This window comes from Triticum urartu, chromosome 2A (genome assembly GCF_056163025.1).
Source record: "Triticum urartu cultivar PI428250 chromosome 2A, HENAU_Tu73, whole genome shotgun sequence".
Taxonomy (NCBI): domain Eukaryota; kingdom Viridiplantae; phylum Streptophyta; class Magnoliopsida; order Poales; family Poaceae; genus Triticum; species Triticum urartu.
The window spans coordinates 577640971-577712863 of record NC_141874.1 but is presented as its reverse complement, the minus strand read 5'-3'; the positions used below and the strand labels follow the sequence as shown (position 1 = coordinate 577712863).

Sequence of the window (71893 nt, the reverse complement as noted above, 5' to 3'; positions counted from 1 at the left end):
ACAGCCGCGGCGCCATCCCGACGACCTCCTACCTTCCACCCCGCGTCAGCCCCTCCCTGCGATGCCACCGGCCATGTGCCCACGCCACCGTCAGCGCCCTGGTCCCGCCCAAGCCTGCCACTACTTCCTCCCCGATGTGGCCATATCCGATCCTCTTCGACCACACCTCCCCCGATCCCGCCACCAGGCACTGAAATCACCACATCCACGGCCTTGCCCCCACCTTCTTGATGGCCATCGGATCCACAGCCGCCCGCTGTTCATGGACTCCGGCGGGGGCTGCGAGATTCCCTGCCCTGCATCCCAGATCCGGAGGCTCCCGCGATGCAGCCCCCCTCCCCGCCCCGACGAGGTCGCTGCTGCTGCTCTCCGGCTTGGCGCACGCAGGGTCCAGGTGTTCCTGGAGCGTCCCTGCCCATGGGCGAGCGGGATTGGAGCCGTTAGAGCGGCCATCTACACCTCGGGCACCTCCCCTGTTCTCCCTCCCTCTCTTGGGTGCCTCCCCGATGACCCGCACGGCGGCGGCCACTGCCCTGACCCGGGAAGGAGCGACTACTAGGGCCTCCCTTGCCTACCTTCACGGCGGACGCAATCTTTGCTCTTTGATTTTCGTGCAGGCCCAGAGCTTCAAAAATGTGTTTGCCCTTTTACAGTTTGCTCAATGTGCAGAAGAAAAAGGTTACTTTTTTAAGTTCTCTTTGTTCTTGGTTGTGGCACGATAAAAAAGTAATGCAGTTCTCCCGGTTCACAAATGCATTTCGGAACTACTTTACGGACGATCTTGTGTTGAACGACGCATGCACGATAGCTGATCCAAGCACCTACGGCTGCTCTGACTTGCCAGTGGATGGTCTGTGATGTAGTGTCATGCATATTTCGGCTACCAAGCGTCATTTGTGTAGCACTGCTCAATGCATTTTTGGGGGGCTCTTTTCCTTAAGAAGTCTTGAGTACATGATGTATGTCGGGTATCGGGTTCAGGCAGACCCTTGAGGTTCGAACACTGGGGTGCGCGGAGATCTCTCCCTACCGATCTACGTCTGATCCACTCGTGCGAACTAAGATGAAAATTATGAACAACACAAGAGACACGATGTTTATACTGGTTCGGGCCACCGTTGTGGTGTAATACCCTACTCCAGTGTGTGGTGTGGTGGATTGCCTCTGGGGCTGATGATGGACAGTACAAGGGAAGAACAGCCTCGCGAGAGGTGTTCTTGAGCTGGTGCGATGAACTACTCGGGTGAGTTCAGTCGCCTCTTCCTCTCTCTCTGATATGGTTCTACCAGATTTCCAGCCGTCCCCTCCTTCTTTGGTGGCTAGCTCTATTTATAGAGGCCCTGGGCCTCTCCCAAATAATGAGCGGGAAGGGCGCCAACAATTGGCCATTTCGAAGGGGAACATCTAGTACAAGTTATCGTGACCAAAGGTGGTCTTCGGCTGCCAAAAGCACTGGCGATGACGCCGTCTTGGGCTCCACGGTGACCTCTGTCCTGCCGTCCGGCTGGTCTTGGTCTCGTTGCACCGGAATGGTAACCTTTGCCTGATGCCTTGGCCTGTGCTTGCCCCCTTTGCACCAAAGGGGAAACAAGGACACTACGCAGGCCGGCGCCTGCCTGGCGCCCGCCTGGTCTCGATCGTCATGGATTGCGTCACGGGTTCCTCGCGAGGTACCCTTGCATTGATCTCTCTGCCTCCTCGCAAGCCTGCCTGATGAGGCTGCCTCTGAGGAAGCTTCCTGTCGTCCGCCCCACGAGGCTTGGCCCCTCGCGAGGGTCTTGAGCTTGAGCTGATGAAGATGTGCCGCGCTGGGCCCCCACTTGAGCCACGCCACAGGCCACAGGCAGGCAAGTCTAGGGACCCCCGTTCCCAGAACGCCGACAGTAGCCCCTGGGCCCTAGGCGCGCGCGGGCTTGGCTTAGCAGAGAAGCGAAGGGCAAAGCGCGAAGCGCTGCGGGCCCTAACAGCCTGCGGCCTTGGGCGCCGCGTGGTGATTGATTGGGCGTGGGCGTCTGCACTTCCCACGACGCCTCGGCAACTCCACGACTGACAAAAGGGGGTGCCCTGGCCAGGCTTACTTGCCCCACTCTCGTCCGTCTTGCCCTAGATCCCCTTTCTCGTTCTCCTTCCTCTTTCTCCCGAAATCCTCCAGATCCGTCTCAATCCTTCGCATCCGGCACGCCATGGCGCCTCGCAACTCCCCGGCTGATGCTTGGTACTCGCCGGCCCTGGATTCTCCGAATTTGTCGGAGAAGAACCTCGCCCTTGCGCGCCTGATGACGATGGCACAGGGCAGCGAGGGAGCGACTGTGCTCAAGGTTGGCTCCGATCAGCCTGAGGGCAAGGGGAGCATCTTCTACCCGTTCTTCGTGAGCGCCATTGTCGCTGGTCTGGTGCCTCCTTTCTCTGAGTTCTTCCATGCCGTTCTCCGCCAATACAACCTGCAGGCTCTGCATCTCCACCCCAACTCTGTCCTTCTCCTCGCGATTTTCGCCTACTATTGCGAGGCTCATGTTGGTGTGAAGCCCTCGGTGGCCTTGCTATGCCACTTTTTCTCCCTCCGAGTTTCTGGTGCTCAGGTCTCCGCATGCGCGAGCTTCATTGCATATTCCAGCTCCAACACCATCTTGAAGCCGGGGAAGAGGATTGAAGGCTACCGGAGCAAGTGGGTCATGATGGATGTTGGGCGCCTCCACCCTCGTCTGGTGTTGCCCACGAGGCAAGCTAAGTCTGTTGACGCATGGTCCCGCGTGGAGCTCGTCGACCCTCGCGCGAAGGCGGTGTTGAGAAGGATGAACGCGGACCTGAGACCAAGCAACTCGGAGGCGGCGAAGCTGACCGGGGCCACGCTCCTGAGGGAGTTCTTGGAGCACCGGGTGGCTCCGCTCCAGGAGCACCCGCTCCCACTGTGGAGGCTTGGAGGAGCAGACGCCGCCCTGCGCCTGAGCTCCAGGCCCTGACCGACGAGGATCTGGCTGCAGCCCTCCATTCCTTGGTTGGGGGAGACGTGGCGAGCCCGGTGGGCGCCCCCGTCCCCCTGTTCCTTCGTGACGACTGGGAGCTGGTGGTGAACGCCATGCTCACCTTCAACGGTGCGGGGCTGGTGCCCGCGGCAGCTCCCGAAGATCTGGCAGTCTTGGCGACGGTGAACTTGTCCTCCGGCAGCTCCAGCGGGGAAGAGGAGGAAGAAGAGGCGGAGGAGGAAGCGTCCGACTCGGAGGAGACTGGCAAGGATTGGGGGAGTCCTTCCCTCGGCGCAGGTCCCAGGCCCTCTGCTCCATGCCGGACGACGACGACGCCGGCGCCAGGCGAGGAAAGGAGGGCTCTTCCTCGGTCACGAGGAAGGGCAGGTCGAGCCTAGTTCCCCCAGGGTCTGCTCTGGTTCCTGGGGGGTCCAAGGTCAGCTCCATCCCTCCTGATGCGCCTTCTGCTTCCGGGCCCCCAAAGGCTGACCCCCGCTGCAGGCTCTCGGGCTTCAAATTTGGCTGGAGGTTGCTTGAGTCCACGGACGACGTCCAGTAAGTGCTCAATTCGTGCTCTGCTTGGTTTCTGCCACTGAGGCTTGACGTTTGCGCTCTTTTACCAGGACGGCACATGCGGCCAAGAGGTTGAAGGAGGCTTCTGTGGCCCTGCTTGGGGCGAATCCGTCTGCCGGGGCGACGCCTTCGGCTGTTGGGGGAGAGGACGGCGAGGTCCGCGCCTCTCCGACCCAACCGCCCTCGCGAGGCCAACTGGGGCACCCCGGCGAGGAGTCAGCCCTCGTGGCCCCGCTGGACCTGGAGTCGACTGTGCCCGATGCTGCGGCCGTGGCGGCCAAGGCTCAGGAGGTCCCTTCTTGCCAAGCCGTGGCCACACTGCCATCTTCTCCGCCTGCTCCACAGGTTCTTGTCTCTTCTGCTCCCTCCGCCGCTGTCCTGGACCAGGTTGCCAACGAGTTGAGCCAATTGCAGGAGGATCTCCTGAGCGCAGACCCTCATCTGGTGGTCGGGCGCCTGGAGTTGGCCTCTGGCTGGGCTAGTTCTGCTGCCTCCGTCCGAGCGGTGTTGAGCCAGGCCGTGTCGTCCTCCGACGAGGAGAGGTGGGCCACCAACCAAGCCAAGGCCGCTCGCGATGCTGCCCTGGGCGACGTCGCAAATGCCCAAGGCCGCTGCAAGACGCTTGAGGCCGAGCTGCAGGGCCTACGCGACAAGCTCGCCAAGGAGGTGCACAGCCGCTAGGAGAAGGAGAAGGATATGAAGGCTAGGGAGGCCGCCGCCAAGGACCGGGACGCCAAGCTTGATGACCGCCACAGCCGACTGGAGACGCTGGAGCGGTCGCTAAAGGCGGAGAGGACCGAGCTGGACGCCAAGGCAAAGGTCCTGACGGAGGACCGGGCGGCCTTCGCGGAGCTGGAGAAGAAGGCTCGAGGCATACTGAAGATGTTGTATGAGAGCGACCTGGAGGAGCCGTTGGCTGGTGCGGAGGACGGCCCCGCCAAGCTACTCCCCTTCCTAGTTGATGTGCTTGAGGACGTCGCAGACGACCTTGGCCCCACGGTCGAGGCCGAGGCGCGTTCCCTGTCTTCTACGGCGCTGATGCGTGTCCTCAGCCATGTCTACCTGCGCGACCCCAACGTCGACTTCGACAGCCTGTTGGAGCCCGTGAGCGGCGACCGTGCCACTGCCGCCGCTGAGGCCGTGAGGGGCCGAGCTGAGGTTTTGCTACGGAAGTTCTGCTCCCCCAGCATCCTGCCCGGGCGCGGTGCCGCCGGCCTTGCGACCTCGAGACGCGAAGCCGTCCAGCGTGACTCCACCACCAGTGAAGGCGTTATTGGGGAGTGATTCCTTCGCGACTTCCATCCTGTTTTATTCCTGCACATGCACCGTGCCTCACGGAGGCGTTAAAACTTGTGTTTGGCGTTGTGGAACAATCTTATGGCTTGTAATATTTGCTTTGAATTTCCCGAAATTTGCATTTTTCATCTCCTACTTGTTTACGCTCTACCTCGGCAGGGCCCGGCCCCGCGCGTACCTCACCTAGCGTTAACCCCGACCGGAAACCAAGGACGGGACTAAGGAGTGAGGGGCTACATGGCAAGTTAGGCTCCTGAGTCGCGATGCTCAGGAGTCCCCCTTGACACGCGAGAAACAAGTAGGGAAGGGGGAGCGAGGAGTGGATTGATCGTTCTACGTCGGCAGGGCCCGGCCCCGTGCGTACCTCAACCAGCGTTAGCCCCGACCGGAAACCAAGGACAGGACTAAGGAGTGAGGGGCTATGTGGTAAGTTAGGCTCCTTAGTCGCGATGCTCAGGAGTCCCCCTAGACGCTCAAACAGGTTTCGTACCTTGGCTCCGCTTGGGGAGTGGCGCGCGACGACCAGGTCCAAGGGACCTGGCTGGGTGGTGTGCGCTCGGGCGAGGCCCGGGCGTAGCCCCCGTGTCCAGCCCCCTCGCACGGCACTCCCGAGGGGAGGCGTTGCGATGGTGCCGGACACTGAGCTCTGGGCTCCCTGAGGTTGGTACGGCCATGGGCCGCCCTCAGTTGTTTATCACCAGCGCGGAGCATAGCGCTTTTGCATGTGTACGGGCATAGCCGCTCCTCGGCAGTGTCGTCAGCCAGCGCGGAGCATGGTGCTTCCACTGGTGCGTGGGAGGGGGATCCCCTCTGAGAGGAGCCCCCGGGGCATGTACAGCCCCTCCCTGACACGTGGCCGGCACGGTAGGGCTAGGAGAGGTGTATCTGGGCACCCTTGAGCCAACGTGGGACTCACGAGGCCCTACCTCGAGGCGGGTTGCGCCTGGCTCTCGGCCTTTATCAATTGGTGTGTTCCTGCAGGGTTGTTAGAATGCAAATGCTCTACGTCCTCAGGTCCTGGCCCCCGAGCGAGCTCAGCCGCCGCTGGTATGACAGGTTGCGATGCCGTGTGTCAAGGCCAGGGGGTGAGGGCTGGAGAGCCAGTAAGAGCCCATGAGTCGCGATGCTCAGGCGCCCCCCTTTTAATGTGCAAGCGCTTTGCACGACGACAAGCAGTAGGTGATAATTATGGGAATCAGATTAAGCATGAAAGAACAACTTCATCCTAGGGTAAATGCTGGAAAAGCAACTGCCGCTGGGTCGGGCCCGAGCGGTGTGGGGATGATGCAGCCCGAGGGGCGCCCCCAATAGGGTAAGTAAAGAGCATAACCAAAATGGATACATGCCGCGGGGACGGACCCACGCGGCCTGGGAATGGTGCAGCCCTGTGGGCGCTCCCAGCTGAAAGTAGAACTCTGAAAGATGTCACCTAGTGTTGTTGAAGACGAAGTGATGCTGAGGAAGAGAGCGATGCGCGGTGAAGACGTCGGACCTCATGAGCCCCCAGGCCCAGGGGCCTTGGGAGGCTCTGGTGGCACATGCAGGTCTTCGGGGACCATCGCCACCTCCGCTAGGACTGCGCGATGCCTGACCTCCTGAGCCTCCAGAATGCTCCTCAACAGGCGCTGATGTGCGGCGACCGCGCTCGGCAGGCCGAAGGGCATGCGAACGTAGCTGTGGGGTGGTCCCACGCAGCGCCCTACGGCCGAAGGCCATAGGCTCTCCTGGGACGCACCTCGGTTGAGCCCTGGTACGTCGACGCAGACGCACAGTCCTCCATCCTCGCCTGGATGTGGGGCCACGGCAGGTAAGCGACGGCTGCCGCACATGACTCTGGACTCTTGTAGCTCTTGGGTGTTCCTTGCAATGAACTCCTGAGGGTTTTGTCTCCTTTGACTTGTACCTTTCTGAGGGAAGCGTGCCTGAAAGCACCCCTCCAAGTGGTGCCCGAGCGCCTCCCCCGCGACCTTGGCAAGGTCGGTGGCTCCCCAAGACAGAGCCCCCGAGCCCTGCCTGAGGAGGGCACCGGGCGCGCCTTCCTATGCGCAAGAGGGTGGCGCTCCCTAATCGGGCGCGAATCCTCACGCAATACCTCCGGAGGTGCCTGCTTCCTTGTGGCTCTGGCCAGGTGAGGTCTTCTTCTTCTTGAGGGTCGCCTCGGGAGGCCTCCCGCTCCTGCGATCTAGGTCTTCGATTGCTGCGGCTTGGAACGCACGCTCGAGCGAGCACACTGCGTCCCTTTCTTCACAGGGTACGGTGATGACTCCACCGCTTCCTGGCATCTTGAGGACATTGTAACCATGGTGAGTCACTGCCATAAACTTGGCTAGGGCTGGGTACCCAAGGATGGCGTTGTACGGCAGGCGGATGTGAGCGACGTCGAAGTCGATGAGCTCAGTGCGGTAGTTGTTGCGTTGCCCGAAGGTGACCAGAAGGCGAACCAGCCCAATTGGAACAGTGGAACCATCAGTGACTCCTAAGAAAGGCTTGGTTGGCTGAAGCTGGTCGTATGGCACTTGGAGATTGTCAAACGTCTCGACGGACAGGACGTTGAGTCCTGCCCCGCCATCGATGAGGGTCCTGGTGACCTGCACGTTGCTGATAACTGGGGAGCAAAGCATCGGGAGGACTCCGGCCGTTGCCGCACACTTGAGCTGGTCTGCAGAACTGAATGTGATCGCGCACGAAGACCACCTGAGAGGGCGTGTGGCCTCAAGCTTGGGAAGGACTACATTCACCTTGCGAGCAAACTGCTTGAAGATGCGCTGTGAGGCTGGGGTCTGGGCGCCGCCCAAGATGCAAGCAATTGCACGCGGCTATTGGAAGCCCCCAGCCCCATCGTCTTGGTGTTGGTCTTCGTTCCTCCTTGGTGGAGGCGGCAGAGGAGGGAGGCCTGTGTTGCCATGGGGACGGTCCTCACGAGGCTGGTCCCTCCAGCCTCCCTCGCGAGGCTGGTCCTGCCAGCAGTCCTCGCGAGGGCGGTCACGCCATCCCTAGCGAAGGCCACGGTCTTCCCATCGTCCACCGCCTCTTCCTCCTCCTCGTCCATAGCCCCTGTCGTTGTGCTCTAGGCGTCGGCCGATTCGCCCATCTCGCACGGCTCTGAGCTCTTGACATTCGTTGGTGTTGTGGGTGTGGAGGTCGTGGTACACGCAGTACCATCCGCCCTTGGATGACTCAGGCTGATCCCTGCCTCGCTTGGTGTCCGGTTCCGCTGCTAGCATGGCAGCCCCCTTGCGCTTCACGTCCTTGGCCTTGAGCTTCTTTTCTTCTGGGTCGGCTGCCAGGAGCTCGAGGAGGGAGAGACGCCCTTCCTCAGCCCTGGCGCACTTGGTCGCCAAGTTGAACAGCTCCAAGGATGTGCGCAGGTCTTCATGGATTTCTAGCTCTTCCTTCATCTTGACGTCGCGCACGCCGTCGGAGAAGGTTGAGATGATGGCTTCTTCAGTCACCTTGGGGATCTTGAGGCGGGCGTAGTTGAAGCGTTGGATGTACTTCTGCAGGGTTTCTCCTGGCTGTTGCTTGATGCGGCGCAGGTCGCTCACGGCCGGGGGCCGGTCGCGAGTGCCCTAGAAGTTGGCGATGAAGCGGGTGCGCATCTCTCTCCAGGAGGAGATCGTGCCGGGAGCCAGGTTCAGGAGCCAGGTGCGGGCGCTGTCCTTGAGCGCCATGGGGAACCAATTCACCATGACCTTCTCGTCTCCGTTGGCGGCTACGATGCCCAGCTCGTAGAGCTACAGGAACTCCGCGGGGTCCGCTGTGCCATCGTAGCGGGGAGGGAGGTCAGGCTTAAACTTGCCTGGCCATGTGACGCCATGCAGCTCGGGGGTGAAGGCGAGGCAGCCTGCCGTGGCCACCGGCGCCCTTTGCTGGTGCTGGACTTGTTCTTGCGGGTCATCACGCGCCGCCACTGGGAGCAGCGCGGGGTTTTGTCATGGAGACGATGGGGCGCGATCTTGGCGCGCCAGTGCTGGGAGCGCGCGAGCACCTTCCCAGGGACGTGGGATCTCTTGGTAGCTCCCTTCTTGCTGCGTAGGCGCCGGACGTGGAGGGTCTCGCCCTGGGGCTGCGCGCCTTGGAGCGAAGGCACCTTCTTGGGGAGGAGGCGGCGGAGGCGCCTCCTGATCCTCGCCCCCTGCACAGGACGGAGGGCGAGGCAGCGAAAGGGACCGCAGGGGGGAGCCCCCTGCGGCACTAACGAGCTCGGTGATGCGCGCGAGCCAGTCCTCGTAGAGGTCGTCGACGGGGCGATAGTGCAGGAGCTCCCGCGCCAAGAGTAGTGAGGCGTGCGCATCCATGGGTGCGCGACGGGCGTGGGATGACGAGCCAGCTGGAATCAGCGACGTGGTGGCGGTGCGGCCATCCTGCCGCACCGAGGGGTGCTGGGACGAGGCCTGCTGCTCGTTCCCCGTCGGGCCGGTGGCGGCGTTGGCGGCGGGTGACGGGGAACGACGAGGGGGGCCGCCGACGGGCGCCGTCTGGGCGACGCGAGCGGCGTGAGCAGCCCGCCGCTCGGCGCGAGCCCGACGAACGTCAGCCATGGACATGGCGGAAGATCACACGCGAACAACAGAAGGAAGATTCTGGCGCACCCCTACCTAGCGCGCCAAATGTCGGGTTTCGGGTTCCGGCAGACCCTTGAGGTTCGAACACTGGGGTGCCCGCGGAGATCTCTCCCCTACCGATCTACATCCGATCCTCTCGTGCGAACTAAGATGAAAATGATGAACAACACAAGAGACACGATGTTTATACTGGTTCGGGCCACCCTTGTGGTGTAATACCCTACTCCAGTGTGTGGTGTGGTGGATTGCCTCTAGGGCTGATGATGGACAGTACAAGGGAAGAACAGGCTCGCGAGAGGTGTTCTTGAGCTGGTGCGATGAACTACTAGGGTGAGTTTAGTCGCCTCTTCCTCTCTCTCTGCTATGGTTCTACTAGATTTCCAGCCGTCCCCTCCTTCTGTGGTGGCTAGCTCTATTTATAGAGGCCCTGGGCCTCTCCCCAAATAATGAGCGGGAAGGGCGCCAACAATTGGCCATTTCGAAGGGGAACATCTAGTACAAGTTATCGTGACCAAAGGTGGTCTTCGACTGCCAAAAGCACTAGCGATGACGCCGTCTTGGGCTCCACGGTGACCTCTGTCCTGCCGTCCGGCTGGTCTTGGTCTCGTTGCACCGGAATGGTAACCTTTGCCTGATGCCTTGGCCTATGCTTGCCCCCTTTGCACCAAAGGGGAAACAAGGACACTACGCAGGCCGGCGCCTGCCTGGCGCCCGCCTGGTCTCGATCGTCATGGATTGCGTCACGGGTTCCTCGCGAGGTACCCTTGCATTGATCTCTCCGCCTCCTCGCGAGCGTGCCTCATGAGGCTGCCTCTGAGGAAGCTTCCTGTCATCCGCCCCGCGAGGCTTGGCCCCTCGCGAGGGTCTTGAGCTTGAGCTGATGAAGATGGGCCGCGTTGGGCCCCCACTTGAGCCATGCCGCAGGCCGCAGGCAGGCAAGTCTGGGGACCCCCGTTCCCAGAACACCGACAATGTAGTTTACAGATAGTGTGATGAAGCTCACTTTTGCTCTGTTTTGCTATATGCTTTATACTTCACTTGTAAAACAATTTGCAAGGTAGTTCACTCCATCCGCATGGTAGCTGCAAAAAGACAAGTATAAAATTTGTTTGATGGTTGTTATGTAAACTATAGCTTGTTTGTAAAAAAATTACCCTAATGCAGTTTGTTATAAATCCTGAAGCGGTTCATTTTGTAAAATGGAAAGAGAAAAAAATCCTTTCTTGAGGATGTTCTTCTAGTGAACCTCTTTTTTTCCTAAAAATTAATGTAGTACATTCGCTTCGACTATTAAGTACATACACGTTTGTGATAAAAAAGTTAAGTAAACGACAAAAGTAGTTCACCCCATTTGTGTAGCAGCTCATTACACCTTGGTATGAAGTGCAATTTGTGTTTCAAAAACCAGTCGATTACATCAAAACACATGCAGTGTGTTTGGTCCTCCGATGTGGTTCACTTTTGAGAGTGATGCTGTTCACTTTCCCTCAACATGAAAATGCAAAAAATTTAGCGAAACGACAAGATAGCAATGAGGTTAACTTTGACATATGTCGCCGTTCATTTGTCTCGTCTCTGCGGTCCACTCTTGTTCATAAAAATTGTTGAGAAAAAGACAATAAAAAACTCACAAAAAACTCGGGTGAGAAAGTTTATGTCCGAGAAAAAGAAATCATGAAGTTTACTTGACTGCCTGCTGCAGTGCGGTTTTCCGTTTCACGTAGTGTGTTTTTCTGTCCGATGAAAGTTCCACTCGCTTGGTCAACGCGTGCAAAAAATTAATAAGTATGAAAAAAATGCAACAAAAACTCATGAGGTTCACTTTTGATAGTGTTGCGGTTCATTTTCAGGAGTGTTGCGGTCCACTCTCGTTCAAAAAAAAGTTGAAAAAAAGACAACAAAAACTTTTGCGAGAAAGTTTATGTCCGACAAAAAGAAATCATGAAGTTCACTTGACTTCCTGCTGCAGTGCGGTTTTCCGTTTGAAGCAGTGTGTTCTTCTGTCCGACGAAATATATACGATGATTTTGGTCTCGCGAAAAACAGAGTGTCCGCTTTTCGATAAATTTAAAACTGCTCTTAAACCGTAAGGAACTAGAGAGAGTGTTCTACACGAAAAAGTTGCGTCTCGTCGATATCTTTCCAACGGCATATCATTTGAATCATTTTGACAACCGGTTTGTAAAAATTTCGCGAAAAACGACCGCTGCCTCTCGTAGTCCGCCGCACGATTTTCAAAATTAACTTAAAACTGTAAGGAATCTCAAAACCATTTCTACATATGGAAGTTGCGCCTTGTCCATAGATTTCCAATGATGTATTACATGCCTCATTTCGACAAATGGTTCAAAAACTAGAGCGAAAACAGTACTGAAAATTGCAAAAATTTCAAAAAAAACATAATTCTGCAATTTAGTAAATTTGAAACTGCTCTTAAACCTTAACGAATTAGAGAAAATAATAGTTATGAAAAAGATGCGCCTCGACGATATCTATCCAACGGTGTATCATTTGCCTCATTCCGACAAGCGGTTTAGAAAAAACGCAAAAAAACGCTCATTGACACTCTTTGTGGGCCGCACCGTTTTTGAAACTGCTCTTAAACCACGGGGAATCTCGAAAAGTGTTCAACATGACGAAGTTGCACCTAATCCGTAGCTTTCCAACGGTATATTACACTCCTCGTTCCGATAAACGGTTAAAAAATTAGAGCGAAAACAGTACCGAAAAAACATTACGCGCAATTTTTTCTGACACGAAGTTCACTAGTCTCTGTAATGCAGTGCTCTTGGTAAAGAAAGTGCAGTGCCCTTGCGTTGAGCATGCACTGCGGAAGTGTTATCAGAATAACTATTCTGATAATATTATCAGAATAGACAGGCTGTATATATAATATATATATAAATAAAAACTATTCTGATCACGGGATCAGAATAATATTCTGATCACAACCTGAACTGCCTGAGTAACGCGCCTAAACTTCCCTCTGTACGAACCTGACCTTTGTGCTATCTTCGCAACTGTGCCCTCTACCGTGAGTTTTTCTGATCATTCATGTTGTTTGTTATGTAAGTGTAATTTGTAAACAGTTTTTAGCAACTAAATGCCCGTTTTAAATTGGAATTCCGGTCATTGGCGAATTTGCTCTCGGGGTGGTGATGAACTTGTGTATGTAACAAGTTTAATGCATGCTGTGGATGTTTTCGAAGCTCTGGCACGATGGGAATTAGGTTTTGGTACGAGTTTGGTGCACAAATTCTTGTTATATCAAACAAATTTGAAATCGCCCGTGTTCTTCATCCGCCCGAGCTGCAGCATGCGCTTCTATTGATTTATCTTTTTCTATAGAGTTTGCTGGCTGATTTGCGTACTTTAGTGAAATTCAAGGCTTACTAAGTCATCAATTTTAATTGGGAGGGTCCATACGGTTTGATTTCTAGCGATTTGATGTTAGCACTCCCGCGGGTTTTTGCACAGGTTATTTTTGCGGTTTTGAAATTTGCCCTGTGGTCATTTTAGTTGTGGAAAGGGAGTTGCCAGATCATTTCCAAGGGGGTGCGGATGTGTTGTAATCTTGTGCAGATGATTTTATGCTTCGGATGAATTCGTTCGTTCATTATTTCTAGATCATCTAATGGTCGTTGTACAAGCTGGACTTCTGCGTTGTCATACCTGAACTTCTGCTTTTCCTTCGTTGGATCCTGTCGGGGCTGGGGCGGATCAGGATTGGGATCGGGGGAGGATCAGGTGGATCCTGTGGGTCTGGCCGAGTTTCTGTGCTAGACTTCTGCGTTGTCATACCTGAACTTCTTCTTTTCCTTCGTTGCAAGGTAATCCTGCAAGTACTTTGTATTTCTTTCCTTTTTTCTGTCAGTTTTCATTCTCGCGTTGTTTTGATTTTTTTTACTAAGCCCAATGAGTGACCATGGAATTAATTGGCCGATGGATATGCATATATTTTTCTGTTTTTTCTAGTTTGTTTTCGTACTTCTAATAGTTTGTTGGACTTCACTTATGCCTCGCGGAGTCACAAGAGAAGCACATATTTATATAAATTTACTGATTTACGAAGCTAATTATTGAACTTACCTTATTTAGAACATTTGATTAGTTAACTTACGCCTCGTGCATTTTGTTTCTTTGACACTAAAAATTATTATTCCTAAGGTGTTTCTTTCTTGGTTTTTTATGTCAAAGTAATGAAACTTTTCATGAATGCAGGTCCATCTTTTTGACATTGATATTCCAGGACAGATTACATTCCAGGAATCAAAAACCCTTACTAGATTTCTTCTGCAAATTTGTTGTAGCTAGTGTGTAAGTGTGGAGCTGGACCACAGACACATGCATCCTCTTTTCCCTTAGTCTATGTTTTGGTATAGTTTTTTGATCATCCACTATCTTCAGTAGGATCTGGACCTTTTTTTTATTAATGGTTGAACTTCAGGTTTTCCAGATTGCATCCCACATTTGCAAGGCGAAGGTGCATGGTGCTCTATATTTTCTTTGTTTGGTTTTCTTTGTAATTTTAATTCTTCAGATGTTGTTTTTAGACTTTTGTCTCGTGAGCAATCATGGGATTATCCCAAGTATGCATGCACTTTCTCCAGATCATCTAAGGGTCATTGTAGAAGCTGGACTTCTATGTTGTTCGTACATGAACTTCTGCTTTTCCTTCTTTGCAAAGTAATGCAGCAAGTCCTCTGTATTTTTTTCTTTTTATGTTATTTTTCATTCTTTGTGTTGGTTTGGATTTTTTTGACTTAGTCCCATGAGCAGCCATGGAATTGGCCGACGGATATGCATATTTTTTTATTTTTTCTAGTATGTTTTTGTACTTATAATAGTTGTTGGTATTCACTCAATAACTATCCTAAACTTCTGTATGATAATCGTTTTTAACATGTTAATTTGAGGTTTTAGAAAATATAGAGTGCGTGCGGTGGGTGTGGAAACAGAATAACTGCATTGCGTCTTGTCAAATCCTAGCGCGCAGCAATGCGGTAGCGCGAGGCCGAGCAGGAGGGCCCCCTGGGAGGCCGAGACAAGAACGAGCCGGAGCAGGCGACGACACGGCGTGCCGCATCGTCGCATGCGGAGGCGAGTCCGTCACATCCGTGACCCCACTATCTATCTTAGGGTTTTTAGGGTTTAGAGTGCGTGCGGTGGGGGTGGAAACAGAATAACCGCATTGCGTCCTGTCAAATCCTAGCGCGTAGCAATGCGGTAGCGTGAGGCCGAGCAGGGGGGGAGGGGGTCGGGACCCCCCCACCCCTCCCCCTGCGAGGCCGAGACAGGAACGAGCCGGAGCAGGCGACGACGCGGCGTGCCGCGTCGTTGCATGCGGAGGCGAGTCCGTCACATCCGTGACCCCACTATCTATCTTAGGGTTTTTAGGGTTTAGGGTGCGTGCGGTGGGGGTGGAGACAGAATAACCGCATTGCGTCCTGTCAAATCCTAGTGTGCAGCAATGCGGTAGCGCGAGGCCGAGCAGGGGGGAGGGGGTCGGGACCCCCCCCCCTCCCCCTGCAAGGCCGAGACAGGAACGAGCCAGAGCAGGCGACGACTCGGCATGCTGCGTCGTCGCATGCGGAGGCGAGTCCGTCACATCTGTGACCCCACTATCTATCTTAGGGTTTTTAGGGTTTAGGGTGAACTTCATCTGTTTTTGTAGTTGAACTTCTTCTTTTTGTTTCTTTATGGTTTATTTATTCTTATTCCTTTTCTTCTATTATTAGTGTACTTGAACTTCTGTTCTTTATTTTTTGAACTTATTTGCTCTTGTTTTTTTAGGGGCATATTTATGTATGTATGTTTCTTCCTTTAGTACTGTATTTGCCATCTATTTTTGGTTTTGAGGATATCAGTTGTGTTGTTTTGTGATCTTATCTCATTATAATAGATGCATTCAAATGGTGCATTTATTTATCTACACATGTATTTGCTATTTTAGCTATTGGGGGGTAAAAGTGTGAATTCAGTGGCGCTGCAAGTCCCACGACAGAGAGGCATTAAGTGACCATCTCCCTCGTGACCACCTGTCAGAAAACTCCTCTCCCCTTGTCGCTCGCTCTCTCCCCCCTCTCCGTCACTCCGCTGCCTTCCTCTCCTCCAACTCCCCCCGATTTCTCCGCCACTGTCCCCTGCCCTCGTGCTGGAGTAACCGGCGCATGCCCCCGCTCCTATTTCTCCCCCACGCCCCGCTCTCTCTCTCCCAGCCCGCTCTCTTCTGCTCTGAAGCGTGGGCGTCAACTGCCTGCGCGGTTGCAAGGTGTGCGTGGCGTCGTGGGGAGTGGAAGAACCAACGCGGATTCATGCGTGCAGGAGTCGTCTGGAGAGGTACAAGTGCTGCCCCCTCCTAATGCTTGCTTCTAGTTTTGCTAGATCTGTCGAGGCCTGCCTGTTTCTTCTGTGTGCTCTCGCGTCTGCCTCCCTCCCCCTTCTTCTGATGGTTTGGTGGTAGATTAGGTAGGGTTCTTGTGTGTGTGGTGGTTGGATTTCAATTCCCCGTGGTCAGATTTGTTTGTGAGATGCTTGTGTGTGCTATTTGTCCCTTCATACTTGTGTGGATTTCATTTCCCCTTTGTTGATTTTAGCAGTCAGATGAATGTAAGAGAGGGTGTGGTGTGATGGATGGTTGATGTTGGATCTGATGTATTTAATTGCATTAGTGCTATGGATTTCGAAGTCTAGATTATGTCTGTGACATTGTATTTAGTTTATGGATACATTTTTTTGCTGTGCTTGCCTAGATGTGCTATTGTTCATCATTTGTTGGTATTTTGTAGTTGTTTCATCCTAGGGTTTGATTCAGTTTCTTTTTGTATTTTGTTGTGTGATTTTGTACTTGCTAACTATATGCATTCAATCCCCTGTTTTTAGCAGGTTGTTCTAGTGTTTGTAGTTGCATTCATCAAGGCGGTTGTGTTGTCATGGTTTCAAAACCTTCTCCAGGTATCTTAATGTAGTTGTATCTTGTATTTTAAATAGCATTATTCTCATATATGTCTGCCCATATCTTCACTTAGTATTCATGTTGGACTGCCATTCTTAATAGTGTGAACTTCTAGTAATGGTTATGTGTATGCTTTTTACCATTAGTTTGAGTTAGTAGAGTGTTTGCTTACTTTGTAGTTGATGATTTTGCAGGTGAAACTTTGTCACAAAGTGTTGTTGGACTTCCCAGATGTTTCATTTTTGTAGTTTATATCTTTGTTTTTTTTTTGTTATCATGTTGATGGCATTGATATTTAGTTTGCCTGTGAAATATTGTTTGTGGTCATGCTACATCTTTTTTATGTGCTACTTGCTTGGGTCACATATTTGAACTTCTGGTTTATTATTGTTTGATTGTAATGAAATTTGGTTAAACTTCTGTTATGCACATTTTGTTTTACTACTTTGTTATGTATCGTTGAACTTCTGGACATTCATGATATATGTAGTAGCCCCTCTGGTGTAGATTGTTTTTATATTTAGTTTGTAGATTTTTAGTTTGTTTTTTGTGTTTACTGCTTTGTTAGGTATTGTTGAACTTCTGGGTATTGGACATTGTTGTAAAAGTAGAAGTCCCTTTGGTGTAGGATTGTGGATTAGAACTCAGCTGCCTTTTTACTTGCATTTTTTGTAGTTGGTGATGAGTTGAATAGTTTTGAAAAAAATGCCTGTGATCAAGATGGAGCTTCAGAGGTTAATACTGATGCTCCAATATCTGATGCGGCTAAATCACCCATTATCCCTTTGATTGTGATTGCCGAGGTTGCTTCGAGCCTTGAGAATTTTTCAAGCCTTGAGGATCTTGCTTCTGCAGCTCTTGGTTCACCTAGTATGTGAAACCCCTTTTTTCATTTTAAAGTTTTGAGCCATTGTTTTTTAGCTTGTTCTTGTCGTTTGTTTTTGTTCCTGACTTTTTTTATTTTTTGCTTCGATTTTTTGTGTTCTTTGCAGATGTGTCCACAGAGGAGGAAGCTGTGAACACCATCAACGATGTTTTATCTGAGTTGGGTTTATCAGAAACCCCTGCTGCTACTGAGGAGGTGGCTCCGCCAGTCAAAGGTTGTGATTCCGTTCCGGATCCTTTGTGCTCTCTTCAGATGTCAGAGACGCAGTCGCAGTCTGTTGATGGCACTGAACCTGTCATGCAACATGAGGATGTGCCTGTTCAGCTTCTCCTGGAGGACCAACGTAAGAGGAAGAAGCAAGAAGATTTTGACAAGAAGAGGGCGGCCCGCCTTGAGAAAGGTTCTGATGTTCCTGGATCTGTTTTCATGCGGCTGAGCTCACTGTTGAGGAAGACGTGTCGTGTGGTAGTGATGGCAAGGTTGTCCCTGTTAAGAAGAAAATCAAGAAGACTGCTGCGAGGAAGCTAGTAGTTGGTGAAGTTACTCCTCGGAGGAGCCCACGTGTTTCAAGGCCTGCAGAAGTTGTTGAAGATGAAGGGTTAGGCCTTGGTGGTACACCACGCCGTAGTCCTCGTGTGCTTGCCACTGCCGCGCCTACACCTTCTCCGCTTGGTGCTGGTGCATCTGGTAAGGGTAAGAAATGCAGCGTGAAGCGCAAGGTTCCACCTGCAAAGGTCAACAAGGGTGTGAAGAAGCGTTCTCGTGTTAATCCAGAGGACAAGGATGATGCTGATTTCAATGCTGATGATGAGGACGACATCGATGATGATGCTGCCGCTAATCAGGTATGAATGTCTCATGTTTACTATTTTTTAGAGCATTTGTCGTTGTTGATGTAGTTTTATTGTTTTTAGCACTGCCTTGGCGTACATAGCTGACCTTCTGCTCCATCTCAATATAGACGAATAAATTAGCCGATGTGCTTTGCTTTTATGGTATTACTACCTTTGTGTACATAGTTGGACTTCTGGGTATATACATGAAGAAATTAGCTCAACTTGTTTGTGTACATGTTTGGTTACTGCCTTAGTGTATATGGTTGAACTTCTGCTTCTTAAATTTCCAACATTTTTGAAAGTATGTTAACTAGTGTTCATACATGGTTGTACTGCCTATGTAGACATAGTTGGACTTCTGAGATACATGTTTGATTACTGCCTTGGTATACATGGTTGAACTTCTGCTTTTGAAAGCATGTTAACTTCTGGTCATACATGGTTGTACTGCCTATGTAGACATAGTTGGACTTCTGAGATACATGTTTGATTACTGCCTTGGTATACATGGTTGAACTTCTGCTTTTGTAAATTTCCAGCATTTTTGAAAGCATGTTAACTTCTGGTCATACATGGTTGTACTGCCTATGTAGACATAGTTGGACTTCTGAGATACATGTTTGATTACTGCCTTGGTATACATGGTTGAACTTCTACTTTTGTCAATTTCCAACATTTTTGAAAGCATGTTAACTTCTGGTCATACATGGTTGTACTGCCTATGTAGACATAGTTGGACTTCTGAGATGTGGTGCGTATGTAGGCATTAGTGGAATTTTGGTGAAGCTTGTGTGTCTCATTGTTCTGCCTTTTTTCCTTGTCAATGTATTTTTTTCAGTATCAGCTTGTGCTGCGGCCTGAGAGGAGGAAGAGGGAGGCAAAGCGCCCGAAGAAGGTGGCCAAGGAGGAGGTGAGGCGAAACGTTTTAACAAGACGGTTCGCTGCTCACTAGGAGAGGTCAAGACGTGTGTGAAAATGCTACAAGATAGGCACAAGACGAGGGTTATCAAGGCTGGTTTTGGTTGTGTGTTTGACTTGAAGGTTGATTCCAACATTTCTCGTCCTTTGATGGGCAACATCTACACGAGGATTGACCCTTCAACCATGATTTTGGACATGGGTGAGGCGAACAAGGTAATACGTATTACAAGTGATGCTATTCACCATCTCTTTGGGTTCCCTCAAGGTAATCGTACCCCCCCCTAGGCCCTCGAATGATGGTTTCGATGATGCTGTTATGAGGTTGAAGGGCAAGCTTGGGTATGCTAGGAGTGACGACATCAAGACAAAGGATTTGTGGAATATCCTCGCTGAACTTGTGAAGGATGAGACGAAGGATGATCTTGCTCTGCAGGTGTTTTACCTTATTGTTTTCATGAAGGTGGTTATCCCTGGAACGTCTACACGAGTGTCCAAGGAGGCAGCAATGGCCGAGAACCTTGTGTTTGAGGACATGCCAGACATGGACTACTGCCAGTTGGTTGTTGACGATATTCGGAGTGTTGTTGTTAGGTATCAGCAAGGTACTAGCAGAGGAAAAGCTGTCACAGGCTGTGCCATCGCGCCGCTGCTTATGTATCTGGACTGCCTTATCATTGGCAAGACGCCTAATATTGACTTGAGGACCCCTCGCATCAATTTCATGGATCAGGCCAAGCTTCTTGAGCTTGCTGCGGCTGACTTGGTCACGAAGGGTGATGATGACCCAACCAACTGGGTGTTTGGGAGACTGCCTGTGAGTGTTTCTATGCATTATTCTTTCCTGTGTAGTTTAACTTGAACTTCTGGTATTGTCTTGTATATTTTTTGTTCCCATGTTCCTTCATTTGTTTTCTGACATGTTGACTTTTGTTTTTGTATGTAGTGGAAGACACAGGCTGAGGTTGTGTTCTTTAGGGTTATTGAACGTCCTGTTCTAACTATGCCTCGTTCTGCCGGCCTAGGGAGTGGAACTTCCCCAAGATTTGAATTCTCCCGGAATGTTAATACCAGTGCCCCCTATAGATCCAGGAGGTTCTTCTGCTCGTGTGAGTGCTGCAGGTGGCGTTTCTTTCGAGAATTTGTTTGAAGCTGCCAATGTTTCTCTGGTTAGGATTGACAGTCTTCTTGAAACTGTTTGTGGGGAGTTGGCTCGTGTTCCTTCAACTGCTGAGCTTCTTAGTCGCATTGATGGGATTCTTCCTCCCGGACACGGATTTGATGCTGAGTCTTCGAAGGGGGTCTTATCTATTGAAGCTAAATTTCTTGAAGAGCTTCGTCAGAGCACTTCCCACCTCCGGACTAGCATTGGGCTGTTCAAGGAAATGCAGGATGCTCGTTGCAAGCCTTTTGAAGATGAGGCAAGTGTTGTTGTGAGACAAATTCAGAGGCAGGATTTTGTTCGTTCTGGTCATGAAGGAGGCCACGCGGAGCGTACCAAAGAGGTTTGTTTATGTTGGCTTTTGATATTTCTTTGCAGTAATGTTTAATGTTAGCTTTCAGTTATTACTGTTTGTAGTCATAGGCGACCGTTATTGATTTCATGTGTCGTAAACCATTTCTTTTTAGCACTAGTGTTCCTATGTGACCTTCTCTGTTTATAGAACCTGAACTTCAACTGCTACAGCACCTGAACTTCCATGAATGGCCCTTTTTTGTTCCCTTTTGTATCTTAGAGTAGTTTGATATCTGACCTGCTATGTTTACTGTATTTGGACTTCCATTATATGTCAGTTGTGATAGCTGACCTTCACTGATTATGCAATCTAAACTTCTGTTGATTAGGTATTTTGTTTTCTACATGATTTCTTTTTTGTAGGCTGTTGATGATGATGCTAGGGTTGAGGAGGATGTTTTACCTACGCATGAAGCTGCTCCTGTGCATGAGGCTGCCCCTGTGCATGAACCTGCTCCCGCTAGTGGCGTAATAGTTGATGAGGTTCATGGCAGTGAAAATAAGGTACCATTTTTTCTTGTCCATTTGTCTTGCTTGCCCCTGAGACGGACTTGCTGCCCCTGTGCATGAGGTTCAGTCGTCCCTTTGTAATGATGTTTTGTTTCTTTTTTGCAGCAGCAGAATGATGATGTTAGTGTTGCTCCAAAGAAGGTTGCAGACATGTCCGTCTCAGGCACCGGCTGCTCCGACGGGGTGGTCCTGACAGAACCTTTTTTGTCCATTGGCGCTGAGGTTTCTGATGCTGAGCAGGGCAAGACAAATGGAGACATCATTTTGGAGAAAGATCATGTTGAGTCTGCTGTACAAACTGGTGGTAGTGCTGCTGCAAGCCCGGAGAAGTCCCCTGCAGCAGAGCCATCAGTTGATGTTGATGTTGTACAGGCACAACCAAATGTTTTTCTTGTTTCAGATTCTTCAGTCGCTCCAGCTGTTGCTGGTGTCCTTCCCGACGACGCTGCAACGTCTACTGGAGACGATGATGAAGATACCGAAAGCGATAGTTATGGAGAGGAGGTTGATCATTCCAGTGATGCCACTGGTCTAGGCAAGGATCCATGAAGAGAGGAGCATGCTTCTCTCTTCTTTCCCCATCCCCTTCCCTCTTTGTTGTTTGGTTTAGTCCATGATATCCCCTGTGAACTGCCTGTGTGGTCTAAGTTGAACTTCTGGTTTTGTTGTTTGTCGTGTGGGTTGTAAAGAATGTTAAGTGAACCTGTTTTGTGTGTGGGTGGAGGTTTGTAATGCATGGGTTGTGATGTCTATGATGCTGTGGTTTTATCTTTTCTGATGTAACAGCTGAGATGTGCTTATGTTTTGAATGTTTGTGCTTGAATGTTGGTCTTAATTGAAACTGTCATGAATCTATGTGCTTTGAGTGTTGCTATTAATTGCTATTTTCTTTTTGGTGAGCAGATAGCGACCTTGCTGTCGTCCGAAAGAAGGTTGATGACTTTTATTACAGTGTAACTAGGCTTAGGAATGATCGTTCCAAGAGGTGAGTGCAGCTGCTCAATATTTACATCATCCATGTACCCCCTGTGAATTGCCAGTGGTTTTTTACCTGAACTTCCCAACCCTATGTACCTGAACTTCTTGTTTTTTTTTGCTTCTCTGGTGCTGAACTTCTGGCCTCTTTTGCACTGTACTGCCTTTTGTGATATAGTTGAACTTCTGTGCCTGCTCAATATTTACATCATCCATGTACCCCCTGTGAACTGCCTATGGTTTCTTACTTGAACTTCCCAACTCTATGTACATGAACTTCTTGTTTTTTTACTTCTCTGGTGTTCAACTTCTGGCCTCTTTTGTACTGTACTGCCTGTTGTGATATAGCTGAACTTCTGTGCTAACATTAGTTATGAACTTCCTGAGTTCCTACTGCTGAACTTGTTTTACTTTCTATTTGCTTGTTTTAGATCAATGATTATGCTCCAAAATAAGGAGTGTGAAGCTTCTGTTGAAGATGTTGCAATATCTTTTCGTCCTCGTGGAATGCTTCGATCTAATGTGGCTGAGTGTGCACTCTACTGTCTACGTGTGAAGTACCAGGGATCGGATAAACTCATCCTACTGTATTGGGTTTGTGTAAGTCAACCATACAGTGATTTCTTTTCTGTTTTGTTCGTTACCATTTTAGGTAAAACTTGTTTGTCTCATTTTTGTATTTTTTTTCATATGTTGGTGTTGTCTGCATTATTTTAGGACAAGATTTTCAAAGGTCAATTTGATTCCCGTGTGAGGAAGTACTTCATGGCGAGTGGTCCAGATAGCATGGATGCACATGATTTGGTATGCAATATCTTGTTCTTTGCCTCTGTATTTAGTTTTGCAGTGCGATCCACTATGTTAATATTTGCTTTATTTTTCTTTTGTACCATTCTGATATTAATTCTCATTTTTTAATGATTCATGTGTGTATGATGCTTCAGGTTGTTTTCCCTACTTTTGACCCGCCTGAGATTCCTGCTTCCATGGGTGGTGTTGGTCATTGGGTGTCGGTATTCCTTGACCTGAAGAATTCAAGGTTCCAGCTTCTCGATTCCTACTATGGACCAAAAGATGAATGTGCGGTACGCCTATTTCGGCGGATGACCGACAACATCAAGAGGCTTTGGAAGGATGCCAGCAACGACAGGAAGACACCCTTCAGTCCTCTTAGCATCGACCATTTCCCTATGGATTGGATTGATGTCCCCCAGCAGCAAAACAAGTATGAGTTCGACTTTTTCTCTTTATCACATCTGTTTAACTGTAGTTGTACTTAAGTTGTGACGTGTTTAATTTGTTGGCTTTCTTTTTCTGTCCTAACACTATTTCTTTTACTTCGTTTGATGGCAGTATCGACTGTGGATTCTTCATGCTTACGAATGTTAATTCGTATCATGATGGGGTTCTTGCAAATTATTCCCATGAGAATATCAGGGATATCAGGAAGACATGGTTGTACTCAATCGCTTCTTCTAACCTGTTTGAGACAGACTTCCAAGCTCTGTTTGGCTACTACACACGTAAGTATTTTTGGAACTTGTACTGCTTACCTGCACTGCATCTTTTATTCTACCTGAACTTCATATTTTTCTCTGAACTTGGACTTCTGCTTGAGGTCTGGCTGGGCTGCTGGTTTTGGAAGGAGAGGAGCATTTTCTTTGTACATGAACTTCATTTCTATCTTTTTTAATTTTGCTTGTGTGTTTTGTTTCAGTAATTTCTGTCCTTCCATTGCTTAAATGGACATGAGCATTTTCTTTTCTAATTGAACTTCAGAGATGATGCCTTTCTATGGTTTTGTTAGCTGTGGTTGAATGATTCCCAGTTCATCGGTTTATCTTGAACTGTGCCTCTGGTTGTGCCTGAACTTCATTTAGTTTTTTACTGCAACTAATTTTTTTAGGTCAGCTTGAGTAGTAACCATGTCATCTTTATTAGTTGGACTGCACATTGTGATGTTCCTGAACTTTAGTTGTATTTTAATGGTGATGTTTTATCTTCCTTTTTTCTTTGACAGTGGATCCGTTGGAGTTGACTGATTACCACTACTCATTCCTCGGGTCACAGGAATACCAGCCTAGGGAGGAACCGATGAGTACAGCTCCGATAGAAGATGATAGACCTCGGACCCTCATTCCTTCCAAGTTGGGGAAGCAAGCTGGTGGTATTCGTGGTACTCCAAAAACCCCTTGCTACAGGAAGGCTGATGCAGTCGAAGCAGAAGTGATTTCGTCCGATGATGATTTTGAGAAGATTGCTTACCCGAAGAATGTTAAATGTGCTGCTGGTACTGTTGCTGGTAGAGGTGGGAAGAATGTTGTGATTACCAGGAGGAAACCGGCAGTTGAGTCTGGGAACATAACTTCCTCCAAGAGAGCATCAAGATTGCCTTTGAAGTGGCGTTCTCCCATCGCTCCCCTGAAAAAATACAGTTACCCTCATCTATCCGAGGCCCGGAAGTTGAAACAGTATGTGCTGAGTAAAGACGGTCTGGAGAAGTATTCTGAGTGAGTTTTCTTCTTCTTTAACTTTGTTGCTACCAGAGATGCTACTGTGTCTGAAACTTCTGTTGTTGTAGTATGTGGGCTTCTGTTCATTTCTCCCTTGCCTTGGAGTTATAGTGTCTGAACTTCTGTTTGTTGTATTGTCTGAACTGCCGTTGTTGTAGTATCTGAACTTCTGTTTTATGTATCCTCTTGCATTTTGAGTTATAGTGTCTGAACTTCTGTTTGTTGTTGTATCTGAACTTCTAATATATATTTTTACCATCCTTTTGTATTCTGCAGGACAAGCTACTGCATGTTTACCATCCCTGGGAATGTGATTGACCTCACAGGACGTGTCCTTTATACGCTTTTCGGTGAAGGGCAGCAGATGGAAGGAGACATAATGGATTATCTCATAAATTTGTGGAAGGATAAGCTGGAGACCTCTGAGATTTTCACTAGTGCTGACAGGGTTGTACTTAGTCCCTACTTCATACAGGTTTTAGTTCTTTGCACCCCTATCTCCTTTTTTTGCCTTAGTTTTGTTGTAGTGGCATCTGGGAGGTGTTTTAATTGTGTTTTGGTGAATGCTCAGTACTGCCTGGAGTATGATTTCTACGCCGCAACAGTTCCAAAGTTTGATGCAGGAAAATCTGCTGGTCTCCTCCCAATGTTTGTTCACAAGGAAGAAGACCTTCTTAACGTAAAGCTGGTTAGTTTTTCATAACTCTTGCTTTTTTTAATTTCATGTGCATCCTTTTGCTGAGTTTGTCAAGAAGTTTTTGTTCATGCCGGTTCTTGGGTACATATGCTTTATAGTTTGTGTTCACCGGTCCTTTCATTCTTTTGTAGGTTTTCTTGATTCTATTCAAGCCAATTGGCACAACGGCGCACTACAGTGTGTACGTGGTGAATAGATATCGTGGGACCATTGACATCCTTGATTCACTTTCTTACGCTAATATGGAAATGTCGCGAACGAGTTTCCACGGGGACTGCCAAAATATCGTGAGTGTTTCTTAGCCTGAACCTCCTTTCACATTCTCTTGTTTGACACGAAGTTTATTATGCCTTGTGTTGACAAAATATGTTGTTGTCTCTGTTTTGGTAATACTGCTTGAACTGACTGTCATTTAGAAGTTGAACTTCTGCTATTTTGTTTAGGTGGATCTTATGCAAGTGTCGCTCTTTTATGTACCTAAACTTAACTATTTTGGTTAACATGTTTTTGACTTCATCTAATTTTGTTATTTTTGGCAGATGAAGAGATTTGTTGGGTTGCTCGAGGAGGTGTACGGCAAGGCTGCATACAAGGCAAGCAAGCAGCCTAACTGGGTGACTATTGCAAGAGGCCGACTTTCATCGATGTTCTGAAGCAGAAGAGTAATGATTGTGGTTTCTTTGCCGTGAAGTTCTGCTCTTCGTATGATGGCGATGAGGTTGTTGAAGATTTTGGTGATGTGGAAGTATGTTCTGTCTTTGTTCTTGTCTCATCATCCTTTGATTATTCTTGTGTGTTTTTGCTGAGACGCTCCTGCTATGGTTTTAGATATCCATTACTAAACCATCGTTTTCACCTTTCTTTGTTTGCAGGCTGCTGCAGATGACTGGAAGGCTGAGTTCATGCACACTCTGATTTTTAGCGAGAAGAATGAAGTCATGCGTTCAGAGCTCCCTAAAGAGATCCAGTCCTTTGGCCCATGAATTCGAAGCATTAGTTTCATTGTAGATTTGATTTCGTACAGATTTTTAGGTTTGATAATGATTGGAACAATTCCGTAAAGATTTGGTTGTAAGAATGTTTTTAGTGATTTGTGTATCTATAGGTGCAGCACTATTACTTATGATATTGTGGACAAATGCATTTGGTGTGAAGATTGATTTGGCTTTGTGAATTTCAATGTACTGCGTCATTTTTCAGTATCCATGTGTTGAATGTTTTTGCCCCAACAGATGTACCTGAACTTCTGCCTCGGTTTTTGGTTGAACTGCTTGATTTTTTGTGTTGTTTATTTTTGGGCTCCCAACATATGATCGTAGACTTGAACTTCTGCTTTGAGATGTGGTTGGGCCGCTGGTTTCAGATGGAGAGGATATTCTGTGTTGTGTAATGTATTGGTAATGTTCAACCCAACCAATATGTATGCTTTTGCGTAGAATCTATTTTTGTTTTTTTGTGTTTTTTCAAGTGCGAACGTATTTCATATGTAAATCTGTGCAGAAATATTGTTGACGTTTCTTTATCTTTGTTGCATTGTACATGAACTTCTGCACGTATCCAAGCAGAACTTCACATTTGAACGCGTTGTCTTAGGCTTCCTAACCTTAGTTTATGCGGCGAAACTTTATTTTTTAAGCATATTCTTTTCCTACATCGATTTTACATACCAGAACTTCTTCTGTAAGCTGACATGAACTTCAAAACTGTATGATTATTTTGCTGGTTGCTCTTTCATGCAATACAGCACCAGCACATCACTTCCTGCCATAACATACCAGGACTTCTGCAGTAATATTACTTGAACTTCAAAGTGTATTTTTTTGAATTTATTACTGTTTGATCTTTCATGCAATACAACACCAGCACATCACTTCCTGCCATAACATACCAGGACTTCTGCAGTAATATTACTTGAACTTCACGGTGTATGTTACCAGGGGATGACATAATGTTCTGCACATTGACATGAAACAAGTTTGCATTGTGTTAATTGACCTATTCTAACTGTTCATGAGCCTTGCGCTCCTCCTAGGCTTTGGTGGTAGAGGTTTTTGCTTGACATGTACCTCTTCCTCTTCATCGTCCTCTTCCTCTTCATCGTCCTCTTCCTCTTCATCGTCGCATTCCACTTCCTCTTCCTCTTCGTCTTCCTCTTCTTCGACGGTGTCTTCATCTTCGTCTTCCTCTTCATCTTCCACCACTTTCTTGTTGTTGGCTCTAGGTCTTGCTTTCTGTTTCTTCTCTGGCATTTTGCTTGTCTTTTCAGCATCTGCGCGCTTCGGGCATGTTCTTGCATTATGTGGTTCATACTCCTTGCATATGCTACAAAGTCTGCTGCTTGCTTTCTTTGGGTGTGGTCCCTTCTTTTATTCCTGAACTTTGGGCTGCTGTTTTTGAGATTTGGTTTGCTTGATCTCCTCAGCATTGTTTCTTTCCAATAGTGTTGGACAGGTCAGCTTGTTGTGTCCCGCAACCTGGTTGCACACACTGCATTTCCTGTGTCCAAGTGGCACTCCGTTCTCATCGTGCACGATGACTCTTCCTGCAGGTGGTGCCTTCATTTGAGCTCTCTTGTCACTTTTCTTTGCTGCAGTAATTTTCTTCCTACCCTTTATTTCTGAATACAACGGCAATTTCATCGTCTCTTGTTGTCGCTGCTCCATTGATTGGCCATCACCCTGCTTGCATTGGTTGGCTTCAGCGGCGGCGTTGAGCATTTCAGTTGCATAATAATGAAGGCCGTCTTCAATTTCAGCGTCCTCTTCAGCCATCCTTTCATCAGCATCCGCTTGATTTGCTGAATGTATTGCATCAAGCTCTTCCACAAGCCTCTTGAGAACATAGTAGGCTCTGTCATATTGCTGGTCACATCTCATCGCTTTCTTGTTAACCATCAAATTCAGCTGTAGCAAGATGTCTTGCTTCGATAGCCTTCAGCTGCCATCCGATGCGGTTGTGTTGTAGTCCCTTGTATCAAAGGTTGGTTGTGATCTTGCAGTCTTTGTGTACCGTTTGAGGATATACTTGTTTGGAAATTTGTCAGGCTTGATGTAGTCCAGTATGTTCATGATGTGAAGGCAGAACAGGCCTGCATTTTTGTGATGAATGCAGAATACATAGTTTGTGAGCCAGCAATGAGTTTCATATATTTTGATATGATACTACTAGTCTAGCTATTTAATGATCTTGTTTTTTCGCTCACCTGTGTGTGTCCAGAGCTTGCATTCACACTCGTATATTTCCTTCTCTGGGTCAGCTACAACCTGGAATTCATGCTTTGACCAGGAAAATATTTCTTCATCATCATTGCCAGGCTTGTTGTGGTAGTACACAAGGTACTTAGTGGGCTCTGTTGTACGCTTTGCGCGAAATAGCGTGGCCTTTCTCATCCTATTCCTCATCTCAGTGTACACGGCTCTCGTGTACTTGATAGACATATCTTCCTCGTAGCCGTAAGTTGTTTTTGTCACAGGATTGGTCTGCACATGTCAAAAAGTGAGATATTAGTCGAAGCGGAGTCATGGGTTTCATTTTTTTAAATTCAAAGTGCACATGTTTAAGGTAAAACAAAACATGATGGGGGTGTTTTGTACTTGTCATCATACCATGCTGGTCATTATTTGCTCATTCTCCTTCTGCATCCGAGTTTGTATGCAAGCATTGACCCGCCTAGCAAACTTGTGTAGGTTCTGGGTCCCCTTGACAAACCCTTTCTTTAGCACGTGGTTCATGCTCTCGCTTCGTTGTGTGGAAGTCATTCTAGCACAGACAATGTTCTTGTAATATGCTGAAATCCACATCTTCCTATCACTCCAGAGCTGCATCATCATCTGGTCGTTCTCCAGGTTGTACTTGTGCATGAGTTTAGCCCAGGCATCTTCAAACTCCGTTGGCATCAGCGGCCAGTTTAATATAGCTATGAACTCCTCTTTGAATGTTTTATACTTTTTTGTACAGCAACGCGAGGTATTCCCTGTACTTCTTCATGATGTGCCAACAGCATAGCTTGTGGACGGTGTTTGGAAATGATTGTGGTATAGCTTTCGACATCGATGGGCATTGGTCTGCATGAATTAAAAAAAATGAAACTTGATTCTTTTTTTGTACTGATAGTGAACTTATGTTGTACAAGTACTTGAACTACATATCTTGGCAGTATGGTATCTAAGAATGTCACATGTATTTTTTCTTTACAGCAGCGTTGCTGAACTTGTTTCGTATCAGTGCTTGAACTTCACAGTTAGTAGTAGGACAAACTAGTAGTGTCGCAATCAAATTTTTCTTAAAGCATTGTTGTTGAACTGCTGTGGTGGCAGTGCCTGAACTTCACGTAAATAACTATATTTTTCTGAACATGCTACATATATTTATCTTACAGCTTTGTCCTTGAACTTCTATGATTCATGTATTTGAACTTCACATTCATAACTAATTTTTTTCTAAGCATGTGACAGATAATTTTGCTTTCTTGTACTGCTAGTTGGACTTCTGTGCTCACAGTGGTTGAACTGCATTCTTTACATTATTTTCAGACAAAACCAATGTACCCAACCAACACAGACCCATAGACTGAAAAAGATGATGAAATTTAAGGAGTTTTTTTTTGAACTCACCTGTTAGAATGCAAGTTGGGTGCTTGTTGTTCATGCACCGTAGAAATGTATCGAACAGCCACTTGAATGACTTTGCATCTTCATCTCTTATCAGGGCAACAGCAAATATCGTTGACTGCAAGTGATGGTTTGTTCCAACAAACAATCCCAGGGGCATATGAAATCTGTTGGTCTTGTAAGTCGTGTCGAATGTTACGCAATTGCCGAAGTCTTGATAGGCTCCTCGGCAGCTTGCATTGGACCAAAAAATATTTTTAATTGACTTGTCCTTGTCCACTTGGATGTCATAGAAAAACTCATCATTTATTGCCTTCATGTCTTTGAAGAATGAAACAAGTTTCAATACATCATCCAAATCATCTTTCCTTGCATTCATGGCTTTCCTGCAAATCACGTGCAAACATGCATTTGTTTATTTTTTTGCTAGCAAAGGGCTGTGAGCTAGGATGCTATTTTACATTGCAGTATGTGGGTGTTTGAATACTTACTGGTTTAGTAGGTCTCGTCCGATCATGCTTAGGAAGTAGCTTCCATCTTCATTTTCAGATAGCATGGACATGATTGTTCTGTGCTTGACATCATGGTACTGCAGGAGCTTTACGTACTCCAAAATAGTGGGGTCATAATTCTTGTGTGAGTGCAAAAATACCAGCATGTCATCAGTTTGCATGAGCTGGTGATTATGATTGTACTCAATGTCCACTGCCACGCATGTGCCATCCTCCTGCACCTTCACCCTCATTCTTGCATTGCAGCCCGTCCTCTGCGATGTTTTTTTTCGCTTCCTGTTGGCCTCTGAAACAGAAGATGTGTGTATCCCTTGGAAGGCGCAAACAAAATACTTGTGGTTGTCATTTCCACCCGTCTTCCTGATTCCAAAACCAGCTTGTCTGGCGTATCTGTTATAAAATTCCCTTGCTTTCTCTACATCTTTGAATCGCATCTTTAGTCTTGGTATTAGATAATCCGGTAGATCTGCCGTCTGTAGAAAAAGAAAAAAAATCCAAACAGCACCTTAAAATGTAGTTTATGAACTTGTTATCCTGGAGGGAGCAGAAAATGTGCAGATAATACAAGATGCGTATATAAATATTTTTTGTTTCACTTACGTGCGTGTATGATCGCAACTCCGCCGGTGTCGGCTGCTGTCCCTCTGGGATGGGGCATGGCGGAGTAATCATAGCAGGATGCAGCAGTGGATCACGAGGAGGAAGGAGGGCTAAAGATGGCCCCTCTCTTGTTTGCGTCCTTTTTGCTTGAGGTGGTTGTGGAGGTATTGCGATCCTGGTCTTGGTTTGCTCTTTTGTTTTGTGAAGCAATCCATCTACCTTATGCCTCATAGAATTCTGACCTGTAGCAGCAGCAGCAGGATCAAACGGTGGTAGTGTGCAGATCACTCTCCTTCGTGTGTGTGTGTGTTGCTGTTGGATTTGTCCTGGGATCCAGTTTAGTTGCTTCGCTTTGGCATTGATGAGGCACGCCAGGATAACCTCCAGAGTTACACGCAGGACTTGAGCTAACCCCCTCCTCCATCGGCGTGCTTGGGAGTCTGCTGGTGGATACAAAGAATCCGCGAGGGATTTCCGGTGTCACCCAATCAGGTGGAGGCGCAAACCTGTGCGGATAGGGCTGTGACCCAGCATCTTGGAAGTATCCGTGTGTTTCGGGTGTCATCCATTTTTGTTCTGGAGCAGGTTGGTAATGATGTTGGCGCGTTTGAGGTGTGACCCATTGAGGGGGTGGTGCAACGCGTACAGGATTTGGATTGTGTACTTGCTGCTGGGAACTTCTAAGCTTCTTCATGCGTCTCTCGTCTTGCTGACATAAAAGAAAAAAATGTCTATTAGCACACAAGTTATATCTACATATACCTTTGCAACTGAACTTAGCATTATTCACAGACTGAACTTCTCATATAAAAGTGGTGAGAGCCATCACACTATGCACTGAGCTGAGCATCTGCCAATGCCTTTGTACCTGAACTGAGCACCCTTCACAGAATAAACTTCACATCATGTTTTTTAATTCTACAATATTTGATTACTTATATGTACCTGAACTGAGCACTCTGCACAACCTGAACTTCTTGTTTTGCAAGGGGAAATACTCTCTACAGTTAAAAAAACCTGAACCTTCATGAGTTTTTGAATGGTTGGATTGCTAGTGCATACCAACCTGACCTTCATGTCATATCACATGCATGTTCTATTTTCCTGTTATTTTTTTGCACAGAACCAGACACATACCAACCTGAACTCTAGCACACTTACTAGTTGAACTTCACATGGCTTTTGCACATGTGAATGTGAATGCAGGCAGATTTTATAGTGTTTGTAGCCTGGACTGAGGCTCACATACTACCTGAACTTCACATGCCTGTAAGCAGGCAGGCAGATTTTACAATGCTGTTCTGTAGCCTGGACTGAGGCTCATACACTACCAGAACTTCACATGTTTGTAAGCAGGCAGGCAGATTTTAAAAAAGTTTTTGTAGCCTGGATTGATGCTCACACACCACCTGAACTTCACATACCTGTAAGCAAATAACAAACCGAAGGAAGGAAGAAGTTCAATCATACCCTGGCTAGAAGGTCGGCCAACCTTTTTCTAGTAGCTGATAGGCCACCTTGAGAACAATTTGTCGTGGAGGTATGAGAGGAATTCAATGGCAATCCATGTCTTGCAGAGGACACGAAGTTCATCTGCACGAAGCAAGAAGGTTAGAGAAGGCAAGATTGAAGAAGAAGGCAAAATTGGGAGGAAGTTCATGTACTGTTGCCGCTGAATTTGAGGTCGCAGCAGATGCCGCCTCTGCGGAGGAGTTGCTCCGTTGGTCGCGCCGCTCGCTGTAGCTTGCATCGGGCCGGTCATCTGGTCTGCCAAGGCTTCGGGCGGTGGTGATGGGACGAGGATGCGGCTTCCTGAAGTCCATGGCGGCTTCGCCACGTCCAGGCGACGCGGGCTCCCTCGCGCTGGCGTCCGTCGTCGCTCACTCGCCCGCACCGGTGGCCGGCCAGGAGCTGGAGACGGAGGGGAGGCGGAGGACCCGGCCGGCCAGGAGCTGGGGAAGGAGGGGAGGCGGCGGATCTGGCCGGCCAGGAGCTGTAGACGGGGCGGGGGAGGCGGCGGATCCGGTGAAGATGGGCGGCGAGGAGGGGAGGAGGTCGGGGATCGAGTGGAGGAGCGGCGAGGAGGGGGCTGGGTCGGCTCGGGATCAGGGGATCAGGTGGATCCTGTCGGGGCGGCTCGAGATCGGGTGGGATGCTGTCTGGTTGGGCCGGCAGTTCAGGGAAGTTCGTGAGGGGTCCATCAGGCCCTATATAGGGGCTGCTGTGATCCAAATAACTATTCTAATCCTGGGATTAGAATAGTGATGTCATATATATATATAAGAAAATGGTTGTGTACTCCTGGGAGTACGTACTCCCGCTTCTCATATACCACATAGATGAATCTTTTATACCTTTTTATTATTTTTAATATACTTCATCAATAATTATTAGATACCCCAAAATGAGTTTCATGAAAAAATTCATATGAGTCTATGTATTTTTAAATATTTACGTATATACTGATGTGTTTGTACGTGAAAAGGTAAATTACAAAAAGTACGTCGCAGATGATATTTTTTCAACTAAACTCATATTGGGGTATCTTAGAATATTTAATGAAGTATATTAAGAATAATAAAGAGGTATAATTAATGCGTATATGAGGTATATTGAGGATGGGAGTACATACTCCCAAGAGTACAGAAGAGGAGTCATATATATATATATATATATATATATATATATATCAATTAGGCTTCAAGTGCGTACTTGTTAGTTAGAACTATGATTAAAATGTGACACTAAATACGACTAGTAAGTAGTACAGTAGCAGTACTAGTATACGTCGGCCAAATTATTCATCATGTCCACACATTGAATTGACGTGACAACACGCTGCGCGTGAGGTGACACAAGAATCCCGGCGGCATGTTCGGGTATTGTGGACTTCAGATTTGGAGTACCACTTATCTGTCGAAATCTTTCATCATTCACTTAAAAACAGTTGGTTGATCATACATTGAGTACCATATAACTGCAATTAACCGATGCAAGTCCAAGAAGGATTGGCTGGTGCTGCCGGCTGGCGTCAAGTTCATCCCACAGATCAGGAGATGATCGAGCACCTTGAGGCCAAAGTGAGTGCTGACGGCGCGAGATCTCACCCTCTCATCGATTTGTTCATACCAACCATCGACAACGAGCACGGCATATGCTACACCCATCATGAGAAACTTCCAGGTAAGACACCGATCGGCCGTCTACTTGCACAAACATATTCCTTTGTTTATAGCTCTATTTTTATTTTTAGACGCAGACCTAGTGAAGCAATTACAATTTGACAGTAATAAAAAGTGAAAGAAGTGACTGCAACATGCCAAAGATGTTATGAAAATGCCAACTATGTACACTAATATCTGTATTCGACAATACTGCAGGTATCACACTAAGTGGCCTAAGCAAGCATTTCTTCCAGCGCAATTCCAGGGTGTTCAAAAGGGGCACGTGTACACGTTGCAAGATACAGACGAAGGTCGGCATGCACGCAATGTGGCACAAGACCGGCAATACCTTGCCGGTGATGGTCAACGACCGGCAGATGGGCATCAAAAAGGTTCTGGTGCTGCACACCAACAAGAACTTCGACCAGCGGAGGACCAACTGGGTGATGCTGAAGCAAGAGAAGGAGCGGGAGCTGGTCCTTTGCAAGATTTTCTACCAGACGAACACTAGGGCCAGGAGTAAAAAGATTATAAGTTAGTTTGTATCGGTACTTGTACTACCTTGTCGTCCGCAAGTTGGTATTATTGTTAACGATCTTTCGGTATGAACTTGGCATTTGCTTCCAACCATCATGCCGAGGGTCGACGTGGATATAAAGTCGAATCATTTGTTTCGGAATGAATTCTCAAACACCTAATTTTTATTTGATGGGTAGCATAAGCACCTGTCGTTCGAATTCCCAGTTCTCCAATTTTTTCGAAACAAGTGCATCACTTATTATCATGATGAAAAAACAATATACCTGCTGCATCCCAGTTATTAGTCTGTACTCGCAGAATTCTCTTGTTTATTGAGCAGGTATATTGTGTTTTCAGGTCGAGCAAGTTTCAACTGGGTTGTAGACTGCCCAGGCTTGGTTTTGTATTTAACAGGCCCAGCCCATGACGACAATGGGGCACAAAGATCCAGCAGGTATCTACTGGCCTCTGGCCCGCCAGCGTTAGTTATATTTTGTCTTACAACATCCACAGGCAGTTTTTTACTGAATCAAACACACAACCCAGTTCAATTTTCCTGTTGAAACGTCATGTCCTACTTCCGTTTTCTAATCTCTACCTATAGTTTTACTAGTTCATATACACGTATCATTATATTGAAAATACATAAAGTTCCCTTTTCATATTTACATCCTTATTTTTGTCGTTGTTTTCCCTCCCATCGCTGATTTTTTACCACTGGTTTTCCCTTAAACCAACTCAATTGCCCCACGTCTTATTTGCTTAGAAAAACAAAACGATTTTGTGGCAAATCAATAAGTTCTTAAAAAATGTTTATCATTTCGGGATTACAACAGTTCGGACTCCACCGAAATATGCAAAATAAGGTTGAACTTTTTGACCGTGGTCCTGGGCAGAAAATGGGAGGTAATAAATTACTTAAGAATTAGCAAACGGGCTGCAAATTATTAAAAGATAGCAAATGGGCTTTATGTTGTCTGCCACAGATTTGGAGGCTGACTTGTGGGCCTACTAAGTTCATGCGTACACAAGGTTTCTAAAAAATGAAACTTAGTCAACAATCGACTCTACCAGCGTCAGACTGTTAAATGTCAATCTAACGGCAATCGTGCTTCTTTAGTCTCTGATCTTCCTGCTCCAACCGCCCGAACCAGCGCCGGCGGAACCACCTGCTCCCGCCTCCTGTGGCCGGCTGTGTTGCCGGGCAGGCCTCCCGGCCCCACCATACTCGCATCCCTGACCTGTCTATCCCTCTACTCACCCACACCTCCTGTTATTTTCCGGCGACGGCAGCCGAACCAGTCAACCCTCGTACTCCCCACCGCATGGGCAGCCACTGCCGTGTCTTCCTGGCTCTATGTTGTTCCCTTCGTAGGCCTCGCTGTCGTCCACCGCCCTGGTGCTCTCGGCGCGGTGTGGTCAACGTGGTCAACGAACGACATCCATCGAAAGTGGACTGTACGTGGAGAGGCTGACAGCTGGGTCCACGGCCGCACACAAGGAAATGCCTCCTTATTACGCGCAAAAAAATGATTCCTCCATCTGACATCTGGGACCCACCGGAAGGGCCTCTGTATTTCGTGAAAAAATGTTCCCGCCGCTGACAGCTCGGACCCACCAGCTATATCTTCGCACGCAAGGAAGTGCTTCCTTATTACGCACAAAAAAATGAATACTCCCCCTGCTAGGTGGGACCCACCATATGGGAGGCTGACCTGTGGGCCTACTAAGTTGACGCGGACGAAGGGCTTTGTCAACTTAGTCAATATGAACGATTCTAGCTCTAGTGACCGTACGATGTACATCCAACGACCGTAGTGCTTCTTCAACCTTTGGTCTTCTTGCTCCAGCCGCCCAAAGCAGCGCCGGTTGTGCCGCTTGCTCCTGCCTCCCGTGGCCGGTTGTGCTACCGCGGAGGCCTCACCGCCCCTACTACTCCCACCGCTGGCCAGGCCATCCACTCACCCACACCCCTTGTTATTCTGCGGCAACGGTAGCCTCACACCGTAGCCGAACCAGTGAACCCTCATACTCCTCTTCGCGTGGGCTTCCACTGCCGCGTCTTCCCCGGCTCCGCGTCGGCACCTTCCTTGGCCTCGCCGTCGTCCACCTCCCTGGTGCTCTCGGCGCGGCGTGGTCAACATGGTCAAGGAACGACTTCCATCGGAAGAGTACTGTACGTGGAGAGGCTGACAGCTGGGTCCACGGCAGAAGCAAGGAAGTGCCTCCTTATTACGCGCAAAATAATTATTCCTCCACCGGACAGCGGGGACCCACCGGACGGGCCACCATATTTCACAAAAAAATGTTTCCCCCTGACTACTGGGACCCACCAGCCACATCTTCGCACGCAAGGAAGTGCCTAACAGTCGGGACCCACCTGGTCGAAGCGTACGTAGCATTGTCATTCTGGTCGCGAATGTGTACGTACATACTGGTCGATGTAGAGGCACGCACGTGTCGATGTAGAGGTACGCACGTGTCGTAGTATAGGCGCGCACGTAGCATGTACACGTACGTACAACGGCCAGGGTGCAATAAAGTAAATACGGCCACGTACGTACATACGGGTCGCGTCTCAAATGCTTGCTCGCACATACGTACGGCCAGGGCTTGTGTACATGGCTGCATCGGAATGGGGAAACTGCATCATCGTCGTGTTCATGGGGAGACAACAGAATGTGTCTTGTTCATCGGGAGGCAATGGAGCACGTGTTGTTCATCAAGAGCCAACCGGCTTGGACGGAACAGCCGATGGAAACGAGGCCTGGCGTACCGCGGAACGGAGGAAACGGCCTTGTGTTCGACCAGCCACGGTCGAAATGGGATCATGTTCATCGGGAGGGGTCTGGCGTACCGCAAAACGGAGGAAACGGACTTCTCTTGGACCTCCTACAGTCGAAATGGGTTCATGTTGATCGGGAGGGGTGTGGCGTACCGCAAAACAGAGGAAACGGACTTGTGTTGGAGTGCTATGGTCGAAACGGGGGTCCTGTTCATCAAGAGGGGTGTGGCGTACCACAAAACGGGACTCCACAGGATACTGTTCATCTCCACCGTCGACTGCCTCCACGGGCTACTATTCATCCACCGTCGACCTCCTCCAGCTTCCACCTTTGACTGTTCATCCACGGGCTCCTGTTCATCCAGCCTCCACCGCGCGCTCCTCCACCGGCTACTGTTCAACCAGCCCTCTCCACGGGGTCCTGTTCAACCACCCCTCCACGAGCTACTATTCATCCAGCCCTCCACCGGCTACTGTTCAACCAGCCCTCCATGGGGTCATCCTGTTCATCCAGCCCTCCACAGGGTCCTGTTCATCCAGCCCTCCACCGGCTCGATCGATGGGGTCCAGTTCATCCAGCGGCAACACCACGGGTTCCTGTTCATCCAACCCCCCACCGGGGACTGTTCATCCAAACTCCCAACAACGCTCACTGTTCATCAAGAGGCAGCATCGATCAACTTCAGTTAGCAGCAGTAGTGAAGGAATCACTCGAGTTTAGTTAACAGCAAGGGATCGATCGATCGCTCAGGTTCAGTAACACGTATCCTGCAGTGCAATCGTTCGGGTTCAGTTAGAGCCCAACGCCTCGCTCGGGTTCAGTTAGAGCGCAATGCCTCACACACACACGCGTACGTATGAGAGAAACGCACATCGCTTGGCCCCCGACCACCCACCGTAACCAGGAACTCCCTCGATATTTTCCTCGCCCTCGCTTCTACTACAGTTTTTTCCGTCATGGACGGCTCAAAGAATGTCATGCAGCTGCGTCTCCGGCCCACCCAGGACGAAAAGCCCATTTTCTGTCATGATTTTTTGTCATAGAAGTAGGAGCCGACCACATCTATGATGATACCGGATTTTGTCACAATTATTGTCATAGAACTGTCATAAGCATGACAGAAAAAAAAATTGTTTGGCCCAAAATGTCACGGATGTGTCTTTTTTGTAGTGTATTTTTGGGTTTTTGGATTAATAGATCTGAAAATAAATGCAAGAGAAAAGTAGATCGCAAAGCCAAATATATGAGAAAGAAGACCCGGGGGCCGTAGGTTTCACTAGTGGCTTCTCTCGAGAAAAATAGCAAACAGTGGGTGAACAAATTACTGTTGGGAAATTGATAGAACCTCAAATAATTATAACGATATCTAGGCAATGATCATTATATAGGCATCACGTCCAAGATTAGTAGACTGACTCCTGCCAGCATCTACTATATTACTCCACACATCGACCGCTATCCATCATGCATCTAGTGTATTAAGTTCATGGAGAAACGGAGTAATGCAATAAGAACGATGACATGATGTAGACAAGATCTATCTATGTAGAGATAGACCCCATCGTTTTATCCTTAGTAGCAACGATACATACGTGTCATTTCCCTTTCTGTCACTGGGATCAAGCACCGTAAGATCAAACCCACTACAAAGCACCTCTTCCCATTGCAAGATAAATAGATCAAGTTGGCCAAACAAAACCCAAATATCGGAGAAGAAATACGAGGCTATAAGCAATCATGCATATAAGAGATCAAAGAAACTCAAATAACTTTCATGGATATAAAAAGATAGATCTGATCATAAACTCAAAGTTCATCGATCCCAACAAACACACGGCAAAAGAGTTACATCATATGGATCTCCAAGAGACCATTGTATTGAGGATCAAGAGAGAGAGATGAAGCCATCTAGCTACTAACTACGGACCCGAAGGTCTACAAAGAACTACTCGTGCATCATCGGAGAGGCACCAATGGAGGTAGTGAACACCATCCGAGATGGTGTCTAGATTGGATCTGGTGGTTCTAGACTCTACGGCGGCTGGATGAATATTTCGTTGACTCCCCTAGGGTTCTGGGATTTTTGGGGTTTATAGAGCAAAGAGGCTGTCTGGGGGCTCCCGAGGTGGGCACAACCCACCAGAGCGCGCCTGGGCCTCCTGGCGTGTTCTGGTGGGTTGTCCCCTCCTCGGGACTCGCCCCAGGTGCAACCAGGGCCCAACATGTTCCTTCTGGTCCATAAAAAATCTTCGTAAAGTTCCGTGGCATTTGGACTCCATCTGATATTGGTTTTCTGCGATGTAAAAAACACGGAAAAAACAGGAACTGGCACTTGGCACTATGTCAATAGGTTAGTACCAAAAAATGATATAAAATGACTATAAAATGATTATAAAACATCCAAGATTGACAATATAACAGCATGGAACAATCAAAAATTATAAATACGTTGGAGACGCATCAGCATCCCCAAGCCTAACTCCTACTCGTCCTCGAGTAGGTAAGTGATAAAAACAGAATTTTTGATGTGGAATGTTGCCTATCATGTCATATCATAATCTTTTCTTTATAGCATGGAAAATTGGACTTTTAGTTGTTCAAAACAATAGTCTAGTTTTGACATGATAATTTAGATACTCAAGCATATCAATAAGGAACCATGTCTTTCAAAATATCAATGCTAAAATAAGTTATCCCTAGCCCATCATGCTCAAACATTGATCCATTCATGAAACACACTCAATATTAGCTACACCCGATACATAAGTATGATCATCTGGAATGGTGAGATAGAACTTCGTTTCCAACTGGCCACGACCACAGTTGCCCGATTTGTGCTTGCACTGTGGACACATGATTGAACACCCACGAATCAGCTAGAACAAAAATGATTCCACGATGATTTCTGCCGGTTGATTAACAGCGATGGACGGTCTGCGATAAGAGATGAGTGAATATTTCGCTAATTAAGTTGATTACCTTCTCCATGAGAAAAAACCCCAGCCCAATCCCGCAGAAAACCCCAGTCGACCAGAGTCTAGAATGTAAGTGCAGATAGGCGGCGAAAAGTGGTGGAAGCAAAATTCGGTGTCGTTTGGAGCGCGACCTACGCCCGCCGCCAACAACCGTCGAGCTTAGGGTGCAGAGTTGCGGAGGAGTCTATGGCGAGTGAGTGTGGACGAAGTGGGCGAGGGTTTTCTTTTCCTTTTGCATGTGTGAGTGAACACACACGGTTCATAGAGGCGACGGAGATGAATCGTGTGCAATAGTAAATCACTAAGATTGAATGGGAATCCAAATTTCCTTTGTCCTTCATCCATGAGTTTTTTTTCTATGATGAACATAAACCTTGCTAATCATCGTGTTCAAATTTGACACTTTTCCGGGTTCATTTACAATATTTAGGGGATTATGTGCATTTTGTAGGCATTAACGCACGTAATTCAAACTCAAACAGACGGTGCATGAAAGGGTGCACATGAACGGTCTGGAAAAACCATACTCGTGGTATTTAGTAATTTCTCAAGCCTTTTACAAGGAATGGGCAGAGATTTCAATGGAATGTGTGGCAATAGTCAACCACAAACGCGTCATTTACTGGGTTATCAACTATAGAACAATGAAATATGTGCTTGAAAAACATGACGGCTGGCACGGTGCCATGGTATGGCCTCACCGTGCCCTGGTTAAAAGCTGAGAAGGGTTTGATTTATGTCGGCATGCACTCCCTTCATAAATTGAACCATCACCGAGGAAGTTCAATGCTTTCGAGAGGGAAATCACCAAGATTGAAGGGGAATACAAATTTTCGTCCTAGTTTGTCATTTAGTTTTTTTCCAACGATCAACATACCGCCTCAAATGCAACATGTTCAAATTTGACATTTTTCTGAACTCATTGACCATATTTAGGGGATTATGTGCATTTTCTAGGCATTAATTATGCACATAATTCAAATTCGAACAATCAGTGCATGAAAAGGTGCACAAGAACGGTCTGGAAAACCATGCTCGTGTTATTTAGTACATTCTCATGTCTTTTACAAGGAATGGGCAGATATTTCAAGGAAACGTGTGGCAATAGTCAACCATAAACGTGTCGTTTACTGGGTTAACAACTATACAAAAATGAAATACATGCTTGGAAAAACATGACGCCTGGTGTGGTGCCATGGTATGACCTCACCGTGCCCTGGTAAAAATGTCGTCATGCACGCATTTCATAAAACGAACCATCACCGAGGAAGTTTCATGGTTTTGAGGGGGAAATCACCAAGATTGAAGGGGGATCCAAATTTCCTTTGCCTTTGTCCATGAGTTTTTTCTATGATGAACATACAACCTGGAAATCACCGTGTTCAAATTTGGCACTTTTCCGGGTTCATTTGCCATATTTAGGGAGTTATGTGCATTTCCTAGGCATTAATGCACATAATTCAAGTTCAAACAATTGGTGTATGAAAGGGTCCACAAGAACGGCCTAGAAAACCATGCATGCTCATGCCATTTAGTAAACTCTCATGCCCTTTACAAGGAATAATGGATAGATATTTCGATGAAATGTGTGGCAATAGTCAACCACAAATGTTTGTTTGTTGGGTTTTCAACTATAGAAAAAATGAAATAAATGCTTAAAAAATATGATGCCTAGCATGGTGCCATGGTATGACCTCACCATGCCCTGGTAAAAATTTGAGAAGGTTTGGCTTATGTGTCGTCATGCACGCCCTTCATAAATCGAATCATCACCGAGGAAGTTCCATGCTTTCGAGAGGGAAATCCCCAAGACTGAAGGGGAATACAGATTTCCATCCTAGTTTGTCATTTAGTTTTTTCTAATGATCAACATACCGCCTAAAATGCAATGTGTTCAAATTTGACATTTTCCCGGGCTCATTTACCATATTTAGGGGATTATGTGAATTTTCTAGACATTAATGGACATAATTCAAATTCGAACAATCAGTGCATGGAAAGGTGCACAAGAACGGTCTGGAAAACCATGCTCGTGTTATTTAGTACATTCTCATGCCTTTTACAAGGAATGGGCAGATATTTCAAGGAAATGTGTGGCAATAGTCAACCATAAATGTGTCGTTTACTTGGTTAACAACTATACAAAAAATGAAACACATGGTTGGAAAACATGACGCCTGGCGTGGTGCCATGGTATGGCCTCACCGTGCCCTGGTAAAAATTGGAGAATGTTTTCCTTATGTTTTGATGCGCGCCTTCCATAAATCGAACCATCATCGAGGAAGTTTCATGGTTTCGAGGGGGGAATCACCAAGATTGAAGGGGGTCTAAATTTCCTTTGTCCTTTGTCCACGAGTTTTTTCTACGATGAACATACAACCTACAAATCACCGTGTTCAAATTTGGCACTTTTCCGGGTTCATTTGCCATATTTAGCGGATTATGTGCATTTCCTAGGCATTAATGCGCATAATTCTAGTTCAAATAATCGATGGATGAAAGGGTCCACAAAGAACAGCCTAGAAAACCATGCTCGTGCCATTTAGTAAATTCTCATGCCTTTTACAAGGAATGGACAAATATTTCGATGAAATGTGTGGCAATAGTCAACCACAAATGTTTGTTTGTTGGGTTTTCAACTATAGAAAAAATGAAATAAATGCGTAAAAAACATGACGCCTAGCATGGTGCCATGGTATGACCTCACCATTCCCTGGTAAAAATTTGAGAATGTTTGGCTTATGTCATCATGCACGCCCTTCATAAATTGAACCATCCCTGAGGAAGTTCCATGCTTTCGAGAGGGAAATCCCCAAGATTGAAGGGAAATCCAAATTTTCTTCGTTCTTTGCCCTGGAGTTTTTTTTCTATGATGAACATACACCCTGCAAATCACCTCGTTCAAATTTGGCATTTTTTCGGGCTCATTTACCATATTTAGGGGATTATGTGCATTTTCTAGACATTTAGCGCATATAAATCCAATCCAACTACAGGTGCGAGTGTGATGTGAGGGACGTGGATTGCCATTCGATCACGGCGCATCCTACAGTGCGCACATGCGATCCGCGTGGCTGGGGTTCCGGCCAATCATAACGCAACACATAATAGGCTCAGCGCACACTGTTTGCGGAAGCGACGGAGATGAACCTTGTGCGATAATGAACGAGCAAAATTGTAAGGGAAGCCAAATTTCTGTTGTCGTTTGTCACTGAGCTCTTGAATACCACTGCATTGTATGGCTGCCCGGTCCCCCGTCCCAGAGCTCTCTCCAGGCATCGTCCATGGCACCGCGGCGCACAGTAACTGGTAAGGAAGCGATGGCATCCCGCCGCGCCGCGTTCCTCGCCGCCCGCGACCGCACACATTGTAAGGAAGCGATGGCATCTCGTCGCACCGAGTTCATCGCCGCTGGCGGCCAGACAGTTACATGGGTGGACTTTGAGGTTTCCATGGCTGAATGAGTGGTGGATCTAGAGGCGGCCAAAGCCGCACAAAAGGAGCGGAAAAGGCAGAAAGCAGACAAGAAAAGAGAGTCCCACCGCCGCAAGAAAAAAGAGGTCACACGCCGTAGTGAGGAGAGCTTGGCGGAGATCGAAGCACGGTGGGATGCCGCCTACAAGGCTGGGAAGGAGAACACTGACGTCTGGCTAGCAGGCCCTGATGGCAGCATGTGAGAAGTAGTTTAAGTTTGTAGTATTATAGCAAATTACCACTAGTACTTTAAGTTTGTAGTATTAACGTACAATGTCGGTAAGAGCATCCTTTGAGGGCTTTGAGCGTTGATTAGCATGTGTGCCCGTGTGCATTTTTTGCGTTAATCATTAGAACATCACAAAACACACGGTTTCTATGTCGTACTCGTCTGAGTTTTTTTGCGTTAATGACCCATAAGTCATTTACCTATGTGATGTTTCCTAATAAACCAGGCGTACCATTGACTGAAAAAATCAAGTACACGTGTACATTTTTTTTGGAGACAGGATCTGCCAACTTTCTTTTTTCTTGCACACGAGTATTTTACGCGCTTCGTCTGCGTTCTGTGTTTCCCCCGCCCAAGTTTCAAGTTTCGCACCGAAATTTTCATTAGGCGCGCGATTTCAGAATTTATTCCTCCAACCACATCCCCTTCCCCTCAGTATCCCCCCCTCGCTCGCGCCTCCCCCTATCGGCATCTCAAACCGACGTCGCCGCAACCACAGCTTCAACCACATCTACGTTCTGCTCGGATCCAGTCAGGTAACCCACCGATCTCTATCACGCCCCCGGCCTGATTGCTTAAATGGCGCCTGCGAAACATTCTCATGCCTCCAAATCCCCCCCCCCCCTGCCAGGAGCTGACGGCAGTCCATGGCATGATGGCCGCTGTGTGTGTTGACCCAGAGGAACACCTCGCCTCCACCGCCGCCGCCGACATGGTACAGGCTCTGGCCCAGATGAAGTCCCCCAACGACTACCCCCCAGGACTTAACAAGTAAGATCTGGCCAGCTAAACCTTACCAATACCACTTGCAACGGCTATGATTTGTACGATTGATGTATTAAGCATGTTCGTGCCTTGTTTATTTCAGTACTGCACACTGTGTGATGTTCAAATATTATCGTGTACAGCTCAATTCACCAATACCAGCAACAAACTTACAATACATGACTCAGGATATCACTAGAGATGCTGCCCATTTGCTATTTTTAGTGGATGCTAACCCTGTTGTACTTAACATTCCTGTCCATGTACTTACGCAGGGTCATAACGACCGATGCTTTTGTTTGCCGTCGAGGTGAGCTGCATCCCATGTCTTACAGTATTTCACATAATTTGTACAATTGCAATTTAATTTCTACCATTTACCGGTTGCCTGTAGGTACACATGTCAGTGGCACTGATCCACGCTTCGACCCGGAGGAATAGCTGGCCTCCGCCGTCGCTGACTTTGGGCGAGCTTTGGCCGAGATGAAGTGCCCCAGCAACTACCTCTCGGGACTTACCAAGTATGTACTCTCCAGTTCATTCTTACCAATACCAATTGCAATTAATGGCTATGTTCTGTACGGTCGATGTATTAAGCATGTTCTAGTAAACATGCCTAACATGTTTTTGCTACTTTTCCTACCTTTTTATAGACATCTGGGCCATTCTCTGCTCTGGCAGCACCTGCCTTGTGATGTTTAACTATGCCAATTGCATTTTTATCAGTATCGGTTTCAATGTCTATTAAGCCCGTTGCAATTAACAGTTGAATCCATTTTTAAATAGTTGTATTTCAATGGCTACAAACTTACAAAACATGACTTAGGATGTTGTTAAGTCTGTTGCAACTAACAATTGTATCCATTTTTAATCTGTCCATTTGCTACCATGCTACTCTCTGCAATGAAGATATACTAGAGATGCTGCCCATTTGCTATTTTTGGTGGATGCTAACCCTGTTGTACTTAACATGCTTGTCCATGTACTTATGCAGGGTCATAATGGCCGATGCTGTTGTTTGTCATCGAGGTTAGCTACATCCCATGTCTTACAGTATTTCACATCATTTGTGCAATTGCAGTTTAACTTCTACCATTTACTGGTTGCCTGTAGGTACACATGTTAGTGGCACTGATCCACGCTTCGACCCGGAGGAACAGCTCGCCTCCATCGCCGCTGACTTTGGGAGGACTCTGGCCAAGATGAAGTGCTGCAGCAACTACCTCTCAGGACTTACCAAGTATGTACCCACTAGTTCAATCTTACCAATACCAGTTGCAATTAATGGCTATGTTTTGTACGGTCGATGTATTAAGCATGTTGTAGTAAACATGCCTAACACGTTTTAGCTATTTTCCCTACCTTTTTATAGACAACTGGGCCATTATCTACTATGGCAGCACCTGCCTTGTGATGTTTAACTCTACCAATTGCATTTTTATCAGTACCGGTTTCAATGGCCATTAAGCCTGTTGTAATTAACAGTTGTATCCATTTTTAAAGAGTTGTATTTCAATGGCTACAAACTTACAAAACATGAATTAGGATGTTGTTAAGCCTGTTGCAATTAACAGTCGTATCCGTCCCTTTGCTACCGTGCTACTCTTTCAAAATGAAGATATCACTACAGATGTTGCCGTTTTATTACCATTTGCTATTTTTGGTGGATGTTAACCCTGTTGTAGTTAACATTGGCTTTCCATGTACTTACACAGGGCTACAATGGGCGATGTTGTTGTTTGCCGTCGAAGTTAGCTACATCCCATGTCTTATACACCATCTATTCCTAAATATAAGTATTTTTAGAGATTCCAATATAGACTACATAAGGAGAAAAATGAGTGAATCTAGATTATAATCTAAACTATATCTATAATCCTATATACATCTGTATGTAGTTCATATTGAAATCTAAAAAAATACTTGTAATTAGGAACATAGGTAGTTGTATTTTACATCATTTGTGCAATCTCTGTTTAGCTCTTACATTTACTGGTTGCTTGTAGGTACATATATGAGCGGTACTGATCCACGCTTCGATCCCTTTTGCGTATGGGGCAATGAGATATTCATGAACAAGCATCAAGTGAGGAAACTAAGAAAGATTGTTAGGCGAAAGAAACGGGTGATTGGAATTAAGCTCTTTATTTACACTTTGTCGAAGACAACAATGAACTTTAGGATGGTAAGTAATGTGTTGCCTTTTCCCCCTACCCACAACAAGTTACTCTATTAGACCTCAGTATCTGATATTTTTCTCTCTTCAGTGGTTTCCCAAGCTATTTACTGATGATACCTTGCAAACTACATGACCGGAGTGGAGGCAACAGGAAGGCACATTATGGGCATTCCGCTTCTTCAACACTGTCGGCAGTCAAAATGATTTACACTTGTCTCTTCACCTTTACCTCCTTTAAATATTGTGGTTCATCATAGTTAATAGCTGCCTAATCTTGTAATTACTGAACATATTGTACTGGCAATTTTATTTATGGATTCATTGTTGAACCATTGTGCTGAGAATTTGAATTGCACGTTTCATATTTCAAATTTTCCAATTAGAATAATAAATTACAGGCAAAAATAAAAAGAGAACAGATGGTCATGGAACTTTGCAAACGGTTCTGGCAGTAAAAGCGCTTGTGATGGATAGCCCAATGCCACACAGTTTTCTACATCAAATCGTGTGTGATGTAGTTAATGAAATCAAACAATTAACCAAGGCAGAGCGTGTGTGATAGTTACACCTTTCACACACGAGCGTATACATAAAACTGTGTGGGATGTACATATGAACGGAAACGTTTTCCCTGGATTGACTGTGTGGGATGTACATAAGACCGGAAACGCATTCCTTGGGTTGACTGTGTGATATACATACGAACGGAAATGTTTTTTGGGATTCACCGTGTGGGATGTACATACCTACGGAAATGATTTTCTCGGATTACCATGTGGGATGTACATACCTATGGAAATGATTGGGTTTTGATGCCTCACTCAATCGCACACGGCCCCAGCCTGGGTCCCAGGAGGGCCTATCCCCGACGATTTCTGGGTCGTGTGGGAAGGACAACCTATCGCACACACTCACTTGGCGACGGTTCCAAATGCCATCGTGAAAATGGGTTAAAAACTGTTTGTTAGGACCGACGCGCACCAGTGGTTCCCAATACATTCCATGCATAGATATATCATAGGCGGTTCCCAAACAGAAAATAAAGTTTATTCCGTTTTCCACCATAACTTTCACTTTCCATTGCTAGCCATATCCATGGTTGCCCTCCATACCAACACTTTTCAAGGAATTTATTATTCTACAACATAAAGTAAATTCATTTTTTTTGCATTTCGGGACTGGGCATCTCTAATACTTTTGCCTTACTCTCGTGCAATGACAAGTGAATAAACACTCATCTTGAGAATAACACATCTAGCATGGAAAATATTAGCCACCCTCACCGCTCCGCGAGCGAAACAAACACACAAAAGAGAAGTTTGTTTTGAAAATTAGAGATGGAACATGCAAATTTGCTTAGAACGGGAAAATAATACCGCATATAGGTAGATATAGTGGACTCATGTGGCAAAACTAGTTTGAGGGTTTTTGGATGCACAAGTAGTGATCATACTTAGTGCAAAATGAAGGCTAGCAAAAGATTGGGAAGCGACCAACTAAGAAACGAATAATCTCATAAGCAAGCATTAAGAATAAATAACACCGAATAATGCACCACAAGTAGGATATAATTTCATTGCATGACTATTGACTTTCATACTTGCATAGGGAATCACAAACCTTAACACCAATATTCTTACTAAAGCATAATTACTCATCAAGATGACTCACATATCACATCATCATATCTCAAAACTATTACTAAGAATCAAGTTTATTTTGTCCAATGATCTTCATGAAAGTTTTTATTATATCCTTCTTGGATATCTATCACTTTGGGACTAATTTTCAAGTATTGCTTTTGACAAGCTCCAACAAATATAAGTGAAGATCATGAGCATAATAATTTTTTCTTTCTCTCAAATTAATTTAAGTGGAGCAAGAGATAATTTCTTGAAAATTTTACTAACTCTCAAATAATCTAAGTGAAGCAAGAGAGCATTTCTTCAAAAAATACTAAAGCACACCGTGCTAAAAAAGATATAAGTGAAGCACTAGAGCAAGTCCATTGCTCATAAAAAATTTAAGTGAAGCATAGAGAGCAATTCTAACCAGTCATGACATAATTTTGCCTCTCTCAAATAGGTGTGTCCAGCAAGAATTGATAACTTAAAACACAAAACAAAACAAGCAAAGACTCATATCATACAAGACGCTCCAAGCAAAACACATATCATGTGACGAATAAAAATATAGTTTCGAGTAAAGTACCGATGATCGTTGGAAGAAAGCGGGGATGCCACTCGAGGGGCATCCCCAAGCTTAGTTGGTTGCTCATTTTTTGGATAAAAGCTTGGGATGTCGGGGCAACCCCAAGCTTAGGCTCTTCCATCCTTCCTTCATCCATCGTAAGATAACCCAAAACTTGAAAACTTCAATCACACAAAACTCAACAAAATCTTCGTGAGATTCGTTAGTGTAAGAAAATAATAAATCACTACTATAAGTACTGTATAAAACCAATTCATATTTTGTTTTTGTATTATATCTACTGTATTCCAACTTTTCTATGGCAAAAACTCATCAAAGAAAACCATAGAGCCATCAAAATAAGCACACAACACAAAGAAAACAGAATCTGTCAAAACAGAACAGTCTGTAGAAATCTAACTATTTCGAATACTTCATTAACTCCAAAAATTCTGAAAAATTAGGAAGACCTGAGAAATTTGTATATTGATCTACTGCAAGTGGAATGCGTATTTTATCGCTCTCTTATAAAAAAATGAAAATTAATTTTGTGAGCGTAAAAGTTTCTGTTTTTCAGCAAGATCAAACAACTATCACCAAAGAAGATCCTAAAGGCTTTACTTGGCACAAAAACTAATTAAAACATAAAAAACACAATTATAACAGTAGAATAATTGTGTTAACACACAAAAACAGGAAGCAAAAGGCAAAAAATAAATTTATTCATTGGGTTGCCTCCCAACAAGCGCTATAGTTTTATGCCCTTAGCTAGGCATAAAGCAAGGATCTAAGTTTTGTCATCTTTGGTTCGAGATCCATAAGATGCCCTCATGATTGATTCATAAGGTGGCTTAATTCAATTCTAGGAAAGTGTTCCATACCCTTGCTCAAAGGAAATTGGAACTTAATATTGCCTTCTTTCATATCAATCACGACACGGATAGTGTGTAAAAACGGTCTACCATGAATAATTGGACAAGACAGATTGCAATCAATATAAAGAACAATAAAATCTATGGGCACATAATTCCTATTGGCAAGAATAAGAACATCATTAATTCTTCCCATAGGCTTTTTAATAGTAGAATCCGCCAAGTGCAAATTCAAAGAACACTCTTCAAGATTAGTAAGACCAAGCACATCACATAAAGATTTCGGAACTATAGAAACACTAGCACCCAAGTCACACAAAGCAAAACACTCATAATTTTTAATCTTGACTTTGATAGTAGGTTCCCATTCATCATGCAATTTTCTAGGAATTGAAACTTCTAATTCCAATTTTTCTTCAAGAGATTTCATCATAGCATCAACAATATGTTTAGTAAAAGCTTTATTTTGTTCATAAGCATGGGGTGAATTTATCATGGATTGCAACAAAGAAATACAATCAATCAAAGAGCACCTATCACAATTAAAGTCTTTGTAATCCAAAAGAGTGGGTACATCACTAGCTAAAGTTTTGACCTCTCCAAACCCACTTTCATCAATTTTCTCAACAAGATTTTCACCCTCCGAAATATTCACTACAAAAAAAAGACACATCCGTGACATTTTGGGCCAAACGAATTTTTTTTTGTCATACATATGACACTTCTATGATGATAATTGTGAAAAAACACGGTATCATCATAGATGTGGTGGGCTCCTACTTCTATGACAAAAAATCATGACAGAAAATGGGCTTTTCGTCCTGGGCGGGCCGGAGACGCAGTTGCATGACATTCTTTGGGCCATCCTTGACGGAAAAAACGGTGGTAGAAGCGAGGGGGAGGAAAATTTCGGGGAGTTCCCGGTTACGGTGGGAGGTCGGGGGCCGAGCGATGCGCGTTTCTCTCGTACACGTACGCGCGTGTGTGAGAGGCGTTGGCTCTAACTGAACCCGAGCGAGGCGTTGGGCTCTAACCGAACTCGAGTGATTGCACTGCAGGCTACGCGTTACTGAATCCGAGCGATCGATCGATGGTTGTTAACTGAACCCGATCGAGCGATTCCTTGGCTACTGCTGCTAACTGAAGCCGATCGATGCTGCCTCTGGATGAACAGTGAGCGTTGCGGGGGGGGGGTTGGATGAACAGTTCCTGGTGGGGGTGGATGAACAGGACTCCGTGGTGTTGCCTCTGGATAAACAGGACCCCGATCGATCGAGCCGGTTGGGGCTGGATGAACAGGACCCCGTGGAGGGCTGGATGAATAGGACCACCCCGTGGAGGGCAGGATGAACAGTAGATGGTGGAGGGGTGCCCGTGGAGGGGTGGTTGAACAGGACCCCGTGGTGTGGAGGGCTGGATGAATAGTAGACGGTGGAGGGGTGGTTGAACAGTAGCCGGTGGAGTAGCGCGCGGTGGAGGCTGGATGAACAGGAGCCCATGGAGGCTGGAGGAGGTCGACGGTGGATGAACAGTAGCTTGTGGAGGCTGGAGGGGGTCGACGGTGGAGATGAATAGTATCCCGTGGAGTCTCGTTTTGCGGTACACCACACCCCTCCCGATGAACAGGACCCCCGTTTCGACCGTAGCGCTCCAACACAAGTCTGTTTCCTCCGTTTTGCGGTACGCCACACCCCTCCCGATCAACAGGACCCCCATTTCGACCGTAGGAGGTCCGTTTCCTCCGTTTTGCGATACGCCACACCCCTCCCGATCAACATGGCCCCCGTTTCGACCGTAGGAGGTCCGTTTCCTCTGTTGTGCGGTACGCCAGGCCTCGTTTCCATCGCCTCTTCCATCCAAGCCCTCCTGATGAACACGACCACGCATTCTGTTCCGACCCATGAACACGATGACGACGTTGTTTCTCTGTTCCGACCCAGCCATGTACACGAGCCCTCGCCGTACGTATGCGCGAGTAGGCGTTCGAGACCCCGCCCGTATGTACACATACGTGGCCGTATTTTCTTTCTTGCACCCTGGCCGCCTCTACTATGACACGTGCGCGCCTCTACATCCACCAGTATATATGTACGTACATGTTCGCGACCAGAATGACAACGCTACGTACGCTTCAACCAGGTGGGTCCCGACTGTCAGGCACTTCCTTGCGTGCGAAGGTGTAGCTGGTGGGTCCCAGCAGTCAGGGGGGGAATGTTTTTTTCGTGAAATACGGTGGCCTGTCTGGTGGGTCCCTGCTGTCAGGTGGAGGAATCATTATTTTCTGTGTAATAAGGAGGCACTTCCTTGCTGCCGCCATGGACCCAGCTGTCAGCCTCTCCATGTATAGTCCACGTCCGATGGAAGTCGTTCCTTGACCACGTTGACCACGCTGCACCGAGAGCACCAGGGCGGTGGACGACGGCGAGGCCTAGGAAGGGGACGACGCAGAGCCAGTGAAGACGCGGCAGTTGATGCCCACGCGGAGAGGAGTATGAGGGTTCACTCGTTCGGCTGCGGTGTGAGGCTGCCGTCGCCGTAGGGCCTGGCCAGCGGTGGGAATAGTAGGGGGCGGTGAGGCCTCCGCGGCAGCACAGCCGGCCACGGGAGGCAGGAGCAGGCAGCACAACCGGTGCTGCTTTGGGCGGCTGGAGCAAGAAGACCAGAGGTTGAAGAAGCACTACGGCCGTTGGATGGACATCGTACGGTCACTGGAGCTAGAATCATGCATATTGACTAAGTTGACAAAGCCCTCCGTCCCCATCAACTTAGTAGGCCCACAAGTCAGCCTCCCACCAAGGTGGGTCCCAGCTAGCAAGGGGTATTCATTTTTTTGTGCGTAATAAGGAGGCACTTCCGGTGGGTCCGAGCTGACAGCAGGGGGAACGTTTTTTCGCGAAATACGGTGGCCCGTCGGGTAGGTCCCAGCAGTCAGGGGCAAACATTTTTTTCGCGATATACTGGTGGGCGTCTGGTGGGTCCCTGCTGTCAGGTGGAGGAATAATTATTTTCCGCGTAATAAGGAGGCACTTCCTTGCAGCTGCCATGGACCCAGTTGTCAGCCTCTCCACGTACAGTATTCTTCCGATGGAATTCGGTCGTTGACCACATTGACCACACCGCGCCGACAACACCACGGCGGTGGACGACGGCGAGGCCTAGGAAGGGGACGACACGGAGCCGGGGAAGACGCGGCAGTGGATGCCCATGCGGAGAGGAGTACGAGGGTTCACTAGTTCGGCTGCGCTGCCGTCGCCGCAGAATAACAGGGGGTGTGAGTGAGTGGAGTGGAGGGATGGCCTGGCCAGCGGTGGGAGTAGTTTGGGGCAGTGAGGCCTCTGCGGCAGCACAGCCGGCCACGGGAGGCAGGAGCAGGCGGCACGACCGGCGCTGCTTTGGGCGGCTGGAGCAAGAAGACTAGAGGTTGAAGAAGCACTACGGCCGTTGGATGGACATCGTACGGTCAGTCGAGCTAGAATCGTGCATATTGACTAAGTTGACAAAGCCCTTCGTCCCCGTCAACTTAGTAGGCCCACCATACTGGGTCCCAGCTAGCAGGGGGGTATTCATTTTTTTGTGCGTAATAAGGAGGCACTTCCTTGCGTGCGAAGATATAGCTGGTGGGTCCGAGCTGTCAGCGGCGGTAACGTTTTTTCGTGAAATACAGAGGCCATTTCGGTGGGTCCCAAATGTCAAGTGGAGGAAATCAATATTTTGCGCGTAATAAGGAGGCATTGCCTTGCGTGCGGCCGTGGACCTAGCTGTCAGCCTCTCCACTTACAGTCCACTTTAGATGCATGTCGGTCGTTGACCACGCTGACCACGCCACACCGAGAGCACCAGGGCGGTGGCTGACGGCGAGGCCTAGGAAGGGAACGACACGGAGGCAGGGAAGACTCAGCCATTGTTTTTGTTTCCCATGTGGAGGGGAGTACGACTGTACGAGGGTTTACTGGTTCGTCTGCCGTCGCTGGAGAATAACAGCAGGTGTGGGTGAGTAGAGGGATGGCTAGGCTAGCGATGGGAGTACGGTGGGGCAGTGAGGCCTGCGCGGCAGCACAGCCGGCCGCGGGGAGGAGGGAGCAGGCAGTCCCGCCGGCGCTTGTTTGAGCGGCTGGAGCAGGAAGAACAGAGATTGAAGAAGCATGACGGCCGTTGGATGGACATCCAACAGTCACTGCTTGTGCGTCAACCTTTTTTAGGAAAGCCTCAAATCTGTGGAAAACAGCATACAACCCATCTGCCATTATTTCTAATAATTTTCAGCCCATTTGCTAATTCTTAAGGTTTTTTTGGAGCCCATATTCTTTTTGTTAGCATTACAGCCCAAATTATGGCCACGGTTAAAAAATTATATGAAATTTTGCATATTTCGGTGCGGTCCGAACTGTTTTTGATCCCGAAATTTCGACTCATATTCAAACTGATTTTAAAAATAAATGTATATCAATATAAAATCCAACAAATTCTCCATGCATAAAAATTAATGTAATTTAAAATCTTGAAATGAAAAAAAAGATATTTGAAACTAATTGCCGGTTTGATGTGTTTTAAAAATGTACATCCCATTTCTCATTACTGATGGGCCATTTTCTCGGCCATCCGAATGAAAGCTCTCCTCGTCTTGAAAGATTTGCAGCCCAACAGGCCTGACAAAGCGACTAGTTTGGCAAATCACAAAAAAAACTGGGGTGTAGCCATGGACCCAGCTGTCAGCCTCTCCACGTACAGTACTCTTCCGATGGAAGTCATTCCTTGACCACGTTGACCACGCCGCGCGGAGAGCACCACGGCGGTGGACGACGGCGAGGCCTAGGAAGGGGACGACGCGGCAGTGGAAGCCCGCGCGGAGAGGAGTACGAGGGTTCACTAGTTCGGCTGCGGTGTGAGGCTGCCGTCGCCGCAGGGCCTGGTTAGTGGTGGGAATAGTAGGGGGCGGTGAGGCCTCCGCGGCAGCACAGCCGGCCACGACCGGCGCTGCTTTGGGCGGCTAGAGCAAGAAGACCAGAGGTTGAAGAAGCACTACGGTCGTTGGATGGACATCGTTATTTTGCGCGTAATAAGGAGGCACTTCCTTGCGTGCGAAGATATAGCTGGTGGGTCCGACCTGTCAGTGGGGGGGCGTTTTTTTAGTCCATTTGGTGGGTTGGGTGAAACAATGATGTAGCATCTATGCAGCCCATTTAAATCCCATTTGCATTTTTCTCGAAATCCACAGACTTGCTGGGCTGGGTGAAAATATCATGTTGGGCTAGACGGAGAAATGTTATAAAAACATAAACACATGATTGCACGTCAGTAAAATCTTTGCAAGCTTATGTACGCAATCACTAGGAGTTAACTTGCCAAGTTATATGTAAACAATTATTATTATTATTTTGTAAAAACTTTCAACTTACGAAATAAAATATCATTTTAATTTGATGAGTTAATAGTACGTGGGGTATTATTAATTTTTAGGCTAGACGTGGGACAGTTGAGTTGGTTCTAGGGGAAAGTACTGGGAGAAAACTCAGTTTACATCGAAAAAGAAAGTAGGAGAAAATTCAGAGACCTGCTGGGTCCACCTGAGGAGGGGAATATGTTGGGAGGAAGGAGATTCAAAGCACGGCAGCTGAGTGAACTAGTTTTTTTACGGACAAGTGAACTAGTTTACATACATAAGCAAATAGCCACTAAAAAAGCAATCAGGTTAATGGGTTCTTAAAAGAAATATTTCAGACAAAACAGATAATTATGACACATAGGCTAATGCATGAAACACTCAGATGATAAAGGTGTTTATAAACAGATAAAGTACAACATCTAGACCTTCCTGGCACGCTTGATCATGACGATGCGGCTGTCCGTGTACTCGTCGGTTACGGGAAGCAGACACGCCCTCATGTCCAAGATCTGCATGTACATGTCGTAGCATGCGTATGCGTCCTTGGCCGCGTAGGTTATGTAGGCTAGATTCAGAGGTACCTCCCACGTGTTCAGGTCGTCTTCTTTCATGTTAGCGTATCAGGGGTCGATGATGGTCTCAGCGAGGTCAACCACGGAGTTCTTCTCCTGCCCGTTGCTGATGATCTTGTATTGTTTCTGGATGTCGACAAGCTTGTTGCACCAGATGGCCGAATCGTCGCGTTCTTCCTTCTCTCCACCGTAGCGAAGGTGCAGTCGGTGCTGCCGATGAAACGGGCGAATGCTCCAGAACCTGGTGCAGCCATAGGACTGAGGCGAGGCAGAGCTTCACCGAGTCCGTATCGTTGGTGTACATCACATTCAACTTGGTGCAGCCATAGGACTGAACGGCGAACTCAAAGGGGAACTCCTTGTTGAAGTCCATATCCAGCAGGCTCACCCCTCGGATCGCCATTGGAGTCTCTTCGAGTGAACGAGTGTGTAGGCGGCGGTAGCAGTTCATTTTTTAGCTCCTGGGGAACTGGATTCAACAGTAAGCTGAGTGTGTACAGGCGACAACAGTTACTACCCCTCCCTCGTCCGCTGCACGCCCGACAGAAGATGCACCCTTGGCCACACGTCGGTTCACGAGCGGGTCTGTATTGGTACTCTAATAACAGGAGTTAGTGGTCACTTTACTTAAATTTAATTAGCTCTAATAGAAATTTATACTTAAAACAAGCAATGCATTCGCTCGTTCTATCAGTGCCATAGGATCAACATGCACAACAATTAGAATTATTATTCTCAGGACGCACACGATCAGCACATTTGTCGCACTTTCACAAAGATAATACTACCAAGTTTGAACTGTTTGTTATGGTTGTTGTCCTCTGCATCATCATGCCGTGTTTCCCAGCTTGCAAGATTCAGAACCAACAAATAAGATCCAAATAATAAGTACAACAAAGATGCCTACACATCTCATTGATTCCCAGCTTGCAAGATTCAGAACCAACAAATAAGATCCAAATAATAAGTACAACAAAGATGCCTACACATCTCATTGATTCCCAGCTTGCAAGATTCAGAACCAACAAATAAGATCCAAATAATAAGTACAACAAAGATGCCTACACATCTCACTGATTCCCAGCTTGCAAGATTCAGAACCAACCCATTAGAGCCTTTTGATAAAGTGAATATCGGGATTAAATCCATCTTCGCTAGCCATGTCATACAATCAAAGAACTTGGCGAATGCTCTTGACCGTCACAACATCTGTAGTTGAGTATTCATGTTTCCATAGCACAAACCAGGAGAGCATGATTTCACTTTAATAGTGGCCTCCTTTACTCAACCTGCAGCTCCACTCGGATGAAGCTTGCCTGGACTTCCATGATTCAATTCATGCGCCTTTTTCTGCAGTTCACCTGGAATGAAGCAAAGATTGCATCATTCAGCTAGCAAGAAGTACTTGCTCTCGTGAGCTGGCAGGTTCTTCTTTAGTAGTTGCACTAAAATTGAGGAACATTAAGGTTGGTTGTCCGGCTCATGTAAGGTGCAACTATAATTTTGTTATCCTTTTGTGCAGTTCCACTAAAATAAAGTGCCATTGTGGTGACAGTGACGGCTCATCTTGCAAAGGCTAATAAAATGTTGCACGAGATTACCAGCAGAACTAGACGGAGATTTTGGAAACTCCAATCACCATTTTGTGCAGTTCCACCAAAATTGAGAGATGTTGCCCACGTGACATTTTAGTTGAACTGCACAAGACACTCATTCCAAAAAAAAGTGTTTTGTGCAGTTCACCAAAAGGTCACAATAGCAACAAGGTGAAATGGATATCCCTATCTGCACAAAAAGATAGAAAGTAAACAGTTGTTGGTCAATAAGAATATATGAAACATATACAAAATGAAAAGAAGCATCTTAATTATGTTCATGGCAATCACGCAAGGACAATAGAAATTTTAAAACGTCAGCAATGCTTCATGTTACCAGAAGCATTACGATCAACAATGAGATTCCTCAAATATGGGATTACTTTAATGGTGGCATTGCTTGTTTACCAGACACAGTAAATCAACAGCAGCTAAAGAGTTGGTTTAAGGGCATGGGACCGTGGGGACACCAGGACACTCAGCAGCGTAAAGGAGCAACTTACTTATCATACTGGGGAAAACAGCGGGAGTGCCATTTGTAACACAGTTTAATTGCATCTTATCACTGGATGCATTAGATTAACAATAACACTGGTTAGACATGTCCCTAAGGTAACAGTGTGATCGCTTCATTTTACATGCGCCCTTACATTAACAACAGCAAAAGGTTGGTATAAGGACATGCGACAGTGAATGCATCAGCACAATGTACCTACAAGGAGGCATAAAGTGGTGATGCCGAGTTTGTTCATGCTATGTGAGGGCAGCAAACCTAATCCTGGAGACCTTGTACTATGTGAGGGCATCAAATCTAATCCTGGAGACCTTTTACTATGTGAGGGCAGCAAATCTAATCCTGGAGACCTTTTACTATGTGAGGGAAGCAAATCTAATCCTGAGACCTTTTACTATGTGAGGGCAGCAAATCTAATCCTTGAGACCTTTTACTATGTGATGGCAGCAAATCTAATCCTGGAGACCTTTTACAATGTGATGGCAGCAAATCTAATCCTGGACATACTCTGTTGACTTGTCCACCAGCCGCCACTTCCTATCCTTTTTTCAACCAATAATAGATATGTTCCTTATCTAGTTTGTACTGCGTTTTCCCATTATTTCCCTTTTCAGCCAAGAGACCGGTTGGGTATCCGGTCTCTACTACTTTCACCATATTATTTCCTCTTTGAATCAAGTCCTAGATTCATGCTACAACTTTCCCCCCTTTCTTCGTTGTTTGAACAAAGCCCTAGATTCGAATGCATGAAGTAGCTTTACCTCTAATAATACTAAAAATTTAGGTGGCTTTGGAAGAGCTGATGGGAGTAGAAAAAGATGCACATGTAGACACGTGGGGAGCTGGGGCAGTAGAGCAAGGCCGCTTTCGAAGAACTTATACCTGAGGGTCACCGGGATGTCAACGGCGGCAGGTTGGATCTGCGGACAATACGGCAGGGAGGAAGAAGGGTCGGAGGACCTCCCGAGCCAGCGCTGTGTCGGAGAGAACGGCACGGGCAGAGGATCGGGCCCCTCCGGCAGCTGTGGGTTTCCTCCCTCGGCGGCGATGACCGCGTGAACGATGCACCTTTTAGTCCTCTACACACACCGGCCGAAGGGATCCGGCCGGATCTGTGACCAGTGGTGAGCAGAGAGAAAATGTCGCTGTCGCTTTCTTGTTTATATCTAGAGAGGATGAGAGAATGAAGAGAGCAACCCTAGTAAAACAAGCGCTCAGGCCCCTGCGTCCATATATAGTGGAGTGATTATCTTTTTTCTCTCCACAACAAGCGTTTCAATTTGTGTACGTGGCATTAAAGAAAAGAAACTCTCTATTTAAGGTGACTACTGTACGACTCCTACTTACTACTACTAGTAGTACTACAGTATTGTTCACTTGTGCTCCCCGCCCCTCCATTCATTGAACAACCCCACGGGTGAATAAACATACAGTACTTACTGTATTTATATAGAACGAACAAGCTCGAACTATTTTTGCATAGTTGAAAGTTGAGGGCGGGGCTTTTCCCGGGCAGTACGTGCGGCAGTTTTCGGGTAGGCGGTTTGACAGAGAGGCGAGGAGGGTGAGCGAGTGGGGCTGTGCGATTTCACGGCGCGTTACTGCTGGAAAGACTTGTGATATGACCACTCACTATAGTCATAAATTACTGGCGCTCCGACCGGGGTGATGCCCCCCTTCCGTTCCGCGCTCTAATCTGGTGCATGACACGTCGACCCGGATGCTGGCGGCCACATAGCATGGAGCCGACCCCAACGATTTTAAGCTTACAGGCACGGTACACGCTATCCTAGACTACTCTACACATGAAACTGACACACGAGCGTCCGGGCTGCGCTTGGCTCTTCGCCTCTTCGGGAAGTCGAACAATGATGGAGTACTACTGCACTGGAGGAGTACTACAATACGCTTCTGGCCATCTGACACCGATTGAACTGCTGCATGTCCACCGCGTGCGGGAGGGAGAGCGTGTAGCGAAAGCTTCTCCTAGTCTTGCCAGCCACCACGCTCATGGGCGAGGGAGGGACGCTCCTGCCTTTGCGTGTATGACAGGTGGGCCCGACAGGTGTGTGGCCAACCTATCATACAACCAAAGGCAGGTGCAGTTAAGTCGGCGAGGGAGAGGATAAACAAATTTCTCGTTGATGTATGAGTTGACGCGACACATCAAAGCACTGCACTCGATATATTTCAATAATTTGTGTTTACCGATGCATTAATTACAACGGATGCATGCATGCCGTGACTCTCCTTTTGATACTTGCATGTGTTGATTTAATGCACCTTGAAGTAGTATAAAATATGTGACGGTAAAGCTTTGTAATACCCCGGCCCAAGTCGAGAGATGGTTGTGCACGAGGAGGGCGAGATCATGCAGACCGAACAGGACCCGACGATGGAGCTCTCTAAGGTCTCGATGGACCTCACTGTGCTCCACTGCCCCTTGTGCCTCCACCCCTTGACGCCTCCAGTGTATGAGTTTCGAATACACCTCGTCCGTTCGGCTGATTGAGCAAGGTGCAGGTTTCTTGATTGATGTGTTGTTCGATTGATTTCTGCAGTGCAAGGGAGGGCACCTGGCCTGCGCGGACTGCCGCGTCGAGCGCCCCGGGAACCAGCGGCAGTGCCAGAAGTGCGAGCGCGGCAGTGGCTTCGACGTGCGGAACAAGGCGGTGGACTCCGTCCTTTCGTCGGTGAGGGTGGAGTGCCCGCACGAAGGCTGTGGGCTCTACGTCACTTACCACAAGCTCGCCGATCACCAGAGCGTGTGTCCGCTCGCGCCCTGCAAATGCCCCGTGCCCGTCTGCGGCTACAAAGGCCCGCCGCCGGCGCTCTACCACCACATCAGCACTGCGCATCCCATGCGCGTGCAAAGGATCCAGTACGGCAAGGTGCTCCAGCTGCAAGTGCCACTGTCGGAGCCACGACTCTTGCTGTTCGTGGAGGAGGACCGCCGCGCATTTTTCTTGGTCGGCGGCGTGCTCGACATCGGCGCGCCTATCGTCGTGTCAGTCGTCCGCATCAGAGCGGGAGCGTCCCCACTGCTGCACTACGTGGCCAAGCCGTGGGCGAACGGCCCGCCGAGGGAGCCCAAAGGCACGACCGACGCCGTCAAGGTGGAAATGGAGGTGACAAGCAGCAAGGATCCCGGCGACGTCGACGTGAAGGAGCTGACCTTCTTGACAGTTCCGCCCAAGCTGCTGGCCGGGGCTAAGCTTGTGTCCCTCCACATTCAGATTGACAAGCTCACGTCCTAAATGTTTCTATAGTGCCTTCTGTTTATCTTAGTAATATGCTAATATAGGGATTACCTTGGTCTACTTTAGCTTAAGAAATGGTGGGTTTTGGTGGCGATAAAAAATTATGTTTATCAATGCATTAATTGCAATGCATGCATGCATAAAGTACATGCATTGGTCAATTTTCTCTTAATACTTGCATGCAATGATTTAATGCACCTTGGAATCTGAACATGTGTTGGGGAACAACCAAATTGAGCCTTATAAAATGGAAAAACTAAAATTTTGAGATAAGCCCTATAAAACCGGAAAGGAGAGAGTAGAAAAAGAAGTACTCCATCTGGGAATAGTGCCACACTTCAAAACTTGAACCGTCAATAAATTTTGAGCTTGCGTCTCGTCACATTCCAAATTACTCCACGCTATATTGAATTGCAAACCTGTTCACACCGATCACAACCTAAACGGTTTCCCACTTAGGAGCGTATTAGAACTCAGTTATTGAAAGGATCGAGAAGAGGTGTCTAGAGGGGGGTGATTAGACACTAAGTGCCAAAAGCTGCAGTTTTTAATATTCTTAAGTTTAAGTGGAGTTTAAGCACAAGTTTAACAAACACAATACATATCAAGCAAGCATGCAATGAGTATATGAGCAGCGGAAAGTAAAGCATGCAACTTGCAAGAATGTAAAGAGAAGGGTTTGGAGTATTCAAATGCAATTGGAGACACGGATGTTTTTGTCGTGGTTCCGATAGGTAGTGCTATCATACATCCACGTTGATGGAGACTTCAACCCACGGAGGGTAATGGTTGCGCGAGTCCACGGAGGGCTCCACCCACGAAGGGTCCACGAAGAAGCAACCTTGTCTATTCCATCACGACCGTCGCCCATGAAGGACTTGCCTCACTAGCGGTAGATCTTCACGAAGTAGGCGATCTCCTTGCCCTTACAAACTCCTTGGTTCAACTCCACAATCTTGTTGGAGGCTCCCAAGTGACGCCTAGCCAATCTAGGAGACACCACTCTCCAAGAAGTAACAAATGGTGTGTTGATGATGAACTCCTTGCTCTTGTGCTTCAAATGATAGTCTCCCCAACACTCAACTCTCTCTCACAGGATTTGGATTTTGTGGAAAGAAGATTTGAGTGGAAAGCAACTTGGGGAAGGCTAGAGATCAAGATTCATATGGTTGGAATGGAATATCTTGACCTCAACACAAGTGTAGGTGGTTCTCTCTTAGAAAATGTGTATTGGAAGTGTAGGTATGTTCTGATGGCTCTCTCCACGAATGAAGAGTGGGTGGAGGGGTATATATAGCCTCCAAACAAAATCTAACCGTTACACACAATTTTCCAAACTCGGTGGGACCGAATGGTTAAACTCGGTCGGACCGATTCAGCAAACCTAGTGACCGTTAGGATTTTCGGTGCAACTGAGATGCAACTTGGTAGGAGCGATATGGTTAGGGTTAGGGCATAACGTAATCTCGGTGTGACCGATTACACAAACTCGGTGGGACCGTTTTTGGTAATAAGCTAACCAGAAAACTCGGTGAGACCGATTACACAAACTCGGTGGGACTGATTTTGGTAATAAGCTAACCAGAGGGTTTGCATTGTAATCTCGGTAGTACCGATTGCTCAAACTCGGTGAGACCGATTTTGGTAATGGACATACACATAGACATTACAATCCCATCTCGGTGAGACCGAGATCCCTATCGGTGAAACTGATTTGCTAGGGTTTGTGGCAGTGGCTATGACATCTGAAACTCGGTGGCACCGGATAGATAGAATCGGTGGGGCCGAGTTTGACTTTTGGTTTAGGTCATATGTGGATGTGGGAAGGTAGTTGAGGGTTTTGGAGCATATCACTAAGCACTTTGAGCAAGCAAGCCATTAAGCAACACCTCATCCCCTCTTGATAGTATTGGCTTTTCCTATAGACTCAATGTGATCTTGGATCACTAAAATAGAAAATGTAGAGTCTTGATCTTGAAGCTTAAGCCAATCCTTTGTCCTTAGCATCTTGAAGGGGTTCCACATCCTCTAGTCCATGCCACTCCATTGTTGAACTTATCTGAAACATACTAGGTAAAAGTGTTAGTCCAACAAGAGATATGTTGACATTAATTACCAAAACCACCCAGGGAGCACTTGTGCTTTCAATCTCCCCCTTTTTGGTAATTGATGACAACATACATCAAAGCTTTAGATAAAGATATAGAGAATAGCAAGTAAAGCTTTGGAAAGACATGTAACATGCATAGGCTCCCCCTACATGTATGCAATCATGTGAATATTGAATATAGGAGCATGTGAATGCGTAAACATGAAAGAGTAAGCAATATGTTACATGTATCTTTGCTATATGCATCAGAGCAAATGATGTGAATGTGAGAAATGTACCTTCATGCTCATGAGTCCTTCTTGCAAACAGTATGTACATCAGCAAGAACTTCTCATTCACATGACTGTGATGCATATACTTACCTTGTGGTCTCGAGTTGGCTTAGGATGGTATGAACCTGCGCAAACAAGGTTAAATAACACAAATACACCTACTGACCAGAGCAAGCAAGAGAAACCACAAGAGAACCAAGACTGGGATGACATGTAGAGTGAGTACTAAGTACCACATTGGATATAGACATGTCCCCAAAGGTAAAGATATGCAATAAAATCAGAGATTTCCTTCCCTTAGATGTCTTGCTCCCCCTAAATCTGCATGGGATATTGGGAGAAGATAGGGAACAAAAAATCAGAGCAACAAAAAAGGAAACAACAAAGCTTGAGCTAAAGCAAGCAACCAAACATGTCTTTCCCCTCTTAAAGACATGTGACATCTCTCCTCTTGAACACCAAGCATATGGGGTCTTTGATGATATTACTTTCTCCTAGTTGAGAAACTCTCTCCCCCTGAGTATTCTCTCTTTCTCCCCCTATAGGAAGGATTAAGCTTTGATGTGATCTCTCTCTCCCCCTTTGACATAAATTTCCAAGAAGGGCTCTTCTGGACATGTGATACAAATGGGTTGGTCCTCGACTCACAGAGCAAAGCAGCATGTCTAATATGATGCTGGTAGAGGACAAGAATCATTGAGTGGAGCTGGAGCAAACAGAAATCAGGAATAAGTGGCAAGTTGGTTTTCCTGTGGTGGAATCGGTGACTCCGAGTTGTGTGCTTCGGTTGCACCGAAAGATTTCGGTTGGGCCGAAGAGAACAAACGGGTGTGACCGAGTTCATTAGAGTGAAACCACTTGTCACCTTAGCTCACTAGACAAGTAAGATCTCACAAGGATATGCAAGGAATTTACTAAAAGATTTGCAATGAATTGGATGCAGAAAATGCAGAACAAAAAGAAAAGAAAAGAAACTAAAAGTTCTAGATGAAGGTTTTTTTAAAGGGGAAACAAATATGCAAGAGACAAAAGCACGGAGAGACACACGAGAACTTCATCTAGAGATGGTCAGCGACAAAGTCACCTATGTTAGAGTATATTGACTTAGGAGTCAAGTGAGAGCACTTGATCATAGGTTATACTCATCGTTTAAGCTCAAAATGGGGTTACCATTTTTCGTTTAAGCCTTTTGATGTATTCACATCTTGTCGATTTGCTTTGACTCATGACTTGGAGTAAAGCTTCTCTAAGATGGAATAACATACCTTGGGTGGTGGTGTTGTAGTTGAACTTGTGTGGGTTGCTTAAGGTTGATGTAGTTCATCAAGGGTTGGGAGCACCACTTGGAGTTTGAGTTCATCTACCTACATGGGTTAGCTTTGCAAGGAAGAGCACTTGTGTATCCAAAATGACAATCATGAGACTCAACATAGAATTTGCCAAAGGATATGTTTGAATGGTTTCGTGCTTCCTTGTCTTCAACCACCATTGTGTAGAGACTTGGTGATGTAGAGATTGCTCAAGATGTGAGTGAGTTGCAATCTCATAGATTTAGATTCAACCAAGTACCTACACGGGTTAGATAACATGCAAGGTACAAATATATCCAAGAAATATGAATAGCATCATAAGAGAAATATCGAGGATTAGTCATAGGCTCATGCCCCGCATGTATCAAATGGAGTTCCTACTCCAAGTTTGAAGCATCAATGATGTTCAATTCACCTCTCAACCTGCAAAACACTTTCTCATCAAGTGGTTTAGTGAATATATCCGCCAATTGCTTATCGGTACGAACATGCTTAAGGTTAATGTCCCCTTTTACAACATGATCTCGAATGAAATGATGACAAACTTCAATATGCTTAGTTCGAGAATGTTGCACGCGATTGTGAGCAATCTTAATAGCACTTTCATTGTCACATAGCAATGGAACATGTTTCACATATATCCCATAATCTTTAAGAGTTTGGGTCATCCAAAGTAATTGAGCATAACATGAACCAGCGGCAATGTATTCCGCTTCGGCGGTGGATAAGGATATCGATTTTTGTTTCTTGGAAGACTAAGACATAAGAGATCTACCAAGGAATTCACAAGTACCCGAAGTGGATTTTCTATCAACCTTGTCTCCGGCATAGTCCGAATCAGAGTAGCCAACAAGATCAAAAGAGGACCTCTTAGGATACCAAATGCCAAAATTTGGTGTATGGATTAGGTATCTCACTATCCTTTTCACAGCCTTAAGATGACACTCTTTAGGAGCAGCTTGATATCGTGCACACATGCACACACTTAGCATAATATCGGGACGAGAGGCACATCGATATAACAATGAACCAATCATAGAGCGATAAACCTTTTGATCAACCGGTTCACCATCTTTGGTCAAATCAAGATGTCCACTAGTAGGCATGGGTGTAGTCATACCTTCGCATTCTTGCATATTGAACTTCTTGAATAAGTCCTTGGTGTACTTCATTTGAGAGACAAAGGTACCTTCCTTAGTTTGCTTGATTTGAAAACCGAGAAAGAATTTGAGTTCACTCATCATAGACATCTCAAACTTCTCCGACATTAGCTTTCCAAACTTCTCACTAAAATGAGGGTTAGTTGAACCAAATATGATATCATCAACATAAATTTGGCACACAAATAGTTCTCCATTAACCCTTTTAGTAAAAAGAGTAGAATCAATTTTACCAATTTTAAAGCCTTTTTCAATAAGGAACTTGGTCAAGCATTTATACCATGCTCTAGGAGCTTGTTTAAGACCATAAAGGGCTTTGTGAAGTTTGTAAACATGATTAGGTTTCTTAGGATTGACGAAGCCGGGAGGTTGCTTAACATAAACTTCCTCCTCAATTTTGCCATTTAGAAAAGCACTTTTAATGTCCATTTGGTACAAGGTGATATCATGGTGATCAGCATAAGCAAGTAAGATGCGAATGGACTCAAGTCTAGCAACGGGAGCATATGTCTCACCATAGTCCATACCTTCAACTTATGTGTAGCCTTGGGTGACAAGACGTGCTTTGTTACGAACCACTTGTCCATCTTCATCTTGCTTGTTGCGAAACACCCATTTGGTACCAATGATGTTGTGGTTGTTGTCGGGCTTCTCGACCAATGTCCACACTTGATTTCTCTCAAAGTTGTGTAGCTCTTCATGCATAGCGTTTATCCAGTCCGGATCCTCCAATGCTTCTTCAACCTTCATAGGTTCAATGCTAGAGATGAATGAGTAATGTTCACAAAAGTTAGCTAAACGAGTTTTAGAGCGAGTGATTCTCCCGGTTTGGATATCATTGTAGATTTGCTCGACGGGATGATCCTTAGCAATTCTTGCTCGAACTCGTGAAAGCTTTTGCTTGGGTCGGGGTGGAACATCCTCTTCACTTGTGCTTCTTCTTGGCCTTCTTTATTGTTGACGTTGTCGTTCTCTTGTCGTGGTGGAGAAGGAGGTTGTTGATGTTCATCTTGGTGCGCTTCCTCGTTTTCTTCATCTTGGCGTGTCCCACTTGTGGATGCTTCCGTATCAACTCTTGGTTCACCTTGTCGTGAGGTAGAAGCTTCCACTTGGACGGACGAGGTACTCTCCTTCACTTCCTTTGGACGAATCTTGCCAATGGACAAGTCTTGAATTGCTTCCGAAGGGTCTTTGTCTCCTACATCAATTGGCAATTGCTCTACTTGCGAGCCGTTAGATTCATCAAACTTCACATCTACCGTCTCTTCAACCTTTCGGGTGAAATTGTTGTAGACACGGTAAGTGTGAGAGTTTGAGCCATAACCAAGTAGGAAACCTTCATGAGATTTAGGAGAAAATTTAGAACGATGATGCTTATCAAGAATGTAGCACTTTGAGACGTATACTCGAAAGTATCCAACTTGAGGTTTGTTACCGGTGAGGAGCTCGTATGCCGTCTTGCCGAGTAGCTTGTGAAGATACAAGCGATTTGTTGCATGACAAGCTGTCTCAACCGCTTCCGCCCAAAAGTGCTTTGGCGTTTTGTACTCATCAAGCATCGTTCTTGCCATCTCGATAAGAGTCCGGTTCTTCCTTTCAACAACTCCATTTTGTTGAGGTGTGTACGTAGCCGAGAACTCGTGTGAAATCCCTTCTTCGTCAAGAAAGGTGTCCACATTTGCGTTCTTGAACTCCGTTCCGTTGTCGCTCCAAACCTTCTTGATCTTCACGTCAAACTGATTTTGGGCCTTCCTAGCGAAGTTTTTGAAGATCTTTTGGACCTGCGATTTGTCATCAAGAAAGAACACCCACGTAAATCTTGAAAAATCATCAACTATGACTAGACCAAATGAGTTACCACCGAGACTCTTGTAGGCATTTGGACCAAAGAGATCCATGTGAAGTAGCTCAAGTGGTCTTCTTGTGGTCATGATGTTCTTCGCGCGGTGACTTCCTCCAACTTGTTTCCCTGCTTAACAAGCACTACAAAGTCTATCCTTGTCAAATATGACATCTTTTATTCCAAGGATATGATCACCTTTAACAAGCTTATCAAGATTTCGCATACCAACATGACCTAGTCTTCTATGCCACAACCAGCCTTTAGAAGATTTGGTAATTAAGCAAGTTCTAGGTTGAGCCCTTTTAGTGAAATCAACAATGTAAAGATCTCCTCTACGTATACCGGTAAAGACCATTTTATGATTGTCTCTACGAAACACTTGGCAATCTACTTCAGTGAATAAGACATTGAAACCGAAATCTGCAAGTCTAGAAACTGAAAGTAAATTGTATCCAAGGGATTCAACGAGCATGACATTTTGTATGGAGCTATCATGTGAGATGGCCACCTTACCAAGGCCAACCACCTTACCCTTTGAATTATCACCAAAAGTGACATATTTTTGAGGGCCGTCGTTTTCAGCAAGCTCACATAACATATCTTTATCTCCGGTCATATGATCAGTACATCCACTATCAAGGACCCATTCCTTTCCTCCAGCCATGTAGCCGCGAAGATTTGCCATAAGACCAAAATGCCTCATTGCATCGTCAAGATCATAGTCACTATCATCATCTTCATCATAGTATCCATGTTCAACATCATCTTGTGATTGATCAATTCCTAGAGAGGGTAATTCATTAGATAAATGATCATCACAATGTTTACCTTTATGAATTCTAATAGCTTCGGATATGATATCGCTAATGATTCCAACATTTCCTTTAGCACGCATGAGATTGGTAAGCTCAAATAGACAATCACCAAAGCTAGGATCACTAGAGTTCATCTTACTAAAGGCAATAGGCTTATGGAGAATTTCGTCTAAATTTTTCAAGGAATAATATGGAAATTGTTCCTCAAGAAATCTCCATATGGTGTAGGCACACTTGAGAGTAGGCAAACATCTAATCAAGTTTCTAGGCAAGCCTCTAATGATGAGCTCAACAGTTCTAACATTGCGAATCATGTCAATATCTACATCTAGGGTAGGGTGGAAAGGATCAACATGAGGTGCACAAGGGCTATTAATGTACTTGTTCAAATGATATTCATTCAAAATCTCAAGCATTTCATTTTTCCACTCATGAAAATACTCTCCATCAAGAATAGGCACTCTATGTCTAAGACTCCCCAAAGTAGACACATCCATCTTCCTCCAATGGTGTTTAAACCAAGGCAATGGAGACCTAAGCTCTGATACCAATTGAAAGGATCGAGAAGGGGTGTCTAGAGGGGGGTGATTAGATACTAAGTGCCAAAAGTTGCAGTTTTTAAAATTCTTAAGTTTAAGTGGAGTTTAAGCACAAGTTTAACAAACATAATACATATCAAGCAAGCATGCAATGAGTATATGAGCAGCGGAAAGTAAAGCATGCAACTTGCAAGAATGTAAAGAGAAGGGTTTGGAGTATTCAAATGCAATTGGAGACACGGATGTTTTTGTCGTGGTTCCGATAGGTAGTGCTATCATACATCCACGTTGATGGAGACTTCAACCCACGGAGGGTAAGGGTTGCGCGAGTCCACGGAGGGCTCCACCCACGAAGGGTCCACGAACAAGCAACCTTGTCTATTCCATCACGGTCGTCGCCCACGAAGGACTTGCCTCACTAGCGGTAGATCTTCACGAAGTAGGCGATCTCCTTGCCCTTACAAACTCCTTGGTTCAACTCCACAATCTTGTTGGAGGCTCCCAAGTGACGCCTAGCCAATCTAGGAGACATCACTCTCCAAGAAGTAACAAATGGTGTGTTGATGATGAACTCCTTGCTCTTGTGCTTCAAATGATAGTCTCCCCAACACTCAACTCTCTCTCACAGGATTTGGATTTGGTGGAAAGAAGATTTGAGTGGAAAGCAACTTGGGGAAGGCTAGAGATCAAGATTCATATGGTTGGAATGGAATATCTTGACCTCAACACAAGTGTAGGTGGTTCTCTCTCAGAAAATGTGTATTGGAAGTGTAGGTATGTTCTGATGGCTCTCTCCACGAATGAAGAGTGGGTGGAGGGGTATATATAGCCTCCACACAAAATCTAACCGTTACACACAATTAGCCAAAGTCGGTGGGACAGAATGGTTAAACTCGATCGGACTGATTCAGCAAACCTAGTGACCGTTAGGATTTTCGGTGGGACTGAGATGCAACTCGGTAGGACCGATATGGTTAGGGTTAGGGCATAACGTAATCTCGGTGTGACCGGTTACACAAACTCGGTGGGACCGATTTTGGTAATAAGCTAACCAGAGAGTTGGTCAGGCAAACTCGGTGAGATCGATTACACAAACTCGGTGGGATCGATTTTGGTAATAAGCTAACCAGAGGGTTTGCATTGTAATCTTGGTAGTACCGATTGCTCAAAGTCGGTGAGACCGATTTTGGTAATGGACATACACAGAGAGATTACAATCCCATCTCGGTGAGACTGAGATCCCTATCGGTGAAACCGATTTGCTAGGGTTTGTGGCAGTGGCTATGACATCTGAAACTCGGTGGCGCCGGATAGATAGAATCGGTGGGGCCGAGTTTGACTTTTGGTTTAGGTCATATGTGGATGTGGGAAGGTAGTTGAGGGTTTTGGAGCATATCACTAAGCACTTTGAGCAAGCAAGCCATTAAGCAACACCTCATCCCCTCTTGATAGTATTGGCTTTTCCTATAGACTCAATGTGATCTTGGATCACTAAAATAGAAAATGTAGAGTCTTGATCTTGAAGCTTGAGCCAATCCTTTGTCCTTAGCATCTTGAAGGGGTTCCACATCCTCTAGTCCATGCCACTCAATTGTTGAACTTATCTGAAACATACTAGGTAAAAGTGTTAGTCCAACAAGAGATATGTTGACATTAATTACCAAAACCACCCAGGGAGCACTTGTGCTTTCAGTTATAAATACTAGTATGCCAAGATGACTGCGCATTCCTCCTCAACTCCTCATCCGCAAAAACAAACAAGCCATTCAGCATCCTTCCCTTGCGTCTGCCATGGCCAGCGTGAGTTCTGGGTCGAGACATTGCCACCAGGGAGAGGCGAGCATGGAAGCGGAAGCACGAGAGATGTCCCGCCTCGCTGCGAGAGCAGCCGACATGTCCCGCCGCGCGGAAGTAGTAGCACAGAGGTCCCGCCGCACCGCTGAAGCAGCACGGAGGTCCCGCCGTGCCGTCGATGCAGCAGACTGGTCCGGCCGCGCCGCGGAAGCAGTAGAGATGTCCCGCCGTACCACGAATGCGGCAGAGATGTCCCGCCGCACCGCGGCGGCCTGGGAAAATTTCTCGCGTGCAGGCGACGACTGTTACAGGCGCATGCATGTGATCGTCCATGGCTAGATGGATCAGATCTCCCGTTTTGCGAGGTTGCAGGACAACATGAAAGCCTCGTTTGAACAGGCTATCGGCGCACTAAGGGAGGGCAATGAGAGGCTCCGGGCCGAGCGCGACCTGCTGAGGGAGAAGATCGTCCGAAGTGCAGACCAGCAGGAGGAGACCAGTACCTTGTTGAAGAGGACCGGCGTCATCGTCAAGAAACTTATGGACGAGAATGACATGCTCCGCAACGAGCGCCAAAGGCTGGTGGAGGAATCCGTGGATGTTCTCAAGCAGCGTCTTGAGGACACGAAAGAGCTCATCGCCGCTTGC

General features: G+C 46.6%; 2 protein-coding genes across 2 annotated transcripts; one reads left to right on the top strand and one right to left on the bottom strand.

Moving 5' to 3' along the window:
• Positions 1–28136: 28136 nt before the first annotated feature.
• On the bottom strand, positions 28137–32748 carry LOC147986007 (protein FAR1-RELATED SEQUENCE 5-like). Its single transcript, XM_087541831.1, has 9 exons — positions 32590–32748; positions 32178–32192; positions 31572–31634; positions 30305–30798; positions 29817–30199; positions 29149–29267; positions 28809–29087; positions 28406–28682; positions 28137–28291 (listed from the first exon to the last, which is right to left on the bottom strand). The coding sequence occupies exons 1-9, from the start codon at positions 32746–32748 to the stop codon at positions 28137–28139; spliced, it is 1944 nt and encodes a 647-aa protein (XP_087397957.1).
• LOC147986006 (putative E3 ubiquitin-protein ligase SINA-like 6) lies at positions 32747–61399 on the top strand. The gene is made up of 3 exons (XM_087541830.1): positions 32747–33087; positions 60480–60636; positions 60704–61399. The coding sequence occupies exons 1-3, from the start codon at positions 32747–32749 to the stop codon at positions 61397–61399; spliced, it is 1194 nt and encodes a 397-aa protein (XP_087397956.1).
• Positions 61400–71893: the final 10494 nt, after the last annotated feature.

Excerpts from the sequence above, each read along its gene's own strand:
- LOC147986006 (XM_087541830.1), top strand. The coding sequence starts at position 32,747 with ATGGCGGCTTCGCCACGTCCAGGCGACGCGGGCTCCCTCGCGCTGGCG. Across the intron at positions 33,088-60,479 it reads ATCGGGTGGGATGCTGTCTG|TCGAGAGATGGTTGTGCACG; the intron begins GTTGGGCCGGCA and ends CCCCGGCCCAAG. Across the intron at positions 60,637-60,703 it reads ATGAGTTTCGAATACACCTC|TGCAAGGGAGGGCACCTGGC; the intron begins GTCCGTTCGGCT and ends TGATTTCTGCAG.
- LOC147986007 (XM_087541831.1), bottom strand. The coding sequence starts at position 32,748 with ATGGACTTCAGGAAGCCGCATCCTCGTCCCATCACCACCGCCCGAAGC. Across the intron at positions 30,799-31,571 it reads AAGTACACAATCCAAATCCT|ACGGCAGATCTACCGGATTA; the intron begins GTACGCGTTGCA and ends CTTTTTCTACAG. Across the intron at positions 28,292-28,405 it reads CAAGCTCTGGACACACACAG|GCCTGTTCTGCCTTCACATC; the intron begins GTGAGCGAAAAA and ends ACAAAAATGCAG.